The sequence below is a fragment of the Protopterus annectens genome, chromosome 14.part0 (genome assembly GCF_019279795.1).
Source record: "Protopterus annectens isolate FY-2018-M chromosome 14.part0, PAN1.0, whole genome shotgun sequence".
NCBI classification, from domain to species: Eukaryota; Metazoa; Chordata; order Ceratodontiformes; family Protopteridae; genus Protopterus; species Protopterus annectens.
Genome location: NC_056748.1, coordinates 820,126,038 through 820,198,126, shown reverse-complemented (window position 1 = coordinate 820,198,126; position 72,089 = coordinate 820,126,038).

The following is a 72,089-nucleotide window of genomic DNA, read 5'->3' as shown; positions in this document are numbered from 1 at the left end:
TGATTCCTGTGTGATTTGTTGTAGTTCTGGTAGAGTGGGGGCACAGCAGATGAGAGTAGAAACTAAATGTACATTTTGTATATTTATATATCAAGGTGATAGTTTTTATTGTCTTTATTTAAAGGAAATCATTAAGACCAGTGCAGAGAGTGAATGTAACACTACAAAAGTAATTTACAGGGCACAGTGCAATGAATGTGATGCATTCTATGTGGGCAAGATTGTAGATAAACTCAAGCATAGGATTTAATGTCGTCTGTCGGAAATCCGCTCTGGATGTAAAAATAATGCACTAGCCAAACACCTTTCTCTTCAAAAAAGACACACAGGTTTTAAGTTCCAGATCTTGGATCGCACCGACATGGGTAATCTTGAAGGAGACATCACGAATATTCTGGAGAAACATGAACTCATGTGGCAATTAAAGCTGAACTCTTTTAGGAAGCCTGGACTAAATTACTACTATTCAATTAAAGTGCACTGGAACTTAGAAAATTGCCACATTGTTTACATGCCTAATTTTACTTTATTTTATTCTACCAGTTGGTTTTAAATACCATTTTAAATCAGTTGTAATTTAAGTGTATATTTTGTTTCCATCATCATACATCTTTTTCTGGCTCTCTTTTTTCTACTTTATTCAAAATGATGTGTAATAACAATACTAACTAATTATACAATTTTATATATATATTTTATAGATAGCTTTTAGGGTTCTTGTACACAGACCTGAATATGTCTAGAAGGACGAAAGTGATCTTTAACAATAGGTTATGAAAATAGAATATGATTTTTACAATTTATTTTTTTACATGCAAAGTGTATATGTATATATTTATATATATGTTTTGATTGCCAAATGGACTAAGGTTGATATATTTCCAGCCATGTAGTATATTAAAATCACAGACTTAATAATCTACTTAATAATCTGGTTAAATAAGAGGTATCACATCATTATAAATTTTACTTAAAGTACATAAAGGTTGTATTATTATGACAGCTACTAAGTAGGGCAGGACCAGATCGAATGTCACACTGATGGGGGAAGGGATGTGAATTTAACGTGTACCAATAACATTTTGTTTTACAGCACAATAAAGCACTCCCTTGCCTGATAAAAAGTAAATATATATTTAGAAAGCTTGTGATGAAACTATTACTCTATTTTTGTTTTACTTGGATCGCTTGTCAGTGTACTTAAAGGATTTTCAACTGGAAACAGACTGCCTGCCTTGCTTGGATTACTTTCGAATACTTAGTAATTCTGTACAATTATATATTATTTATTTATTTATTTTTTACTTAAAATGAGTTTAAGTTCGCTACTTCTACTACTCTTGTCTGATCTGATTAATATACAGTGATTAACTAGAGATATATGGACTGAAAATCTTCCACACAGAGATGTTTCTTACACTGTTTTGTTTTTGAACCCACTACACTTCTTTAGTGGGTTGTTCTGAGACTTCGAGGATACCATGGAGATTACTTGTTTTTTTTGTTTATCTTTGTAGGAAAAAAATATTCTGACAGCTGCATACAGCAGCTTGAATCTCAGCATTCCCCGATTGCTGGGATAAATTTGATCCTCTTCTTTCTGTCTGGTGTACAGTGAATGATCATTTTCCGCAAACACTCTACTGTTTTCAATTTTTAATATTTTGCCCTTCTGCCACAGTTTGGTCAGGATCAACTCTTTCTGCTGGTATGAATGCATCTACTAATAAAGGTCTTGGCTGCATTCTTATGACCAGGTGATGCATATACATGATGTATCCTGCTGTGGAATTTCAGTCCAGTTACTTACTTGCCCTTTCATAAAGTTAATACAGTCTGTTCCTTCTAGGATTTCTGGTACAGCAGAAAAGTTCAGGTTTCCTCTACTTGTTCTGTCCTCCAACGCTGGTATTTTTTTTTGAAACAGCTCTTCTTGAGTGGTCTCATATTCAGTCAGCCTTATCTTCATTTTGACCTCTGATTTTTGTAATTTTATCTATTTATCTGAATAGGTGAGTAAAGCTTCTTCCATTTTCCCAGGGTTTTTCTTATTTATGTTGATATACTCCTTAAATGTTAAATTTATTTTATTCAACTGAGTACATTTGACTTATTTTTCCTTTAAACTACTGAAAGCCATCTCTTGTACCAAAGCGGGATCTTGAAGGAGCTTTTTGCTAAACAGCTGCAGGATTCTTCCAAGCCAGGGTTTTCTCTTCACCTTTTCTATCTGATTTTCCTTCAGGCTCTCTAAATTTTTTTTCTTTACAAATATCCAAGCAGTGTACTTACTAGCCAGTAAATAAATTTTACTAAAACAGGGAGAATTACTGGCCTTTACCTATCAGTTTCTTTTTTCACACTGGGCGAGCTGAAATTAAGCTGTTGATCAGTGTGCAGCCATTTTGGGAAAGCCATTTAACTCCCTCATATTATCACAGGAATCCAGATGGAATGTGAACATATTAGCCAGACAGTTCACTATTCTTAAAGTTAAGGTGGAAGAAGTATAAACATCCTTCCCAAACCCATCAAAGTCTTTTCTGCCTTTGTCAGAAGGAACATAGTTAGTAGTCTTAAGGTGTTTGGCAAAGATGCAGGGTTTTTGACAGAAATATGACTGCAACCTCTAATCTAGGATTTGAAAAAGAAAGAATTTGTGGGTCTCGGGAATGTTATATAATTTACCAGACATCTTTGGAGAAGGTGGCTGACTGTTAGGCAAATTGTTGGCTGCAAAGAAAGCATTCTCTAAAGCTGGCAACACAGGTGCGGCAGTCAAAGTTTGAGAAAAACCTGTAACCTGTCATCGCATCTCTCTGTTCCCAGTGAAATAACTCCATTCTGTCAATATCAGAAAAAGAGAACTCTTCAGATGGGGAATGTGAAGAAAAACTTTCCTCAAAATGAGATTCCTCATTCTGTGGAGTAGAAACTTCAACAGTGTAAGTCTAATGTATAATTCTGGTCATGCAGAGAGGATTAGAATCTTAGGACTTAACATTTTCTAAAACACAGCCAAGCCTCCTTGTCAACTACAGATGACAAAGGAGAAGAAATATGTGTAACTTGTGTTTTCTTTTTCATGAGAGACCCTCCAAAGATGTGACTGCCCAAAGAATGGCACCTTCCAAGGAATCAAGACCCTCAGAGCAGCTTTGCGAAGAACCAGAATCTGCTAATTGGGGACCCTCCCAAAAAAAAAAAAAAAAAAAAAGTTGACCAGAAGTACAGACCTTTGCTTAGGATTCAGGCTCCTCAACTCAACTTCAAAACAGGATAAACACTCCCTTTCCTGGTGCAGAAAAGTGGTTCTCCCTTGCCTGAAGAAGACAGACAAACATCTGAAAAAGGACATGCCTGCCTCTCAGTCCTTAGTGATTTCTCAATCAGCAACAAGGGAGGAACCAAGAGAAAGTTATGAGCACTCCAAGAAACCTGAAATGGCCATAGCAGAGTCACAAATCAGCATCTGAGTTGAAAAGGAAGCTGCTTGAAGACTGCAACCTCCCATACAACTTTCTTTTTTTTGCATACTGGGGAGGGAAGAACAGAAGAGCCAGGAGCATGGTCCATGTTCCTACAGAGAAAATGTATTTATTTTATTTATTTATTTATTTTACTTTGTTAACTGGGGGTGTCTGACTGAGCCAAAAAGGCCCTTTTTCAGCAGAGGCCCAGGGAGAAAAGCACCACATAGAAAAATTACAGATACATTTAGTTATTTAGACATGATCAGTATACACACAAATTACAACAGACATGTTTTACAGTGGTATGTAGCACATCAACAGTCTCAGTGGAGAAAACAAACAAAAAAATATTAATTTAAAAATAAAGGTAATTAATAGATGTGTGGTGTACAGCTGAAATTTGGAACATAGGTAGAATACATACATAGTACACAGGTACAGTACATACATTGTAGATTGGTCAGTGTTTGGGAGTAAGATTGAAAACTATCATCAAGTACTCTAGGTTTAGTATGTGTACCTTATCTGCTTTCACTAGCCTGGGGAGCAATCATGGCACTGCCAACTTTGCTTGAGATGTTGTCTGATGAGGTCTTTAAATGAGGCTTTGGATGATGTGTTTTGAATGCTAGTGGGGACAGAGTTCCATTTTTTAGCCACTGAACTACTATATAGTGCATCTCCAAAGCTATTGTAGCTGCTGGTGACTTCTAGTAGTAGTCTGCTTGATGATCTAAGAGGCCTTTTGGCTGAGTGATACTGTACTAGGTTTTGAGGGCAGAACACTTATTGGGGAGGTAATAGATCGAATGACAGAGGCAAAGCTGATTGTAGGTTAGGAGGATGGGAAGTTCAAGCCAGTGGAGCTGTCTCAAAGCAGTACAGTGATGAGTTCTATATGAGCAATTTGCAGCAAAGCAGGCAATTCTGTTATAGCAGGCTTCCATTTTGCTTAGTTCAGTTTTGTTGAGATTAGTCAGAATAGGAGATGCATAAAGTAGGGTGGATAGAAGATGGGAGCGAGCAATGGCTGATTTTGTGTTGTTGGTACGAAATGGTTTGATACGGTAGAGTGATCCCAGTTTGGCATGTACTTTTTTAATAGTTAAGTTGAGATGACTATCAAATTTTAGGTGGGAGTCTATGTTTATTCCCAATAGCTTAGCCTGTGCCACTGGAGCGATTGGAGTAATATTTGTGGAGTAGATAGTGAATAGACTGTTATCAGTGTTTTTGTTAGAACTGGTTATAATCATAAGCTGAGTTTTCTTTGGATTGAGGATAAGTTGGGCTTTGGTAAGGTAGATTTCAACGTCAGAGATTGCTAGTTGAGTTGTCTGCAGGAGGATGTGAATGTTTTGTGCAGCACAGATTAAGGTAGTGTCATCTGCATACTGAATGATAGATGCATGCTGTGTGGAGGTATGAAGGTCATTTGTGAAGATTGTGAATAGTAGTGGTCCTAAGATAGAACCCTGTGGGACTCCTAGAGTTATGGGCAGCTGAGGAGAGAGAGAATTTTCCCATTTCACAGCTTGGTACCTGTCAGTTAAGTAGCTCTGGAACCAGGTAAGAGTGGAATTTGATAGGTGATATTGGTTTAGTCTGTTTAGCAGGATTTGGTGTGAGACTGTGTCAAATGCTTTGGACATATCCAAAAAAAGAGTTGACACCTGCAGGCCTTCATTTTTGAGATGGTTTACTGTGTCTGTGAAGCAGAGGAGGGCTGTAGTGGTACTATGGACAGGTCTGAAACCATGCTGAGTAGGTGACAGGATGTTGCTGTCTAGGAGATATTTTAGCATCTGGGTATGGATGCATTTTTCTAGGATTTTGGCCGGTGGGAGAGTAAAGCAATGGGTCTGTAGTTATTAAGTTCAGTGGAGGTCCCGCCTTTATGTATGGGTGTAACACAGGATATTTTCCAGAGTTTGGGCACATAGCTTTCAACAATTGATCTGTTTATGAGAGTGGAGATTGGGATAGCAATAGCATCTGCTGTGAGGTTCAAGAAATAGCTGGGCAGTAGGTTGGCTGCTGTTGATGAGGTTTTTAGTTTGGAGAGCATGCTTTTGACTGAAGTGGTGGAAACTGTTTTGAGGGTAAAGCTTGTATTAGTGTTATTTGTGTTGGGGGGGGGGGGTAGTGAGAAAGGAACTGTCCTGTGATACTAAGGATAGAATTGAGTTCACAAAGTGGGAATTGTGTTTAGATGGGAACTTTAGTGTCAGGGGTGGTTGGTTTGGGGGTAGCCTTTTGGGTGGATTTTAGTAGATGGTTTACATTTTTCCAAAATTTTTGGGGGTTGTGTTGGTATTTAGTTTGTAATGTTGTGTAGTAGGATTTTTTTGTCCAGCTTAATGCATTTTTTTGCATGGTTGCACAGTTCTTAGTACTTAGTTAGGCTTTGTGTTTCTTTGTTTTTTTTTATAGTAAAGCCAGGCAGTGTCTCTGGACTTGAGGATTTGTTTGGTTTCTTTACAGGGGTTTGTACAGGTTCTAACCTTGATTTTGCGCAATGGAGCGATAGTGTCTAGGTGTTGTAGAAATGTTTTGTTGAAATATGCTACAGCCTGGTCAAGTGGGAGGGTTTTTAGGGGGGTCCAGTCACAGTTACAGAGTAAAGTGTTGAGGACCTCAAGAGAGAATTTTTTTGTGTTTCTAGTGGATATATAGTTAGTGGTTTTGCATATGCTTGTTCTACTACGTATAAAGTATATTATGTTGTAGTCACTTAAGGTGTCTGGGAGACTGCCTGCATGGGGGTACAATGTGGGGTGGTTAGTTAGGATCTAGTCAAGGATGGATTCCCTTTTAGATTTTTTATCACATCTTGTTGAAATTTGGACTAGCTGCTGGTAGCCATGGAGATTTATTAGATTACTTGGTGGTTCTGATATACAGGTGAACCAATCTAGGTTGAAGTCCCCCAGAATAAGGGTTTCTTGTGAGTATTTATTTTATTTATCTATTTTATATTTGTTAACCGGGATAGTCCGACTGGACGTGAGTCCATTTACAGCAGAGGCCCGGGGAGAAAAACTCCAAATTTTTATACAGAAGTGATAGATGTATACTGTAGGTAATGTTCTACATTATTTAAGATTAATAATAAACATAATAAGCATACTTATGTACACCTTATTTTGCAACACAGCTCAACAAACACATTAAGAATGCACTTGTTTTTAAATCAGCTTCCAGTTATGATAAACATTATTTAAGATTAATAATAAACATAATAAGCATATTTATGCACACCTTATTTTGCAATACAGCTCAACAAACACTAACATTAAGAATGCACTTGTTTTTAAGTCAGCTTCCAGTTATGCTAAACAGGTTTCTGTGAGTATAATAGAAAGACAAGCAGTTAGTGGTCAAAGATGATTATAGTAGAAGGAAGACAAGAGTTAAGAGTTAGTCCGAAAGGGGATTACATTTTATAGTGGGAGTTCCTGAGATTGTAGAAGATCAATAGGAGACTGCATTAATCCTTCCTGCAGTGGGAGTTACTGAGCTTGTAGAAGAACAATAGGAGACTGCACTAAACTTTGCTGCAGTGGGAGTTACTGAGTTTGTAGCAGAAAATTATGAGACTGCATTTAACATTGCTGCAGTGGGAGTTACTGAGTTTCATAGTAGAGCATGGGGGGACTGCATCTACAATTCAGTTATGTAGTTACTGGACAGTGTTATTATGTGATGCATGGGCATAACCAAGATTTTAATAGGTGTGACTTGAGAGAATTTTTGAACTGTTCAGTTGAGGGAGCTGTGGTTACAGAAGTGGGGAAGATGTTCCAGTTTTTGGCAATGTTGTGAGAGAAAAGAGCTTTTCCTGCGAAGTTATTGGCTTTAGAGATACAGAGGAGAGATTTATGGAGGGGGCGATTTGTTGTATAGTGGGTTAGGAGTTTGTTTAGGGATGGGGTTTTATCAGCATGTCTTACTATGTTGTAGGCTATTATCAATTGTTGATAGTTAATTAGTTGGGGGAGTTCTAACCATTTCAGTTCTTTTAGTGCTTGACGATGATGGGTTTTGTAGTTACAGTTGTTAGCAAATTTTGCAATTTTATTATAGCAGGATTCTAGTTGTACAAGATCCTGTTTTCTAGGGTTGGTAAAGATAGGTGCAGCATACATGAGTGTAGAAAGTAGGTGAGTTTGGGCGAGTGTGATGCGTGCTTGATCAGATAGGAATTTCCTATGTCTGTATAGGGTACCCATCCTTTTATGGACTTTTTTGATTGTTAGTGATATATGGGTGTCAAATAGTAGTTTATTATCAATAGTTACTCCTAGCAGTTTGGTGTTGTCAGTAGGGGATGTTAGTACCATTATTGGATGTGATGGTAAAAGAGGATTGGGTGGTTTTAGTTTTATTAGGAGCAAATATGAGTATGTAGAAGAACATGTAGTTTTATTAGGAGCAAATATGAGTATGCAGAAGAACACCAGGATAAGACGTCTTCAAGGCTAGCAGGTGTATTACCAGCTGGGATATATATCACAATTGTGGTGATGACCTTTTTAGGGTGAAGTTGAAGTTGTGAGATAAGTATGTCCCAATTTTTGGGGGAGGGGTAGGAGTTTGATAATTGGCATACAATTAAGTTGGACTTGTACAGTAAGGAAGTTCCACCCCCTTTACGAAGTGGTCTGTCTTGTTTAATGATATTGTAGCCGGTAGGGAGAACTTCTGAGTTAGCTACTGTTTTTATTTAGCCAAGTTTCTGTTAAAGCAACTATGTCTGGGGAGTAGTGTGCTATTGTGGCCTGGAGTTCAGGTATTTTATTTTTGATACTTCTAATGTTAATATTTAGCATTAAAATATGGTTGGTTTTGCTGCTGTTGTTGATTTGCCCAGGGATGAAGATAGTGGGGGTGTTATGTTCTGACATTTGTGTTGGAGCAGTTTGTGTTGGACAGGATGGATTTGGGCCTGGGTTGGAGTGGATATCCCTACTTATGGTAAGCCTGGTGTTAAAATGGTGATACAGATGTTGGAGTCTGGTGAGGAGTGTGAGAAAGTATTGTGTTTTTTTGGAGTAGGAATGAGAGCATATGTGTTTAGTTCTGAATTGGTCCGTTATGTAGTTCTTGAACAATTGTGGGCAGATATTATTATAATGTGTGGTGTCTGTATATGAGAGTGCATAATGTAGTGTTGTGCTACTAAGTTTAGGGATATTGCTATAGTGATAACTTGTGGTGTTATAAAGAATTATGAGAAGACAGACTAGACCTAGTTGTGTGATAGTCATGGTTATAAAGTTTAAGTTGGTTTGAGGTGGGGGATCTGAAAAGAAATTATAGGGTTGCACTATATGTGGAAGGCTGAGTAGTGTGGGTGATGTAAAAAATGCCTAGTGGGAATGAGAGTGATTGGGAGCATTTTGTGTGGAGCAAGATGGCATAATATAATGTGATATGACTTGAGGAGCTGTGATTGGTGGAGGTGATGTGAGGGTGACCTGTGGGTGTGGCTGTGATTACTATAAATGTAGAGGTAGAGGGGGCGGGAGGAAATAGGGGGCAGGGCAGGGGAGCGGAGAGAGCCTGAGTGTTAGCGAGGGCGAACGGAGCAGGGCAGAGCCCACCAAGACAAGAGTAAAACATATTACTTTACAAATATGAACACTTTAAGCAAATTCCTGAGGTCTAATGGCTTACCAGCAAGCAGAATGCAATTGCTGAAGAGCACCTATGTCCTGGTGGAAGACTAGAAATTTAAAGATGGATCCATGCTCAGCAGGATTCTAATATAGACTTAGTATTGGGGGAGGGAGATAGCACAAGGGGTGTAAACCAGGTGGAATGCAAAGAAACCAGAGAGGCAATCAGTGGAAATCAGTGAAGGCCTCAGAGGGGGTAGGTAATAATTCAAACTACATGTAAAGTGAAGGAGAGAAGAGACAGCAAAGTTTATTAAGGTTGGGAGTGTGTTTTCACATTGACTTGCTGATTAGTAACCAGTTTGTGCACATATTAGAGTAGGGAGATACATTAGCAATGAAGGGGAATGTACAGAGATGCAAATAAACAGGTGGGCCTCCAAGTGATACAAACTAAGGCAGAAAGCACTGAGAGGGCTGCTTGATGGTTAATTTAGTCACAGGGATCTGAATTAAATGTATACTGTCTATTGGACAGTTAGGATTACTGGACTATCTGGGGGGAGGACACACGGCTACAATAGTCAGTTTTAGTAGCACACTGAGAACTACTACGAAATACTGCTAATGTAATAGCTTCACTCTCATAAAACATACAAGTAGAATGCCTGGGTGGACTGACCCTGCTCTTGAGGTTCAAAATGTATATCCTTGTTTAGTTTTGCAGTACTGATTCCTTCTTATACTGTATGGGTGGAGTGGTAGCCGCAGACTGCAGATTTGCTTGAGTGTGCTCAGCAAGCAGAATGCAATTGCTGAAGAGCACTTGTGTCCTGGTGGGAGACTAGAAATTTAAAGGTAAAGTATCTGAAAAGCAACTAGCAGAGCACAGACAAGTTCATCCCACCTCCTGACTATAATTTTAAAATTTTAAGCAATTTTATAGTACCAATCACAAAAAAACATTAGCCCTTGCACTCATTTTTGAAAGAATAAAATACACTTTTTCTCAAAACAATTACTAAAATGTAAGGTTGTCTTGAATGGGGTATTTATTTGCCTGCAATGAACAATTGCTAGCCAAACATCAATAACTCAGCCTGCAGGGAAGAGCACACCTTGACAGCAAGAAAGTTAAAGGGGTTGGGTGCCAAAACCACTGACTTTATACCTCACTTCTCAAACTGTTCAATGGTTACAGCATGTGGAAGGTACCCAAAAACTTTCCACTCTAGTCAACTGTCTTATCCTTGGCAGGCTACACCCCATACAACTTAGGTCAGAAGCATAACTATGATGGCGAGAAAGAGACAGCTTCCCTAGGTAGAAGGTGTTAGGCGTTACAACTGGAAGACGCAGATTGAGTGGTAGTGCAGTACCTGCATTCATTTGTGTATCAGTATTTCTGAGTGCTGGTACATAAATGCACGTCAGCTCTTTTGGGTTTTGAATGTGGCAAGATGTAGCAAGTGGTTTGCAGTGCACTTTTTTGCAACTTAGAAAAGGAGTACGGATGGGGAAGAAGAAAGGAATGAGACTGTAACTGGATTTGAGCACCAGATATGGTGAGGACCTTTTATTTCTCTTCAAAACTCAGAACTCATTCTAGGTTACTGGTGCAAGAAGAAGAAGGGTCAAAGAAGAAAATGAAGAAGTGAGCAATTAATGAAATGAAGAAGGATGAGTAATCATCAGAAAAAAAAAGAAACTGAAAACACCCATCTGACTAAAAGTTAAAAGGGGAATTTTTCTTACAATTAATTTCTCACCTATCAATGGCTGCTAGGAAGTATATAGCTAGGAATGTGCTTATTCCTAAACTGTAACAGAGCTCCCATTACTCGAGCTTCTATCTGGCATGAACACCAACATGCTACAAACAGCAGAAACCAAAATATTCAAATTTGTGCTTTTGGCACAGGACCAAATTCACCACTGCTAATTCTTAAAGGCATTCAGCTAGCTGCCAGTACAAAATACAGCAACCCTCCTTTTTTAGCTCTACAATATTCAGAATACTTATCTTTCCTTTGTGAATGCCCGCCTCTCTTCTCAAAGTTAAAAATCAAAAAGCATAACTAGTGAAACTAAGGATGACTGCTTCAACTTAATGAGGTCTAGATTCAAAGCGGCTCTAGGGGAAAAGGCATGCTCCAGACTTGGCCCCTCTACACAGAAGCATATTCCCCCAATATAAAAGAAAACTTCACATTGACCAGTTTTAAAGCCTGAACATGAAAGAAAGTACAGTTGTATAAGAACTTACCCTAATAGTAGCTGTCCACCTGGCTCACTGTTTCAGTTTTAATTACCTATGGGAAGTATCCTGCCATGGATACTGTACATCTGGGCAGCATACCAAAACTTGGTTGCCTTCTCATGCTGTATGTCAAACATATATCCAAAGAACGAGAATTGAATGTAGTTCATAAAGGCTGTAGGACAATGGGAAAAAAAAAACAAGGCTTTCTTGCCCCAGACCAGCAAAGAAGTGAGGAAAAACAAAATATATAACAACTAGAAGACGGTAAAGAAATGCGATGACCAACTCGGACAGGGGAAGGGCGGGGGAGCTTCCAATCATACATATACTATTATGGTGAGTTCTTACAAAACCTTACTATGTACTTTCTTGATTACTGTTGCATTATTATTATTAATTACATATAAGAAGATTGACAAAGCTTTCCAGAGATTGTCAGAAGAAGAGTGAGTAGCTAATGTAGAGTTCAGAATTCCTTGAAGGCTAGACCTACTGAAACTAGCTCTAGACCTGGAGAAAGCATCAGTTTTGTAATGCTTAGTAAATGCATGAAAAGAAGGCTTAACTGTCTGCCTCCAAAATGGATCCTGATTACAAACCTTTGAAAAAAGCTCTGGATAAGGAACAGTTCTGGTAGAATGGATTTTTATCTGATCTGAAAGATCTTTCCCATGGAAAGAATAACAAAAAGAAATAGTCAAGGAAATCCATCTAAAGTTTGTTCAGAGACAGGGTCTCCCAAAGGAAATTAAATATATCACACTTCCTAATAGATTTAGCCTTGTCAAATTAAAATCTGAGGTGTGTATGAACATCTAAAGAATGCAACATCATTTTTTCCCAATTTTGAGGAAAAGGAAAAAGCGTAGGCAAGTTAATATACTTGTTTAAAAATTATTAATTGATGGCTTTGTACATAAAAGAAGAGATTGTTCTGAGGGATACCTTATTTTTGTGAAAAATGAGAAAGGGAGAAGCCATAAGGGCTTGTAGCTCTGAGACTGTCTAAGTGCTACCAATAAAACTGTCTTCCAGATACAAAATTTTAAAGATGACACAGAGGCTGTCTTAAGTGGTGGTCCAACGGAAGATGACTAGATCTTCCTGGTAACTGTTGTGGACGGACACCTTTCAAGAACTGTTTGACCTCAAAATGTGCAAACAGAGTTGGTCCTAAAGGTAGGCATGTGGGATTTGCTGACAAATGTGCTTTTATAGAAGAATGCACCAATGAATATGAATGAATGAATGAATGAATGAATGAATGAATGAATGAATGAAATGAGCAACTTGCACAAATAAGAAAGAGTGATAGGAATACCCATTTGATAATGGACCTGTTTTTTCATTTGGCACTAAAATAGACATTTTTCTCAATTTACAAATATATGATTTTCTCGTTGCAAATTTTTAGTCCCACCTGAAACATCTGTAGCCTACCCACAAAAGAAAAAAAACAAAATCAAAATCTATCATCCCAAGTGTCAGCATTAGGGTTTGTACATTTGAATGAATTAAACAGCACTTGTGTAGTGCTAGAAAGTCCATCCTGTGAGGTAAATTATGAAGATTACCATGGCCAGATGGAAGAGATGGGAAAAAGTTCAGTTGTGCAAACTGCACTGACTATAACAGAAGTTTGATTAAATCACTACTGCAGAAACCTTAGCCATATGGATTACATCTTGCCAAGGATATAAAAGGCCATTCAGTGAAATCAGCAGTCACAAAAACAAGAAAAGCTACTGTCCTAAAAAACATATTAAAATCAGAGGGGTAGTATGAGGGTGCAGCTACTGCAGCAGTGATTTAATCGTACATCTACTGTTATGGTAAGTACAACTTACAGAACTATGTTAACCAAAAATCACTGCAACAGTAGCCTTACCTATAAGGATAGATAAAAACAACTTACACAGCTTGGGAGGAGAAAGAATTAGGATCTAGGATCCCCTGGAGAACAACCCTAGCACAACTTGTTCTGGGCTAGGAAAAATAAATCTCGTTCGGAATGTGTTTGAAAAAGTATGCACAGACAACCAAATAGCTATCTCTACTTCCACCCCTTTCCAACATGCCATCAAAAAGACAAGGCTCTGGTAGAATATGCCTTCATCCTGCCATGAATTGTTTTACCATGGTGGGAATAACATAAATAAATAAACTGCAAAGCTCAACCATCTGGAAACTGTTTTAAATAAACTACACAACTACTAATGGTAAGAATGATGGATTTATTCTTAAAATAACCCTATCATTATGGAATAGCAAATGGGGTTCACTCACTATAAGAGTCTGAGACTCAGATACTGCCTTGCAGGTTTCAGAGAAATAATCAAAACAGTCCTCCAAATCATGAATCAAAAACAGCCAATATAAGCTGGTTCAAAATAAGATAGATTTAACTTTTCCAGCACAAAGTTAAGATTCATACAAGATGCCACATATATTCCAGGTGGTCTTAAATGCAAAACCCCTTTCAGGAACGAAAGTCTGAGAAGAAAGAGGAGGATTCACGGGCAGACATATTAAAATCACTGACAAATACCCTTGCTAAAGGAGTAAGTCAACGCCAGAAGCTAGTAACTCACACAAATATAGAAGCACCAGTTGTACTAAATCCCTGACTGGGTCCTGAACATTAGAGAGGCACCAGCTAGAAAATCGCTTCCTCATGCTAAAATACGATTTTCTAGCAGCAGTTTTTATTGCCTCCTTTAGCACCTACTGTACATCCTCAGAAACAAGGTACCTAAACAATATTAAAACTGAATCACTCAATCAGTTAGTTGTAGTTGTTTCAGAATGGGGTGTATCAAACCCACACTGTCTTGTGTAAGTTGATCAAATCTATGAGGAAGCTGTGTGGTAACTGCCTGGGCCAAAAGGGAGTCACAACAATGGATTTTGGAGAGTCCTTCTGAATCTTCAGCGTGATTCTAGATATTAATGGAAAGTGTTGAAATTTATAAAAGAACATTTCCATCCACGTAAATAAAAAAGCATATGTTCTCCAGATGTGCTTGCCAGGAATCCTGGGACAGAATATGTTGAGTTGTCTGTTTTGAAAGGAGGTAAAAAGATCTACTTGAGGTGTTCCCACAACTGGATCAATTACTGGAAGACCCCCCCCCATTTAATTTCCATTCCTGTGGGTCTGTCCTGGCCCTGCTCAGCTTGTCTGACACTACATTTTGCTCTGACAGAATTTAGGAAGCTTACAGGGTTAAACAATGTTTCAAAGCAACCTCCCAAACTACCATAGCAAGCCTGCGCTAAGAGTAAAATTCAGTGCCCCCCTCACTATGGTGAAGTCTATAATCACCTGCAAAGGCCCTGGGAACCACAGATGGTGAACAGATTATACAGCTGGATCACAGCTAATATCTATTTCCCATTAATGTGCTGTGGTCTGCCTCGTTTCTTCCAAAGATTCTACACTTTCACCCTCATTGATACAGCTCCTCATGCAAAATCCAGTGAGTCCACTGTCATGAATTGGGCAGGGGATGTGAGAGAGAAAGAAGACCTGGATTCATAGAAACCTGATCTCTCCCTCAAAGAAGTTCTCCCTCTTCACAAAGCACAGTACTGGAATCTGGAAATCCAGTAGAAGGAAATGATGGGTCCAAACTGTCATTGAAAAACAACACTGACTTCTGCATTATGTTCAACTTTGCAAAAGGAATAATGAGAATCATAAAAGCCACAAACCCTAAAATTCTGAGCTACTCTCTGGGTGAAATCTGGTACTGACAGGAGAAGTAAGGAAAGGTTCCAGATGCAACTCCACTTTTTCTCGAGTTAAGAATGCCTTTGCATAGATGAGTCCAATAGGTATTCTAGCAACACAATCCGATGAGAGGGAATGAGAAGGGATTTCAGAAAATTTATCTGGAACCAAAGGTCCAAAATGAGATTTCTTACCTATGTGAGGGACTCCTGACATTTGGAAAAAGACTCTGCAAAGATAAGTAAGTTGTCTAAATAAGTAAAAATGTATATACTGTGCAGTCTGCAATGTGCAATTACTGGGTCTAGACATTTTGTAAAAAACGTTGGAGCAGTGAATATCCCAAAGGATAATGCAGAAAACTGAAAGTAACTCAGACATGGAAAATGTTACAAGACATCTGAAACTCTGTGGCAATGGGAATGTGATGATAAGCATCTTTCAAGTCCAAAGTTATCAGAAAACTCCCTTGAGGCAGACGAGGTTACAATTCCTGCACAGTAAGCATTTTGAACTTTGACACTTTCACAAACAGGTTGAGAAAGTACAGGTCTTGCACTGGTCTCCAAGAAAGCTGATTCTTTGATAACCAGGACAAAAATCTTTTCCCTACCACAGATCTGGGGGAACTGATTCTAGGACCCCCCCCCCCAAGAGAAAGCAACTGACTGATGACTTTAGAAAACAGGGAAGTCTCTGATTTAGAGCATAAGAGGGGATAACAAGAAAAAGGAGGAAGGCTTTCCCACCGCCATTTGTAATCCTCCTCAACATCTTATGCCAGAAAGGATAACTGAGAACTAGGGTCTGGAAAAGATACAAAGAAGTGGCAGGGAAGGAGGGAGAAATGTTACAATAGTCATTTTGAAGAAGTGGTCTATCCCTTTTTCTGGAACACACCCACTTTTTTATTTGAGCATTCCTGCCACTTTTTTGAAAATTTTGCTAGCCAGCAAACTGTGGATGTGGCTTGTTTTATTTTCTGAACAACGAACCAGAGTTTTTTGGAGATTTTGAGAAGGAAGGCTAAAATATCTTAGTGACCCACTAATTAATTCCCATCCAATTATCTGAGTACCTGGGTAGTAAAAGGACCAAAGAAAGCCTCTTTATCCAAAACAGAGTTAAATATTTCAGATTTAACATTTTCAGAAAACTTCTGATTATCTACCCAAGCAAAACATCTTATCCCAGTAGCAGTAGCCGCTGCCCTGGACACACAGTCAGCACAATAATAGGCACTCTTAAAAGAATACTTAGTTACTTGTGAAAGGGAAAAAATAAAAATTGAGGGAGGACCTACCTTTTGAGATAAAACTCTTGACAGAAATGTTTCTCAGGTTATCAAAACAAACCAACATGCATTTCAACAAATTAGCCTGAAACTTGTGGAGAAATAAATTATCTTCCCATACCTGTCAGAAGCTTTTCTTCATTGTCCAAAGGAGAAGGATTTGCACACACGAAAAATTTCTTAGCAGTTGGACTAGGAACAGAAAAAAACTGCTGGATCTGATCTGCGAGGAAAAACATATATTTTATAAAACTGATGAACCTTATAAAGTATGTATACTTTTTTTGTAGGGGCTGAAGGATGACTAACAGGCTTACAGGGTTAAACATCCTCCAAGGCAGGCAACAAAGGCAAAATAGGAGATGACAGTAGAACATCCACTTGTGACATATTAAAATATTTCTTCAAAGATGCAGCAGCAACTTGCTCCCATAGAAACACATTATTCATTCTGGACACAATCTCAGAAAAAGATCATTCATTTAAGGGTTATTCTGAGGAAAAACTTTCTTTTGAATCATAATCTGAGATTTAGAAATAAATCTAGCAGATGCCCCATCTCTCACATTCATCTGACAAGGAAAGCTATAGAAACAGAAGAAAATGACTTGTTTTCCGCAAAATTCCAGTTATTCTCTAGAGGTTTTAAAGCCTGCAATAAAATTTTAGCCAAAGCAATACATTTTCCCTTATTAACAGAAAAACATTGTAAAGAATATAAACATTTACTCTTTGCTTCTTTATTCTAGGAAAATTAATAGAAGAGGACCAACTCAAGGATGGTACCTTATCCCGGGAGGTCACTTTACTCTGCTATGCGGGAAATCTCTGTTGAATCTCCCCTGTCCAAAGAAACTAGTTCTTCCAAGCCCACTAAGGACACTTAAAGAGATACAGGGGAATTGCTCCCTCCCCCCATGGCAGCCATTGGGACTCCACCAAAGGGATATTACAAAAAAAAGCAAGGGATCAGAGGAACAACAAACTGCCACAATGGAGTTACCCACCAGTAACTGAGGCACTGACTGAGCCAGCAGTATTAGTGAGGCAGGAGCAAGGAAGTATGCTGTTTCCTGTTCCAACGGATAAGGAAACATGAACCCAAGTGAAGAGTGCTGGAAAGAGCTGATAAGTTATCACTAAAGTGTACACAAGCACAAAACACACTAAAAATCTCCTACAATAGCCCAGTTCCTCAAAACACAACAAGGTAGTAACACATCAGCATGATCTGCCACAAAATAGTGACCCTGCTAAAAACAGCTGCCATATGACACACTTCTGATAAAACAGTAAACACACTTAAAGTGCCAGTATTCTTAAACAGACCCAGTACATTTTGTTTTTGTCAAAAAATCAAATATGTGAAAGGGATTTCCCAAAGGGAACTTAACTCCCCAGTAATGGAAGACAAGAGCAAATCATAGATCCTCTGAAGCTCGGGAGGAGCACTTTCATGGGCGACAAGACTGAAGTATTTTGTCACCCAGGTAGTAGTTTTTTCCACACAGGAGCTTGAGATATAGACATGTGCGTGTGTGTGTGTGTGTGTGTGTGTGTGTGTGTGTGTGTGTGTGTGTGTGTGTGTGTCTGTGAGATGAAAGCTTTTGGAAGACTGGCAGGCCATTATAACCTTGCAGGTAGTTAAGGCTACTAGTGCATTGGATTATGATGAACATCCAATGTTGTTTGGGCCAAAAGGAAGGTCACCAGCAAGATTTTCAGTTTGTCCTTTTTGATTTTGAGCAGGACCTTTGCGATTACAGGAATGGGAGGGAAGGCATACAAGGAATTTCCCCTTCCACAAGAAAAGCATGGAGTCTGTCTTCAAGCCTCTGGAGCAGAACACTCTGAGCTGTCTGTTTAGAGTGGAGACAAAAATCTATTTGGACAGTATCCAACTGATGGATAATCTGCAGGTAATTTTTAACATCCATTTTTGAGGGTCTGTGCTAGATTTGTTCAAATAATCAGCCACAGTGCTCCTCTCTGAGGGAATGCAGACTGTCTGAAAGGAGAGGTTGTGCAGAATGGCCATGACTCAGTAAGTCATGGTAAGCCTGCAGAGGTCATAGCATTTTGTTTCTCCCTACTTCTTGATATAACACATTACATCGGTGTTGTGTGTAAGAACTCTGAGAGGTCCTGGAATTCACAGGTGATGTGGAGTCTCAAGGACTACAGTCAGAGCTTTCATTTTGTTGATATTTATGAGATTCTGTTTTTCTGTCCCGCTTTGACAAATACTATTAACTTTCATGTTCAAAGAACAACCCCCCCCCCCTCCATGCCAGGTTTAAAGCATCTGTGAAAAGTTTCGGGCAAGGAGTGGAAAACAGAAAGGGCACTCTTTGACTAAGTGATATCTGACTAATCCACAAAGAAAAGTCCTTCTTTTTGAAGGTTGAGAGAGTAATAGGGAAGTTCATGGGGTACCACTGCTCTGTCCAAATATACTTGAGATACCACTGAATTTTCCTCATGTGAAGTCTCATAAAAGGTATAACTGTTATAGCTGAATCCATGTAAAGTCTCTCACTCTAAGATCATTTCATAGAGAAGGAGAGACTGAAAGTAAGCAATTAGGAATTGCATCTTGTCTCGAGGAAGGAATGCTGCCATGGAGATGATACTGAAATACCAGATCCGGAAATAGAAAAAGGATGGAGTTTTTCAAGTTTACTATGCAATCCAGGTGAAAAAACAAGATCCATGGTGAAGTTAAGGTCTAAAAGAAGTTTGTCTCTTGAAGAAGCATGATGAAGCAAGTAGTCTAGACAGGGATAAATATACATCCCTGAAACCTGCATGAAGCAATGCTGGGTGCTTGGCATATGGAGAGTGGGGCAGTGTAAAATGAAACTGTACAGCACAGAGTCTCAAACATTTCCTGTGGTCTGGGCTAAATTGGAAAATGTATGTATGCATCTTTTATGTGCAGGGCAACCAAGAAGGTATGAGGAAGGATCACTGGAGGAAGAGTTTGTAAAGACAGCATTTTGAATTGTGGGATCATTAAGAAAGTGTTGACAAACTCAGAATGGGTCATCAGTTGCTTTCCTTCCTGAGAAAGGACAGTCGTGCTGCTGCAGTAGCCTAAGCTATATGGGTTATATCCTGCATAGGACACAACAGTCAAACTGTTAGTCAGCTTGAGCTGAGATGACTAAAAGACACGTTTGGGTGCCAAGCCCTTCAGAGCTTTCATGCCAACTGACAGAGGGAGGCTAAGAAATGAGATGACATTGCTAACTACAACAAAAAACAAATGATAACAGATTGACAAAAAAAAATGCACCAAAAACAAGGCGGATGGAGAGAGAGAGAGAGAGAGAGAGAGGGGCAGCTGCTACTACAGCAGTAATCATCTGAACATCTACTTTTATGATAAGTTTACTTACATAACTGCACTATGTTTATCTTGCTGATCCACTGACACAGTAGCTTAAGCTATACGAGTAGAGGTAGAAGAGGAAAAGTCCAGGAAAACCTGGAGAACATACCTCTCAACGATACCAAATTACTCGGTTTTTACCGAGTTTTGGGTCCAAATGAAGGGGTGCCACGATTCCCGAGTGGCACCCCTTCATTTCCGATTGTTTTCATTTATTTTTTTTTAATTTTTTAAAATACCGCACTGTCGGAGCTGACATCATCACATGCGCGATTACATCAGCTCCGTCAGGGGTACCAGCCAGTTGTCATTTCCGGCTGGTCTGGCTGCAAATGCTAATCTCACTCGCTTGCTTTGGGTTACAGCAGTTCTTTTTTTTTTAACAGAAGCACTCCGAGTCCATTCATAGCAGGCGTTTTAACAGAGTGTGTGTGTGTGTGTGTGTGTGTGTGTGAGTGTGTGTGTGTGTGTGTGTGTGTGTGTATAAATGCCCCCCCATGTGATATACCTGGTGTCTAGAGGTATTTCTGGCTCAAACCCTGTACCCCAAAGTCCCTAGCCACCACCATTTCTCAGCTTTGTCCAGATTTGTTGTGCTAAGAGTTGAGAAGAGCTATGGTGGGAAGTGAGAACAGAATTTGTATTCCCCCATTATTGGCTTTGTTGTTTGTCCAGATTTTTTGTGGTAAGAGTTAAGAGCTATGGTGAGTGAGAAGTGAGAACTGAATTTGTATTCCCCCATATTGGCTTTGTCCAGGTTTTTTGTGCTAAGAGGCTGAGAGCTATGGTGAGAAGTGAGAAGTGAATTCACTAAATGATAGCCATTAAATTTCAGTCTTCCTATTTTTTAGAAAACTGCTGATTTGGCATAGTGGTTTGTTGCTCTGACTGTAGTGCATAGGGTCCTGGCTTCAAGACTTGCCAGTGAAATGCATGGTGGTAACATAACATTTTATTCTAGCAACTTTCCAAAATTATACAAGCAATGGTTAAAATGTGTCCCTGGTAAGTCATTTGCCACCATCACTTGTGAGCTTTGTCCAGGTTTTTTGTTCTAAGAGTTGAGAGCTATGGTGAGAAGTGAGAACTGAATTTGTATTCTCCCGTTAATGGCTTTGTTTGTCCAGTTTTTTTTCTGCTAAGAGGTTGAGAGCTATGGTGAGAAGTGAGAACCGAATACACTAAATGATAGCCATTAAGTTTCAGTCTTCCAACTTTTTAGGAAACTGCTGATTTGGCATAGTGGTATGTTGCTCTGACTGTAATGGATAGGGTCCTGGGTTCATGACTTGACAGTGACATGCAAGGTGGTAACAACATTTTATTCTAGCAACTTTCCAAAATTATACAAGCAATGTTCAAAATATGTCCCTGGTTTTTTGGCCTTTTGCCCCCCCCCCCAAAAAAAAAACTGAACTTGAAAATAAGTGCAAGAAGCTGTGCAAGATGCCTATGGCTTACACTACTGTCATTCTATTTATAGCGTGGGTGTAGAAGTACACTTTTATAATGGAAATGTTCGTTTTGTCATTATTGGTTCATGCATTTTGTTTCATTTACTACAGTACAGCCTAATGGAAAAATATTCAAACGATACATTTAAAAGGGGCTCTAACAAGTGTGTTGTACTATACAATGAATATAACTTAATAAAGTCAGGAAGATGTATCAAAGAAAATAACACATATATGTTTCTTGTTTTGTGTGCAAGGGGCCAATGATTTGAAAACAGCCCAAAGGTAATCTTTATTCACCACTGGCCAGATGCATTTTCTTTGGATGTGGTGTGGGTTTCAATGCTATTTCAATGAATGTGAGTTTCAAGGGCAGAGAAGTTTTAATGCCAAGTCTATTTTCATTGAGACAGTATTGCTTTGTTTAGCAGATGTCAAAATAAAATTCAAATAATCATTGTAGAAGTAAAGCCGTATGCACATATTAGTGTTTATGATAAATGGGGCAGAATTGCCAGGTAATGGGACAATGGAATGGCTGCAGGGGGTCAGTGGTGCCATATTTTGGTTGTCTGTTCTTCAGTTTGCATTTGAAAGTTGATATCCCACAATTCCACTGGAGTGGGTAGGGTTATGTAATTATGTATGCAAATTAGATGTTAATCAGCGTACAGATTTGTATCTATTTTTCATGGGCCTTGTCCAGATTTTTGATGTTTCCAGGTTAAGAGGTATGCTGGAGAATGGTTCTAGCAGAGCTTGTTCTAGAGCTGGAAAAGGAATTTAATTTGTAGTGGTTTGTAAATCTTTGCACAGAGGTATAGTTTGCTGCTTCTCAAATACTTCTAGAGTCCGATCCTTTCCAAAACGCCATAGACGAAACAAAGGCACTGGTAGAGAGTGCCTTGACCCTAGCTGGAATAGTTTTGCTGTGTTCGAAATAATAAAAGGAAATAGCCTGAAACAACCCCTTGGAAATAGTATGCTTTGGCAGAGGCTGTCCCTTGTTACCTTCACAAGAAATGACAAATTGATCCTAAGTTCTGAAAGATTCTGTTCTGTCAAGATAGTAACTGAATTGTCTGTGGAAATCTAATGCAATAAGTATCCTTTTTCGACTCATTTTTGGGTTCAGGGAAAACACAGGCAGATTGATAGTTTAGCTTGAAGTAAACTTAGGTACCACTTTAGGCATAAAAGATCTAGGTGAGGCACCAGGAAAGGAAACCATATTTCGAAAGGCCAGAATGGGGTAATGAGGATAACATTGCTCTTCCATCATAATGCTTTCTGAATAAACTTGGGAATGAGAGGAGTTGGAGGAAAGGCATATAGTAGACCGGAGGGCCAACTGTAAACTAAAGAGTATTGCAGTGACTCCATCCTTTGGGGGGGATTAGGACAAAGAACCTGCTACATTTGGTATTGAGGGGAGAAGCAAAGAGGTAGCACAGTTGACCCCATCGGCAAAATATAATTTCCATCAATGATTGATTGAGAAACCACTCATGAGGGAGCAAGATGGATGTGTTGGTTTTCCCATAATATGCACTGCCAAGAGAAAAGTGGTCAAAAGAAATCACCGACTGCCAAACTCTCATTACCTCCTGCTATAGTAGGTAGGATCAGATTCCCCTCTGTTTCTTGATATAACAGACCACACATATGTTGTCTGTCTGAGTAGCAATCATCCCTAGAGGGAGAGCATCTTAAAATGCCTGCAATGCTAATAGGCCTGCTTTCATTTCTAGGACACTGATGTAAAGACTGGCTTTTGTCTGGGACCATGTGCCTTCTCAAATAATCCCCCCACCCTAGTTTGGAGGCATCCATAGTCACTGTGGCCTTGGACATGGACAGAGAAATGACTTCTTGTGCACATATCCACCATATTGTGTGTTGCCTGCAGACATTCATGATACAAATGAGTGCTTTCAATGGATGGTGTCTGACTGAACTGCTACAGTCCACTGTAACACTCTCCTGTGAAAGTGAGCCAAAGGCACTAGTACTATTGACACTGCCATCAACCCATGTAGTTGTAAAATTATTTTGGCTGGGGGTGAATGAAGAGAAAAACTGTGCAATGTTTGTTTTTGTAAAGTGTCCATGTTTGTCTGTGGTAGAGTTGCTATTTGTGATCTGCTAACTAGATGGGCACCAATGAACTCTAGGGAGTGAAATGGACAGAGCTGTGATTTCTTGAAGTTTATAGTAATACCTAGTTTGAGACAAATATGGAGCAAGCAGTCCCTGGCTTGAATCAGTAGATGCTTGGTAAAAGCAGATAGGAGCCAGTAATCTAGGTAAGGAAACACTCAGAATCCGTGCATTCTCAGGTGAGCTGTAACTACTGGCATGCATCTGGTGAACACCCTGGGGGCTGTGATGAGAGCAAAGGGTAGTGCTCTGAACTGGTAGTCACTGGCTCCCAGCCAGAAGCATAGATATATCCTGCAGTGTCTGTGTATCTTGATATGATAGTATGCATCCTGGAGATCTATGGAGCACATCCAATCATCCTTCCTCAGCAGTGCAGGATAGAATGAACCATGACCATCCAAAACTCTGAATGCTTTACAAAGTGATTCAAATTGCTAAGATCCAAAATTGGGTTGAGGTCCCATCTTCTTTGGCAAAAAAAAAAAAAAAAGAATTTTGAGTAAGTTTTGGATCCTTGTTGGTCTGGGGGGACTGGCCTGATGATTCTTTTCCTGAGCAGCTTTTCTATTGTGATGGCTGCTGCTTTCCTCTAACTAGGTGAAACATCAGGAATTCTTCTGTTGCATTTTGAGGGAAGAAGGGAAAATGATATATAATAACCTCTCAAAATTATACTCTGCACCCAAGTGTCTTTTGGTAATGGCTATCCAGGCTTCTGGGTGCAGAGATAAGCGCACCCCCTGATGGCCTCCAGATTGCAGCAGTCAGGTAACCCTTCATGGATGATGAAAATGCTTCTTGGAGAATGGTCTTCTGAAGCCCTGATGCTGCAGGCCACCTCTGCCAAGGGAATGGCGTCTTCCATTAGAATTGCCCCTTCTCCCACAAGAGAAATCTATCTCCACAGGAGTTCTAGACAGAACCTTGTGATTTTGTCAACCACAATTTTCTGCCACCTCTCTGGTTTCAGGAGAAGGTCCTTTGAGGGTTAGGAAAATGAATACTGATAGCAGACAAAGTCTTAGGATCATAGGGAGTTGCTAGGATATTGTCCATGAGGCCCTTATAAGCCCAACCAAGAGTTTATCCCATGTTTAGACAAGTCACCACCCAAAGCCCCTGTCCAGCAGGGACACGGATGGAATCCCATGGGTGTATTTTCTGTTTCCCATCCAGTTATCCAGGTTGCGCTTGAAAAGGGACAATGAGGTACTCTGCTTGATGTGGAGAGGAAGCCTATTACACAGATGGGGGAGTCTCTGGGACACAAATCTATCCCACCAACAAGTCCTATTGATGTCACAGACCAGGTTGAGGTCACGCCTGCGGACTACTCGAGTGGAGCTTGATGTGCGGATATGCAGTAGTCCCATCAAGGCAGGGTCTGAGATTGCTTTGTATGCCAGACAGAGGTCACCTCTGAGGAGTCTGTATGAAACTGAGTAGAGGGACAGAGCTTTTAGCCTATCTGGGTAGGGTAGATGTTTGAGGCTCTGGATTCTTCTGTTGAGGAACCTCTGTGGTTTCCCCAGCTGCTGAGGTACATGCCAAAGGGGACACTTTACTCAATAATTGGCCTTATTAGGAAAAAATACAGGGATGTTATAACCTCCTTCTCCCTGAATGAGATAACCTTACTTATGCGGTGTGGCATATAGAAAGCTTTCTGTACAACGGAAGCAACACGGTGGTCAAAAGCCAGGTTGCTATCAACCTGGGTGCCCAAATCCCTCATGATTGATTGCATGCTTAGGATGTTGTTATTAATGTGTTAATATGTGGGGACATCACTCTCCCAAAATGGAATGATGATGCATTGTTTGTCCTTCAGCTTGAGGCCGTGTTTCTGGCACCAGTTATTTGTTTGGGTGAGACCCTCTTGCAGGATGTCCACATCACTTGGGGAACTGATGATCACGCCCAGCTTACAGTCATCTATAAACTTCGTCAGCCATAGCCCATTGGTTTTGGCCTGCACCTCAGAGATGTTTATCCCAAATAACAGAAGTCCCTGGGGTATGCCGCTCATTTTGGGTCTACTGTTTGAGGTGGCTTCCCCTATTCTGATTAGGTGGGTTCTATCAGTGAGCCAGTTTGCTACCCGTCTGATAACATATGGATTGATACCTAGTTGAGAGAGTTTGTCTACTATATCCGAGTGGGGAATTGTGTCGAAGGCCTTGGCCAGATCAAGGTAGGAGGTGTGCACTGTTTTCCCTTCGTCTATGGCTTTGGTGACTGTCTCAAGAAGTCATCCAGATTTAATAGACATGACCTTCCCTTGGCAAAACCAAACTGTGCGGGGTCAAGTGTTTGGAGGTTGCCAATGTCCCTGTTAATGAGGTCCATGATAATCCATTCCATAGCCTTGCAGATCAGGCTAGTTAGACTGATGGGTCTATAATTTCCCGGATTGGTGGATGCTTTACCTTTGTGCAAAGGGATGCCAGTGACTGTCCTCCATTTGGCTGGGACAAAGCCAGTACTCAGGCTTTGGTTGAATAGGTGTTGAATGGTGCTGCAAGTTCATGCCAGAATTCATGTAGGATGCAGCCTGGGATATTATTGGGTCCCATGGAGGCTGTATTTTTTGCCTTTGAGAGGGCAGTGATGATCTGTTCCCTAGAGATAAGGGGACGGGGGGAAGGTACTGGGGATGTCCTGATTTATTAATGGAAGGGACAGAGGGGTGAGGTTTTCACTGAATCCGTCAGCCAGTAGGTTAGCTATATCTACAGCATTTGTGTATGTGGTATCCTTGACCACCAGTTCTGAACAGATCTGGGTGCTTCCTTTGAGATTGCGGACATATGTGAAAAAGGTCTTATGATTGCCTCTAGTAGATGTGGCTAATTTGGACTCAAATTTGGCTTTAGAGGATTTCACTAGTGCTCTTATTCTCTTGTTCAGGCTACGGAGAGATTGCTTCCAATTGAGTGCCTGCTCCTTCTTGGTCCTGGACAGCAATTTTTTCCTTCTGTTATATAGTTCATTTACTGCAGATTTACTCTTCCTTGTGGAGGATGATTTTGTCCTGTCAGGTATTCCTGATTCCATGCACCTATATAAGTGCTCGTATAGTACTTTGGTGTAGATTTGGACACTGGTGTCAGTTCCAACACAGGGGAAGGGGGCTGTGAAGCTGTTTATACCATCCCTCATAAGGCTGTAATCAGCTTTGGAGAAGTTGTTTTGTTTGACCCTAGCTAGAGAGGGGTCAGGGGAGATGCTGACTTAGAAAGTGACTGTTTTACGGTCGGATCTTACCAAGGAGGATGATACTACAGGGGTGCTGCAGTGGTTACTCATGTTGATTAATACCATGTCCAAGATATTATCACCTGTATCGACTAGTTGCTCCAAGGCATTTGCATTGATAAAAATCAAGCAATTTATGGGCATTTGCATTCTGGCATGAGTAGTTTTTCCAATCTATGGTTGGGTAGTTAGTCACCCAGGATCAGGGTAAAGGGTTGAATCTGATAGATTCAAAGAGGTCCACATAGGAGGAGTGGGCCTTTTTTGGGAGCCTGTAGCTAGCTATGATTTGAATAAGGGTCTTGTCAATGGTTAACTTCACCTGGAGTGCCTCCTGTGCATCATACTGTTAGACCAGCCTGGAGGTCTGTGTGTCTTTAATATACATTGAAACTCCACCTCCTTTGGCTTTGCTGCCCACAGTTTGGGGTCTGAATGTATGATAGGATGAGTAACCAGGTAAGGCTGGGGTGCTCTCTTCAGCTTTGAACCAGGTTTCTGTGACTGCACAAATGTCAGCATCTTCCATGGTTAAGAATGTTTGCAATGAGTGCAGTTTCATGTTTAGACTCCTACTGTTTAGCAGCATGACCTTTAATTTGTGTTTTGTTGAAATCTTTATGTTGGTTTTATCAACCTCAGGACTTTTCCTAAAAAAGGCACTATGGGAGAGGCAAGGGCCTTTGCCAGAAGCCTGAAGCCCAAGTGAGACAGATGTAAACCGTCTCTAGCAAAGCACTGTCTTCCCATCTTGTTCACTCCTACAGAGAGTCTCCTTTACCTCTGGGCAGAACAAGGTGGATCCATCGAAGGGGGCAGTGATGAATGAAGACTTGAAGGTTTCTGCAAAATTCACAAAGGCTCATCCATGTTGCCTCCTGACTGTTATAGCTGAACCTGCTGAACTAAATGCTCCCTCTGAAGCATAAGAAATCAATGTCATGGAAGGACTGGATAGAGACTGAAGGGTGGACAGTTTCAAAGAAACTATTTGTCCTCCTCAGACATGGACCCAGAGAGGATATTAGAAAACTGTTTGATCAATTCCCTCTGAAATCTTGTCATATGTCAAGCAAACAGGGATCACATTCCAGTAAAATGAAGTCAAATGGTAGAACTGTCCACACCAAAAAAAAAAAAAACATGCCTTCAAAAAAACACCACAGAGTTTAACGGTAGTTGTAAAAGTAACAAAGTTTTCAGGAAAGAAATTTCCCCTTCATCAGTGTTCATACATTCAACAACTCAGTATGCTTAAATACCAAATCAAAGAAGCATCATAAGGCACAACCCGCCAATCAAAGATGCATAATTAGTACTTAGCAATTATGCAAATAATGAAATGCAATAACATTTTAAAGATAAAAAACATTCATTTTAAATTCATCTGCCTCTCTTTCAAAATAGGCTTAATATTAATAGCATTGTCAATGCCTGGTATACAATCAGCTTTCAGTTTTAATATCCAAGACTGTTCCAAAATCTCCAACTCATTATTAGCATCCCCTCCCCCCTAAAATTCTTAGATAGTATCTGAACAACTCTAAACTTAAATGAATGTGCAGAGCCATATTCCATTACATGTTTAGCAAGGGAGTTGGTGCTAACCTGTCACCTTATATCAGACTGGTGCTCTGTTATACAGCCTTTCAGTCTTCTAGTAGACTTACCTACATAAAAACTGAAGCAAGACTGGCAAGTAGCTAAATATATAATATTTGCAGTATTGCAAGTTGCATAAACTGTAAACATATTTTTATTTGTCAATGGGTTTATAAAATCATTCTGTTAAAATAAACTTGCAACAACAGCAATTATGGCATGGCTATGTGCCATTTTTACTAAAAGAATTTACCTTGCCAGTACTGTTTATTTCCTTATAACAAAGGCGGTGTAAATTCCTAGAATTTCTAAAGGTAAAACTCGCTCTTTCACCAATAATCTCTCTTGCCTCAGGTAACGCAGAGAGTATCTGCCAGTTATTATGTGTGACCTATTAGTATTCCTAGTATAGTTCATAACATAATGGATGCGATGTTTACTTTCCTTATCATCATCATTACATTGTGGCGGCCTTATTTCATTAAACGTAAAATATGGTTTAGCTTTACCTCTCATATAAAACCTGTTGTCTTAATTCCTCTAGCATTGCGTTTTCATACCCTCTTGCTTTAAAATCATTCAGCATATCTTCCATTTGTTGATTACAAATACTGGGGTCTGTATTCAATCTACTGACCCGCAGCAGCTGACTCTTAACAGTACCCTTAAATGTGCAGTTGGGATGCATACTTTTCCAATGCAGATATTTATTAGCCTGCACTTCTTTCTTATAGATACTAGTGTTAATAATTGTACCTTCCTTAATAATATTGTCTAAAAAGTACATCCTCTCACTAGAAAAATTTAACTTACATTTTAAAAATGGTGTAGTCATATCCAAATACCTTACAAATTGTGCAAGCTCTACATCATTACACCCCCACAACAGAAAAATGGCATCCACAAACCGTTTATAAAACAGATTTTGTCAGAGTACCATGCCTCTACATTAACTATGAATTCATATTCCCACTTATTCGAGGAGTTTGCAACACAAGTCCCCATCACTACCCCTGAAATCTGATGATATAGCTGTTTTTCAAAAATAAAACCATCAAACCTTCAAAAGTAAAACCTTTTTATAAAAAGTTTGTGGATGACATTTTTCTGTTATGAGCGGGTAATGACGTAGAGCTTGCACAATTTGTAAGGTATTTGGATATGACTACATAATTTTTAAAATTTGTTAAACTTTTCTAGTGAGAGGATACACTTTTTAGATACTGATATTATTAAGGAAGGTACAATTATTAACACTAGTATCTATAAGACAGAAATGCTGGCTAATAGATATCTACATAGGAAGAATATGCATCTCAAACATACATTTAAAGGTAATGTTAAGAGTCAGCTGCTGCGGGTCAGCAGACTGAATCCCAATATTTGTAATGAAGAAGTGCAAGATATGCTGAATGATTTTAAAGCAAGAGGGTATGAAGAAGCAATGCTAGAGGAATTGAGACAACAGGTTTTAGATGAGAGGCAAAGAACAGCTAAACAGTATTTTACGCTTAATGAAGTAAGTCAGCAGCAATGTAATGATGATAAGGAAAGTAAACATCAAATATGTTATGAACTATACTGGTAATACTAATAGTGTGATGAATGCCGCACAATAACTGGCAGATACTCTCTGCACTACCCGAGGCAAGAGAGATTATTGGTGAAAGGCCAGAGTTTTGCTTTTAGAAATCGTAGGAATTTACAGCGCCTTTGTTATAAGGAAATAAACTGTACTGGCAATTTAAATTCTTTTAGTAAGAATGGCACATAGCCATTTCATAATTGCTCATGTTGCACGTTTATTTTAACAAAGAATTATTTTATACACCCATTAACAAATAAAAAAGAAAATGTAAAACACAATGAACGTTCATGTATAAGCCAGGAAAATAAATTTAATAAAATAATATTCTATCAATAACACCAAAGAAAGCACTCTAGCGTCACAGCTTAACATAAGCCTTCAAGAAGTACTATCTTAGAAAAAAGCAAGGTGATTTAGCACAGTTATATATAAATAGGTTTTTTATACAATTTGATGGACTTGGTTACGGAAGGAAATTTTCACTTCTTGATATCTCTTTAGAAGGTGTAGTGGGTGAGGAGATTAGGACTAGTTTTCTTAGGCAATTTGGGGTTGTTAACCAATATATGATGGGCAATAGTTGTCACCCCAAACATACCTTGGATTCCCTGCCTTATGAGAAATTCTTAAGGATTTTCAGAATTTGTAATATGGATTATAATTTTGAAGAAGAATTACAATGCACCACAAAAATGTTTGAAGAAAGGACATATGATAGACACATAATTGAAAATAGTGTAAAGAGAATTAAAAAAGTAAGATATGGTAGTAGAAAATTATGGGTTAGCCCCTTATGGAGAGAATAGAGATATTGTAAAGGGAACTGAGACAGATAATCTTTTTTATAGTTATGGCCTATAATGTCTTGAGAAAAAAGTTAGAGAAGTAATTAAATATTACTGAAAGTTTTTGTCCTGATTTCATGAGCTTAATGGATTGGTTAAACAAAGGTTAGTGTTTTGATTTTGTAAAGGAAAGCATTTAAAAGATATGTTAGTACACACAAAGTTTAAAAAACGTGAAGAAAATTTATTATTACAAATTCATCCGAAAGGGATAACACCATGTGGGAAATGTATTGGATGTGAATTCATAGCATCTACCTTCCCTAGAAACTACTCAAAATACACTTCCTGAATAATGTATTATGTTACTGTACCACCACTGGCTAGTAATTCATTATTTTTTGTATTATCAACCAGAGTAATGTTGTAAATATAGGCTTTTATTGTCCATATGTTTAGATGTAAAGTCTCATCATTGACAAGAAGACTATTGTACATCCATATTCTCTAATGTTAAGAAATGTGTCTTATGTATGTTGTCAAATGTGCCTTTTTGTTATACTTGCCATCTTATATGTTAAAATTGCTATGGAGCTTTTCTCCCCGGGCCTCCACTGAAAATGGACCTATATCCAGCTGGACTGGTTAACAAATGTAAAATAAATAAATAAATAGTATCTACCTTCCCTAGTATAAATCAAACTAATTTTCAAATGATGGGGAATTATCAGTGTACTACTGAAAGGATGTTTTTTGCAATAAAGTGCAATTGTGATAAGTATTATATAGGTCAAACTAAGCGGATGTTCAAAAATAGGTTAACAGAACATTTAAGAGACATAAGGCAGGCTAAAATGGAAAGCCCTTTGGCACAACATTTTAAACAATTTCATAATGGTAGTCCTGATGGCTTAAAAGCTACTATTTTGGAACAAATAATGGGAGACAGAAATAGTGAATCAGTTAGAAAGATGCTATTATATAAGGAAACATTGTTTATTTTAAAATATGGTACTTTGTTTCCACAGGGTCTGAACATGGACTGCTGTTGGAAAAAAGAAGTTATGTCTTGCCATAACGTTCCATCTGTGTTGTAGATCTTTTGTTCATTCATTACAGACAGGACCTCGGTTCCATCCTCGGAACAGATATGGCCGCTTTCCAGCTCGCGCAAGCCAAAAACTCTCAGCTAAGAACCTACCCATAATGCCCCTCTCCTAGATACTCCAGATCGAGTTTGCCCATCCTAGATAGAATAACCAAAAAGAAGTACAGCTGGTAGAATCACAAAAACAACACAAGGCCAGATGTAGTATGCAGCAGACCACTGCTAAAACCAATAAGTAGGTAAGGAAATGGCCAGGACACTCTACCTTTTTGTTTCTGGGATTGGCGGCTTCTTCATCCTAGACAGAAGTTGTAGTAATACGAAAAAAGGTAGGAGGCTCTGTCTGAGCAAATTCCCTAACCAGGAGTTCTTATTTCCACTGGGAATCCAGGCAAGGGGAAGGAGGCCGAGAAGTAATGAATGAACAAAAGCTCTACAACAACACAGATGGAACGTTATGGTAAGACATAACTTCTTTATCTGATGTTGTAAATCTTTTGTTCATACATTACAGATAGGACAGAGTTCCCAGTTACTTGAGTCCTGAGTGGACCTAAGGAAGGATATTCCTGAGCACCACAAAACCAAAAGATGCTCGTCCCCTGGAGGCCAAATCCAATTTGTAATGAGATATGAAGGTATGATGTCTTGCCCAAGTGGTTGCTGCGCATATGTCATCCATAGAGATCTGGAATGAAAATCGACAGAAGTAGCCATAGATCTGGTAGAATGAGCCTTTATTCTGGAAGGTAAGGATAGCTTACTCTGTTGGTAGATAAAAGTAATGACGTTTCTAAACCAGGAGGATGAAGTCACTTTGGAAACAGGTTTACCCAATTTGGGTCCTGCAAAGGCCACAAACAATGAATCTGTTTTCCTGAAAGATTTAGTCCTGTCCAAATAACAACGAAGCTGCTGATGCACATCAAGGGTGCGCAAAAGGTACTCCCCTCTGTTAGAATGCCTTGGGAAGAAAACCGGCAGGTCAATAGATTGGTTAATGGAAAAGCCAGAAATGACCTTGGGCAAGAAGGAAGGGTCAATACGAAGGGACACCCTATCCGTGGTGAAGATCAGGTAAGGACTCTTGACACTCAAGGCCTGCAGTTCAGGAACTCTTATCGCTGAGGTGAGTGCTACTATAAGTATGGCTTTCCATGACAAAAATTTCAAATCACATAAATCAAAGGGCTCGAAGAGAGAGCCTGTGAGAGACTGAAGCACCAGAGTCAAGCCCCAGGGTTCTAAGGCAGGCTTGACCGGAGGTTTAACATGTAATACTCCCTTCACAAAGGTCTTGCATAGGTGGTGTGATATAATAGAAGAATTATCAAGACCATGATGAAAATTGGCGATAGCTGCTAAATGTACAGTGATTGTTGAAGCTGAGGCTCCTGCATATAGAAGAGTAGTCAGGTATTGTAGAATATTCTGAATAGGCATAGAGAAAGCATCTAAGTTCTGGTCTTTGGCTATAATAGAGCACCTAGTCCATTTACTAGAATAAACCTTTCTAGTGGAAGGTTTGTGTGAGGCCAGAAGAATTTCACGAACAGGAGATGGGATATCAGGCACCCTGGCAATCACTGGAAGTGGAGGAATCAAGCTGTGAGTTTGAGACTGTGCAGGTTCGGATGAATCAATCCTTGAGGATGGGATAATAGGTCCTGGGAATGGTCCAGGATCCACGGGCTGTGAATCAGATGAGGCCATAGAAACGGGAACCAGACTTAACGTGGCCAGTAGGGAACAATGAGGATCACTTTGCTTTTCAACCTCTGAGCTTTCTGGAGAAATTATGTAATGAGGGGAAACTGGGGAAAGGCATATAGAAGACAATCGTGTGTTAGAGCATCCTGCGGTGGTTCCCCCTGAGGGGGGATCAAGGCAAAATAACTCCTGCATTTGTAGTTCAGGGGGGAAGCGAACAGGCCGCAGCAAGACTTGCCCCAAAGTTGGAAGATCCGATCTGCTATTATAGGGTTGAGGGACCACTTGTGATGTATCAGAGTGTTCCTGCTCAGATTGTCCACAATAAGGTTGGAACTCCCGGGAATGTGCGTTGCTATAAGAAAGCGACTGGAAGCTATTGCCCAGTACCAAATCCTCATGGCTTCCCGACACAGGGGGTAAGATCTGGTTCCGCCTTGTTTGTTGATATACCAGACGACTGACATGTTGTCTGACCCGAGGGTAGGGATGCATGGAACACTTGCAACACTAAGAGAACTGCCCTCAGTTCCAGGACATTTATATGCAAGTTGGCCTCGATGGGGGTCGAGATTCCTTGGACAGTCTTTCCCTGAAAATGCCCCCCCCCCCACCACCCTAACAGTGAAGTGTCCATGGTCACCGTGGCCGTGGGGTAGGGAAGACAGAACGGTCGATGCCAAAGATTCTTCTGAGGCTCCATCCACCATAGCATTTCTTCCTTGCAACGGTTTGTAAGCGTATCATGTGGTTGAGTGGGTGGGCTAACAACGATCATTGTGCGGAAAGGAGCCACTTCAGGATTCTCAAGTGCATTCATGCCAATGGTACTAAAGTAATGGTAGCTGCCATGGAGCCCAAGAGTTGCAGTACAAGACATGCTGGTACAAAAGTGTGAGGAAGAAGGTCTTGAATTTGGTGTCTTATTTTCAAAAGCCTGTAAGGGGGAAGAGAAGTTTGACAGGATGTTGTGTCGAAGACTGCTCCAATAAATTCCAGTGTCTTCATTGGGGGACATCTGAGATTTGTCTTTGTTGATTGCAATCCCCAATCGGAGAGCGAGATCTTGACTTTAAGAGAGGCTGCAGACTAGGAGATTCCTGGTCGGGGCAGTAAGGAGCCAGTCGTCTAGATAAGGAAACAACTGGAATCCTTGTAGTCAAAGATGGGCTACCACAACTGCCATAAATTTGGTGAACACTCAGGGAGCTGTCGAGAGACTGAATGGCAGTGCCCTGAACTGGTAGTGATTGGCTCCCAGCCAGAAGCGGAGAAACCTCCATGAGTGGTGATCCATCTTTATGTGGTAGTACACATCTTGTAGGTCTATAGAGCACATCCAATTGTACCTCCCTAGGAAGGGAAGAATGGACTGTACTGTGACCATCCGGAATTTTTGAGGTTTGATAAATTTGTTCAGTAGGCTGAGATCCAGGATTGGTCTCCAGTCCCCTGTCTTTTTTGGCACTAAAAAGAACCTTGAGTAAAACCCGGATCCTATCTGTTCTGGTGGGACTGGTTGGATGACTCTTTTTCTTAGCAGTTTTTCTATTTCTAAGGCTGCTAATTCCCTCTGATTGGGTGGTACATCGGGGATTCGATTGACGGGTCTGGGAGTTAAGTCGAATGGTATTTGGCAGCCTCTGGATATTATTCTCTGCACCCAAACATCGGTAGTAATAAGATGCCAGGCTGGTAACAGAACATTTAAGAGACATAAGGCAGGCTAAAATGGAAAGCCCTTTGGCACAACATTTTAAACAGTTTCATAATGGTAGTCCTGATGGCTTAAAAGCTACTATTTTGGAACAAATAATGGGAGAAAGAAATACTGAATCAGTTAGAAAGATGCTATTATATAAGGAAACATTGTTTATTTTAAAATACGGTACTTTGTTTCCACAGGGTCTAAACATGGACTGCTGTCGGAAATGTGTAATTTAAGTCAGTGTATTGCATCTTTAAAAGTTTTTTATATAAATTAATGTTTATTGATTAATTAATGATTTAATTGGTAACTGTGAGTATTTAAGACCTTGATTTTTGTAAGTTAGTACTCCTTGAAGGCTTATCTTAAGCTGAGGTGCTAGAGTGCTTTCTTTGGTGTTATTGACAGAATATTGTTTTATTAAATTTATTTTCCTGGCTTATACCTGAATGTTCATTGTGTTTTACATTTATCTCAAGTGTTGTCAGTTTTGCAAATAAAAAAAGAAGTTATGTTCTTACTATAACATTCCATCTGTGTTGTTGATCTTCATTCATTCATTACTGATGGGTATCGGTTCCGTCTTCAGACCCGAGTCAGCCACTATAAAACCCTCGAGCTTAGCTTACCCATAGTGCCCCTCTCTCTATCACCTCAGATTGAGTTAGCCCATACGAAAGGAAGATAAAAAATGAAGGCTTTATCTGAGCAAATTCCCTATTACAAGGTAGGACCAAATCCGAACCTCCATGGAGTCTTTCTGAGGGGGATGGCGGGTAGTAGGTAATGAATGAAGATCAACAACATAGATGGAATGTTATGGTAAAAACATAACTTCTTTATCTGATGTTGTTAGTCTTCATTCATTCCTTACTGATGAGACAGAGTCCCTAGCTACTTTATTTCCTAAGAGGCCCTAGGGAAGGATATTCCTGAGCACCACTGAACCAAAGGAAGCTCTCCCCCTGGAGACCAAATCCAAATTTGTAATGCATGATAAATGTATGAGGAGTGGCCCATGTCGCTGCTGCACAAATGTCATTCATAGAAGCTCTTGTATGGAAGGCAACAGATGTTGCAACTGATCTGGTTGAATGCGGCTTGACCTTAGATGGTAGAAGAGCTGGGCACATTGCAGGTGCTGGAAGAGCACTTTTGGCTGACATCAAAGAGTGAAACAATACTAATTTCATGAACTTTAATCGTAATTTGACTTAGGAATGGGGTCCATTCCCATCATGGTATTAGAAACCCAAAAGATTTGGAGAAATTAAAAAGGGAGAAACCACTGTGTTAGTAAAGGCCACTGTAGAAGCTTCATGTGTAGCCTTGCCAGGAGAACTATTGTAATCAATGCTGCCATAGATCCTAGTAGCTGAAGGACTGCCCGAGCTGAAACTTACTCCTGAGAGAGTATCACCCGGAGCTGAGACCTTAGTCTTTCTAACCTGTGAAGTGGGAGGGAGACTAGGCAACACTGAGTATTGAAAGTAGCCCTATGAATTCCAGACTTTGTGAAGGAGTCAACTTGCATTTCTCTTTGTTTATTTAGATCCCTAAGAATTTTGCTAGCTTTAGGGTGTAATATAAGGCTGTATCCAGTAGACAGTTGGTAGGGGTGGTAAGAAGCCAATCATCTAAATACGGAAACACCCAGAATCCTTGCAGTCTCAAGTGAGCTGTTACCACTGCCATGCATTTGGTGAACACTCTGGGGGCCGTTGAGACACCAAAGGGCAGCAGTCAGATTTGGTAGTGATTGGCTCCCAGCCGGAAGAGGAGGAATATTCTGGAGCATTTGTCCATTTTTGTGTGGTAATACCCATCCTGAAGATCTATCGAGCACATCCAATTGTTTTTCTCTAGAAATGGTAGAACAGACTGAACCGTGACCATCCAGAATTTTGCTTGTTTGACAAATTTGTTTAGTATGCTGAGATCCAAGATTGGCCTCCAGTTCCCTGTCTTCTTTGGCACTAAAAAGAACCTTGAGTAAAACCCAGATCCTATGTGGTATGGTGGGACTGCTTGGATGACTCTTTTTAGGAACAGCTTTTGTATTTCTTGAGCTGCTGCTTCCCTTTGACTGGGTGGAACGTCGGCAATATGCCTTAGCAGCCTTGGGTAAAGATTGAAAGGTATGTAATAACCTCTGGTAATTATCATCTGCACCCAAAATCTGTGGTTATCATTTACCAGGCAAGGTGGTGCAGAGAAAATCGTCCCCCGACTGCTTCCAGAGGTAAGCAATCTAGCTGCTCTTCAGGAGCGCTGATAGGGCTGTCCAGACAAAGAATCTCTGGATCCCTGATTACGCAGACCCTCTCTGCCTCTGTAGGGGCATCTTCCAGATGAGTTTCCCCTCTACCCCGAGGGGTAAACTCACCACGCGTGTCATGGAAAGGACCTTGGGATTTCTTGTACCACATCTGTCCACTCCTCTGATTCCTAGAGAAGGATCTTTGGGGAGGGTGGAAAAATGCACGCCCACAGCAGACAGAGTCTTACCGTCTTTTTCACACCAGGCTAAAGTGTCTTTTACCTTTGGGCCAAAAACAGAAGAGGCCTCCATGGGAGCACTGAGAAAGGAAGACTTAAAAGGGTCCAAAAAATTGCATAAGCGCATCCAGGCTTGACGTCTCATGACAACACCTGCACCCGCTGCTCTAGCCGCCCCTTCGGTAGTATGAGAAATCAACCGCATGGACAAGTTAGATATAGATTCCAAGGAGGCAAGCTGTGAGGCAACTTTGCTGCGTACCTCATCAGAAACTTCTCCTCCTAAGGTTCCCGCAAGTTCCGGGATTAGGTCTCTTTGGAGCCTGGTAAAATGTGTCAAATAATTCAAGGAGCGAATGGCAAAGGTCGATGAAGAATACACCCGTTTCCCTAACCTAATCTTTCTTAGTGGTGCTGCCACCACCATACTGTCTACTGGTATACCTTTGGACCAGTGTATGTTGTCCTCTGGTGGAGAAAGAATTTTGTCTGGTCTCCAGGGAATAGGTTAGACATTGTCAGGATTCCTCCAAGCTCGCTGCAGAATGAACTGAACTAGGTCATCTGCAGGCGGGGTCACCCAAGAAGCAGAGGGTCGAGCACAGAAAGCCTGCAAGAATACAGACTCTTCAGAGGAAGGGCTGGTAGGCTTCCAGTCTCCCTGCTGCTTTATAATTTCCAGTATGTCTCCAAAGGAGACATCCTCAAGGGGCGACTCTGTGGACCCTTCCCCTTCATTGTAGTCTGTATCTTCGGTAAGGGATTCCTCAGGGGACTCCACTTGCTTCCTCTTGCACAATCTCTTACGTGTTACTTCCTCAGCAGGAACCTTTCAGGAGGACTCTGAAGAGTGGGTACATTGTGGAAGGGCATCTTGAGGTTTCCGTGCTCAGTGTCTCAGAGTACTGTATTGGGTCAGCTGTGGTTCAGAGGACAGATAAATATGGGTCTCCAGCGCCTAAAGAACCAGCTGTGAGCCTGCAGAGGCAAGTGCCCTCTTCATCACCTGGAAAGCGAGCCCGCTTGAAGAGGGGTAGGAGCCCAGAACCGAGAAAGGCTACCTCGGGACCGGGGTCACACCCCGCTCCAAAGAACCCACTCCCAGGGAAGGAGCCACAAGAGGACTTGGTGCCACCAAGACAACCAGAACCGTAGTAGACAGCACCGTAGAAAAAATAAGTGCCCTACTAGGGGTCAAGGTGCCGACATCCCAGTCACGATCCCAAGGATTGCTTGGCTCCGAGTGAGTCAATGGCCATAGGGTAAGCTAGCTCCAGAGCCATGGTAAGGTCTACCAATGGAACCAAAGATGCTGGTACCAGGATAGGCATCAGTGTCGAGGGCTCCGATACCTCCAAGGAGGTTGAAGGAGGAATATATGTCGGTTCCAAATACTACAAAGATGACCACCACAGCTATAAAAGTAAAAAATTTTAATACACACTTAGCACCTCGGCATGAAATGCCTTCCAAGAGTAAAAAACATCATAATACATACACTTAAATGCATCCACTAAATACCTTAATTGACAATCAACTCAATAAAACAATTAATTATTTAAATTACATATTTCCAATTACACACTCTGTTAAGCCCAAAATTTTTTACATTATCATAATTCTTAGACTGATGATCTGAAAGGCTGTGTGTTAGAGAAGGTAGATGTACTACTTGGGGAACATAAAAATGTTAAGAATAAACTGCTACAGAAGGAAACATTGCTTATTTTAAAGTATGGCACATTGGAGCCCTTTGAGCTTAACAGAGATGCTAATAATGAGTTAGAGATTTTGGAATATTCGTGCATATTAAAACTGCAAGCTGAATGTATACCAGGCATTAACACTGCTATTACTATTAAACCTATTTTGAAAAAGAGACAGGTGAATTTAAAATGTTTTTTTATCTTTAAAATGTTGTCGCATTTCATTATTTGCATAACTGATAAGTACTAAATATGTGTCTTTGGCTGGGCGTTTGTGCCTAATGATGATTCTTGATTTGGTATTTAAGTGTACTGAGTTGTAGAATGTATGAACACTGATGAAGGGAATTTTTCCCTGAAAGCTTTGCTACTTTTACAACTACAATTAAACTCTGTGGCATTTTTTGAAGTCCAATGCACGTTTTTTTTTTATCTTGTCATATGTGCCAGATAATTCAGTGACCTGAGGAAGAAAGTTCCTGAAGCGTAGATACACTTTCCATATTTGTCCAATGCCCTAGATTCCCTATTAGGGGGATGGACAGAAGAACTCTGTTCCATGAGTTTTTTCTTAGAATGCATGGTGGTTGCAGAAGCCACTCTTTCTTTGGAACCAAAAACATTCTTGAATAAAAAAAAAAACGTTTCCCAAATGTGAAGGAGGAACTGCTTTTATTACCTCTTGAATCAGCATGTGCCATAGAACAGGAGTGCTTTGGTCTGGTGGATGTGGAATAATTAGCAAAACCAAACACCAATGGGTCAAAAATCCAAAACAACAGCCACAGATGAAAAAAAGGTGAATAAATATTTTACTTTTTTCATCTGTGGCTGTTGATTTGGATGTAGAATAATTCCCTGGAAAGAGGAATTTCTTCAAATTGCTATCCGTAACCTTGCTGAATCAGCTTCAGAACCCATTTGTCTGAAATAATCTGTTGCCAAAGAGAGAAATGGAGATTCACAGTTTCTGGGAGGGATAAACAGCTGGTAGAGTTTGGGGATGGCAAGATTCCCTATATAGTCATTCTGCCTTATTTAACTTTCCTTTGTTCTGGGGGTTCCTGCTTTCTTTTTGGAACCATCCTGCCATTGTTCTATAAACGTCTGCTTACTGGCATTTTGCTTAGACTGTTTATTTTGTTCACTGCCAAAAGCAGATGAGGGAACAGAAAATCACCTATAAAAGTTGGAGAAGGAGGGCTGGAAAATCTGAGAGTTCCTAGCTTATCACTCTCATCACATTTTTGATAACCTCTGCAGCGGAAGGTCTAAAATCCAAATATCTATCCAAAAGAAAATTTAAAAATCTAATTTTTCCATCTTCTGGGAGGAAAAATTTTATCTGTCTCATCATATTCCTCTCCAGCTTCAACTTCTTGAATCTCTTCAAGAAAAGAGAAATCCTTTTTTCTTTTACCAGAAACCATCTGATAAGATGGGCCAATAGCCTGTACACGAACCTGAGCCAGACTTAAACTACTCCTGTCTACTGAAACTGGTGAAGATGATAAATATTTAGTTTTCTGTTTCTTTTATACAGAAAAGTTGGGTGCAAATAAGATTATTAATGGAGATAGCAGCTTCCCCAGGAATGGGCACAACATTCTGCCTAAGCAAGGGCACTTTCCCTGTCCTTTCTCCCAAGACTGACAAGAATGGCTCTCCCTTTCCCACTGAGTGGACCCCACCAGCTTCAGAGGATGTGGCTAACATCAGGTCCATACTGGCCCTACTGACAACACCAAAACTCCAGGGAAAAAAGATGAGTGCTCTGAGGAACCAGCTTTGGACACACTAGAGTCACCCACCTACATCTGATGCAAACTGATAGCCTGCTGGGGTGACAAAGGCTGTTTAGCTAACTTTTTCTTTTTGAGGCTGGAAGAAGAAACAACTATGGGACCGGAAGTCTGTTCCATAATCAAGCAGAAAATTATGCTTCTTTCCCAAGGAAACTAAGCAGCACAAGCCAGTAAAATTTAAAAAGTAGTTAAGAGTAACTTTTCTCAGTTAAAACATAGGAAAAGGACTGTAACACACTTTATCAAGCCCAAAAAGCAATTTAAACACAATTTCTCCAGAGTAAACAAAAAGTTTAAAAGTTGTGGTGGTTCATAAAAACAGATATTCTTACTTTAAAATATACTTTCCTAATGAGAAAAATTATTTTAAACAATAAAAAATACTATGCGGAAGGTTTTTACCCAAAGGAAATTTATCTGCCCTGCAATGAACAGCAAAAGCTGACCATTAAGCCTAGACATCCCGTAGAGAAGCACTCTCTTCACTGGCAGGAAAGCTCTGAAAAGCTTGGCACCCAAACCTGTCTTTTAGTCATAGTTTCATAGTTTCATAGTATAGTACTAGGCTATCTGCCCTGGGGCATTTGTAAGCCTAGCCATAGTGATGTGGCTTTTGCCACCCCATGAAATGGTACAAAAAATATACAGAATACATTTAGAATGCTGTGCCTCTGTCTAGTAGTGACACAGTGAAGGTCCCCTTATATAATAGAATTAGTTTACTGTGCCCCTGTCTAGCAGTGACACAGATGTGACCCCTGGGGTAAACTTACGATCTCCCATCCACTCATCAAGATTTCTCTTGAAGAGAGTCAGTGAGGGGCTCTGCCTAATACAAACTGGGATCTTGTTCCAAAGCATGCGAAGCCTCTGGGTTATGAATCTATCCCTCCAGCATGTCCTATTCATAGTTGTGCCGAGGTTTAAGTCTTTAGCTCTCGTGGTCCTGATGGATTTGGATTTTTTGAGGTGGAGCATGTCCATCAGATCCTGATTGGACATGGCCTTGTACATCAGGCAGAGATCACCTCTGAGCAGGCGGTATGCTACTGAATAGAGCTGAAGTTTCTTTAGTCTGGCAGAATAAGACACATGTTGGAGACCCTTGATCCTCTTGGTGAGGTACTTTTGTGGTCTCTCCAGCTGTTGCAAATGCCGGGTGAGGTACACACCAAATGGGGCATTGTACTCAATCATGGGTCTGATGAGGGAGGAATATAGGGGTACAATGACATCCCTGGATCTGGATGTGAATCCCTTCATGATGAGGTGTGCAAGGTAGAATGTTTTTCTAACCACTTTGGCAACGTGGGTGTCAAATGAGAGGTTGCTCTCGACTTGGGTACCTAGGTCAGTACTCAGTTGGTTGCTGTCTATGTGATAATTTGTGGGTACTTTGTTTTTCCCAAAGGAGATGACTATACATTTTTTGGCATTTAGTTTAAGGCCGTGATTCCGGCACCAGTTGTCCGTTTCTGTGAGGCCTTTTTGTAGGATGTATGTGTCTGCTGGTGTATCGACTATGGCGCCTAGTTTGCAGTCATCTGCGAACTTTGTCAGCCACAGCCCTCCCATGTTTGCTTTAACATCTGAGAAATAAATGCCGAACAAGAGGGGTCCCAGGACAGATCCCTGTGGGACACCACTTGTGACTGGCTTTAAGTCTGACATTGCTCCAGCGATTTTAACTTTATGGGTTCTGTCTTTTAGCCAGTTTGCAACCCATCTAGTGACATAAGGGTTTACTTTTAAGCTGTTGAGCTTATCTATGATGCCTGAGTGGGGTATTGTGTCGAAGGCCTTAGCCAAGTCCAGGTATGCTGTATGGACTGCTTTGCCCTCATCAATGGCTCTAGTGACTGTTTCGAAAAAGTCAGCCAGGTTTAAAAGGCAGGATCTGCCCTTTACAAAGCCGAACTGGGTGGGGTCAAGTGTCTGTAGGTCCCCTATGTCTCTGTTTATGAGTTCCATAACGATTTTTTTACATAGCTTTGCAGACCAGGCTGGTTAAGCTTATGGGGCGGTAGTTTCCAGGGTCTGTAGAGGCACCCCCCTTGTGGAGTGGAACCACTGTTGCTGTACGTCAGTGTTCAGGTACATATCCCGAAGTAAGGCTAAGGTTAAATAGCATTTTTATGTGTGGGTTTAGCTCCTCTTGGAGTTCACGTAACACGTAACCCGGGATACCGTCAGGTCCCATTGATGCTGTGTTTTTTGCTTTGTTTAGGGCGGTTCTCACTTGGACATCTGAGATGACAGGGAGATTACATTCAGCTGGGATAAGTATTTCTTCTTTTGGGGGTGAGGGAGAGGAGAAATTTGCACTGAACCTGTCAGCCAGAATGTTGGCAATATCTGTGGGTTCAGTGTATTTTTTGTTGTTGTGAACCAACTCTGAGCATATCTGAGGGTTTCCGCCCATGTTTCTAACATAGCTGAAGAAGGCTTTGTGGTTATCTTTAGTGTCCTTAGCGATTTTTCTCTCAAAGTTGGCCTTGGATGTTTTTATGAGAGAACGTAGTTTTCTGCTAATGTTGATCAGAGATGTCTTCCCTTCATGGGATTTTGCTCTGACGTGCAGTAGCTTCCTTCTTTTGTTATACAATTTGTTTATGGCTGAGGTCCACCAGACAGGACGCTTACCTTTGGTGGAGAGGGACTTGGATTTATTTGGGATTGCATGATCCATGCATTCTTGGAAATGTCCATAGAAAGCATTTGTGAAGGATTCGGCATTGTGGGATGTGGTATCCACTGGCACTGTGGGCTTAAAGGATACCATCTCAGTCTTAAGAAGAGTGAAGTCTGCTTTTGAGAAGTTTTTCACTGTGGTCTTTTGTGCTGGGGGTGGAGGTGGGATATGTATATCCAGGGTGATTAGTTTGAGGTCAGATCTCACTAGTGAGGGGTATACTTCCGGTGTGGAGCATTTTGTCCCCATGTTTGTGATGATCAGGTCTAGTATATTATCTCCCCTAGTGGGAGAGGTGACTAGTTGTTCCAGTGCATTTGAATTTATGAATTCCAGGAACCTTTGGGCTAGGGTATTAGGGCTAGAATAATGTACCCAATCTATGTTTGGGTAGTTGAAGTCTCCCAGTATGATGGTATTTTGTGATACATTCATATCCTCCAATGTCTTCGGAAGGCTGAGTGGGGTTCTTGAGATTGGGAGGGTGGTCTGTAACATGCTACCAGTTGTATAGCAGTTTTGCCTATGGTTAGTTGCACCTGTATGGTCTCTGATGCTTCATGTGTTGCTACTAACCTGGAGGTGTGGGTGTCCTTGATGAATATGGACACTCCCCCTCCCTTTGTGGTTCGGCCCGGGTTTTGGGGCCGAAAAGCATGATACGAGGTATAGCCTGGTAGTGCTGGGGTACTCTCAGGAGCCTTGAACCAGGTTTCAGTTACTGCACAGACGTCGATGTTCTCCATGCTGAGGAGTGCATCAAGTGCCTGCATCTTGAGATTTAGACTTCTGGCGTTGAGCAGCATTACCCTTAGTTTTTTTCCATTATTGTTTTCTAAGGAGGTGGGTTTGTCTTTTGAGCCTTGCCTAAAAAAGGCACTATGGGGGTGGCAAGAGCCTTAGCCAATATCCGGAAGCCCAGTGGTGACAGGTGTAAGCTATCCCTTGCGAAGCAGCGTGGCTTGTCCAACATGTCATCCCAGGCAGACAGACATTGGATCCCCTTAGAATGACACCAATACTTGAGCCAATTATTAAAGCTGATCATCTTGTCTTTGTATTGTGGTATCATTCTTGGTGAGGGCAAGATGCTGCTCAGGGTCAGGGTCATACCAGCCTGGGCTACATAATCGGAGAGCTCCTCTATGTCTCTTTTCATGTAGTCCAGGGAGGTACGTCTCAGGTCATTCACACCAGCATGGACAATGACGGAGTCATATTTGTACTTGCTTTGGAGTGACTTGAGTGCGTGTGTTATGTGGCGGATCCTAGCTCCCGAAAGACAGCTCACAGTCACCCTCTCCTTGTTCAGCCTGGTCAGCGGGACATCAGTGTGTCTGACTATAGAGTCACCTATTACTAGTGTATCAGGCAAGGTGTTTGGCCTTAAGGGCTGTGATTGGTTGACACACTGATTTATTGAAGTATGTGTTGCATGTGTTTTGTTTTGAGGTGGTGGATTTCTGGATGTCTGCTTTGGGAGCCTCTGTTGTTTTGGTAAGTTTTTTATTAGAGTCTCCGAGTATGTCTGTGTTTTTATGTGTTTGGTTTGCAGTTGTGGTAGGTCTATGTGGGACTGGGATTGTTGTGTGTGTGGTTACCATCTCCTCCTGTCTGGTCATGCCAGCCCTGAGTTGAGAGAGTTCAGCTTCCAGTTTGGCTATATAGTTGCATCTCTCACATGTATTTGTGTTTGTTGGGAGGAGGAGAGGGTTGTCTGTGTACATGAGACAATTGTAGCATTGTCTCAAGATACCCAGATTGACCAGCTGAACTGGAGAGGACGCCAGTAATCTACCACTCGACTTGCTAGAACAGTATAAGGGAGTGCTGTACCTTTAAGGGAAGTGGATATTCACAGGGGTGGTAAGTAGATGTAGTGCTTTACTTAGTACGAGAGTGCTTACTTAGTAGAGAAGTATTGAGAACAAGTGCTAGGCTTATAATACAGTGAGTAGTCTGATTATACTAAGAGTAGAGCTTCCTTAGGGGAAAATTTGAAGAGCAGACCTGGCAGAGCCAGAAGAAGCTCAGCTCAGCTCAAGATGACTAACTATTTGGACATGTGGAAGGTGTCCTGAAGCCTTGGAATCTGGCTGGCTGTTATATCCTGTAAACAATATAACCCATATATAGTAGGCTTCTGCAGCAGTGATCAATATAATGAACATCTAAAAAGAGTCTTGATAAAACCTTTTTTTTCTGTTGGTAGAGGGGAACTAGTTGCTTAGTTCTCTGATGGAACAACACTTGCAGAATAGGTAAAATCAGGTGGTGTTGATCTGAGGGTATTTGTGGAATACCTGAGTTGGTTGGAGGAAGGAGCCAATATAGTCTGTAATGCTTCCAATCTGTCTGAACTAATTAGTTTCCAAGCAGAAAGGAAAAGATTCCCTAGCAGATAGAGGAGATAAGCTGAGGTAGGAAAAGAGGGGAGTAGCAGGTTGAAGTTGACAGTCACAAATTGGTTGACTTGTCTGGAAAGGATCCCGTAGGTCCTTTAAAGTCTTGTTATGATTTGTCTTGAATAAAGAAGTTATGTCTTACCATAAGGTTCCATCGGTGTTGTTGATCTTCACTAATCCTTGACTGTGTGTTTAGTTTTATATCTCAGAACCGACTCTACTGTTATTCCAGCTCATGCCCTCCAAAAATCCTTGAGCTTAGCTCCACCCATAATGCTCCTCACAGAGTTACCTCAGATCGAGTTTTCATAAAATACTGACAGACAGGAAATAACAGACCAGAGACCATATCTGTATTCTTAAAAAAAGGAAAGTCAATCTTTTGGGAGAGATCTGCTCCACCAAGAAATTGAATGGCCGGGGGAATGACGGTGGGGATGTCAAGGATTAGAGAGTTCGACAACACAGATAGAACATTATGGCAAGACATAACTTCTTTATCTGATGTTGTCAATCTTGCATCAAGCCTTGACTGTGGAACAGAGTCTCCAGCTCCCTAAATCTTGGGAGGTCTCATGGAAGATTATTCCTGAGCACCATCGAGCCAAATGATGCTCGTCCCCTAGAGACCAGATCCAGCTTGTAATGAGTAACAAAGGTATTGGGTGATGCCCAGGTAGCTGCTGCACACATATCGTCTATAGAAGCTCTGGAATGAAAGACTGCAGAAGCAGCTACTACCCTCGTTGAATGTGGTTTAACAGGTCCTGGTAGCTGCACTTTCCTTTTGTTATAAATGAAAGCTATACAGTCCTTAAGCCATTTAGCTAGAGTAACCTTAGAAACTGGTTTGCCCATAGTAGCAGAAGCAAAAGAAACAAAAAACTGATCAGATTTTCTGATTTCCTTAGTTCTGTGAAGGTAAAAACGCAATTGTCTATGCACATCTAGTAAATGCAGACAATATTCACCCTTGTTTGAGAAGTTGGGGAAGAAAACTCGAAGTTGTATAGTCTGGTTGATATTGGTTTTGGATACTATCTTTGATAGAAAAGAAGGATTTGTGCATAAGGAGACGCTGTCTTTGTGGAAAATTAGGTAAGGAGGTTTGCGAGATAAAGCTTGTAGCTCAGATATTCTCCTAGTAGACATAACAGCAATCAAAAATAAGGTTTTTCAGGGTAAATACTTCAAACTGCAATTTGCAGATGGTTCAAATGGGAAACTATTAGAGAGTGTAGTACCAGATTCAAGTTCCAAGGTGCAGAAGGGTCTTTGTATGGGGTCTGAACATTAAAGTTCCTTTCAGAAGACCTTTACAAAGTTTGTGGGACATTAGCATTGTCTCATTTATACCATTATGAAAGTCTGAAATTGCAGCTACATGCACTTGTATAGTCGAGAAAGATGCTCCTGCTTCGAAAAGAGCAATGCCACAAACTCCAGAATCCTATTGACTGGTGCAGAATATGGATCAAGGTTACTCTCTGTAGCCCATTTTGAAAGTTTTTGTCACTTGCTGAAGTACAATCATCTAGTCGAAGGTTTGTGGGAGGCTAGAACAATTCGTTGAACTGGGGCAGTGAGAACAGAGTGCCTGTAGTCATTGGAACTGGAGAAGCCACACAGTGAGCTTGAGGTTTTGAAGATTTGGATGAACTAGTCCGTCTGAATGAGACAACAGGCCTGGAGTTGGGTGCAGTGTCCAAGGCTTCCAAATTAGATGAGGCCAAAGAAAGGGAACCATATTTGCCGAGGCCAGAATGGGGCAATGAGAATTCCTGTTGGCCTTCTTTAGAAACTAGGATATGAGAGGAATTGGGAGAAAGGCATACAATAGACCAGGGGGCCATTTGTGAAGAACAGCATCTCTCGGTGACTCCCCCGGGGGGGGGGGGGGGTCAGGGCAAAGTAGCTGCTGCACTTCTTGTTCAGGGGGGAAGCAAAGAGATCGCAGCAGGGCTGGCCCTATTAGCTTTTCCTCCACTAAAGGATTGAGACACCACTAGTGAGGCATTTTAATGCTCCTGCTCAATTTGTTCACAATCATGTTGGCGCTCCCCAGCACGTGCTTTACAATGAGAAAGCAGTCAGATGAAATCACCCAAGATCTGGTTCCCCTTGCTTGTTGATGTACCAGACTACTGACATGTTGTTTGTTTGAATCACAATCTTTCTCAAGGGAAGGGGTTTTTAAAATTCTCACAACACTAGCAGCACTGCCCTCATCTCTAGAACACTGATGTGCAAATTGGCCTCCAGCTGGTACCAAGTGCCTTGGACCGTCTTTCCCAGATAATGACCCCCCCCCCAATCTGGGACACGTCCATGGTCACTATGGCTTGTGGGTGAGGAAGGACAAAGGGCCTGCCTAACAAAAGTTCATTGGAGTGAAGCCACCAATTCAGGTCTTTCTTGCATATATTGGTGATCATTACCGGATGTTACATAGGTTGATTCAGTGAGAACCATTCGGAAGCCAAGAGCCAATGAAGAATCCACATGGGATATCTCGCAATAGGGACAAAAATGATGGAGGCTGACACTGATCCTAGAGTTTGCAGCAGTAGTCTTGCAGTCACCATTTTGCTACAAATAATCTGACTGACTTGCGATTTTATTCTCTGTAGTCTTTCTGGAGGAAGAGACGTGATGCCAGTGTTTGTGTTCAGCATCGTTCCTATGAACTCTAACTGCTGTGTAGGTTCTAGATGGGATTTTGCAGTTTATAGTGATTCCTAGCAGGGAACAAGTTAAAGGAACCTAATTTCTTGCTGTAACAGTAGATGCCTGGTGTGAGTGTTAATGAGCCAATCGTCCAGGTATGGAAACACATGGAATCCTTGCAGTCTGAAGTGAGCTGCTACCACTGCCATACATTTGGTGAAAACCCTGGGAGCTGTAGTGAGACTAGGGCAGGGCTCTGAAACGATAATGACTGGTTCTCAGTTGGAAGCCCAGGAATCTTCTGGATCTCGTGTCCATTTTTATGTGATAATACACATCCTGAAGATCTACTGAGCACATCCAATTGTCTTTTCCTAAGAACAGAAGTATACACTGAACTGTAGCCATCTGGAATTTGTTTTGTTAAACTGACTTGTTCAAGACAGTGAGATCCAGAATCAGTCTCCAGTTCCCTCTTTTCTTTGGCACTAAAAAGCATCTTGAGTAAACTCTGGATCCTACTTCGTCTAGTGGGACGGCTTGGATGACTCTTTTGTCGAGCAGCTTTGAATTTCTATGACTGCTGAATCCCTGTGACTGGGTGGAATGTCTGGGATTCTTTCTGATTGTCTGAGTCTTTGTGAAAATGGAATATTGTAACCTCTGATTATAATCCTCAGCACCCAATTGTCCATTGTTATCTTTAGCAAGGCAGGAAGATGCAGGGATAATTGTCCACTGACTGCCTCCAGAGGACAGCTATCGGCCCGCAGGTAGGCGCAGGGATGATCATCCCCCAACTGCCTCTAGAAGATAGCAATCAGGCCTCCATTAAGAAGCTCTGATAGGAGTTACCATGGAAAGAATCCCAAGAACCCTGATTTTGCGGGCCACCTCTGCCTCAAGCATGGCATCTTCCATCGTAACTCCCAGTCTGCCCAGGGGAAAGTTACTGCCACATGAGTCATGGAAAGGCCCTTAGGACTTTTTGAAGCATAGCTTCCCACTTCTCAGGTTCCAAGAGTAAGACCGCTGAGGAGTGGAAAAGCATACGCCCACAGCAGAAAGGGACTTTCCATCCTTCTCACATCTGGCAAGAGTGTCTTTAACTTTGGGGTCAAACGGAGATGTTCCATCAAAAGGGGCATTGATGAAAGAAAACTTGAATGGCTCCGCAAGTTCACATAAATGCATCCAGGCATGTCTCCTCATGGATACACCAGAACCTGCTGCCCTTGTCATCCCTTCGGCTGCGTGCGGAATAAGCCTCATGGACAAGTTGGATATCAAATCAAGGGTTGCTAGCTGAAAAGCTACTTTATCATGGACTCCCTCAGCTACTGCTCCTGTCAGAGTATCTGACAGCTCCTTTATCAGATCTTGATGAAGTCTCATGAAATGTGCTGTACAGTTCAAGGACCTGAGCGCAAAGGTCGATGAAGCATATATGTGCTTTCCAAATCTATCCATCGTCCTAGACTCTTTATTAGGAGGATGGATAGTAGGACTTTCATCAGCAAGTTACTTTTTGGTTGTTGCTGCTACCACCATGGCATCTACTGGTATCCCTTTAGCCCAATGCTGTTGATCCTGAGGAGCTGACAAAAAGTCTGGTCTTTTAGGAATTGGCTCAATGGAATCAGGTATCTTCCAAGCCTACTGTTCAATCAATTTAATATTTAATCAGGTCATCAGCAGGCAGAGAGATCCAAGAGGTAGAGGTTCAGGCACAGAAAGCCTCTAGGTATACAGATTCCTCTGAGAAAGGCTGAAGGGAAGTCCAGCCACCCCCTCTGTTTGAGGATCGGTAGAATGTCTCCAAAGGAGACATCGTCGGGGGGGGTGACTTTGGAGAACCTTCGTCTTCATCGAAATTGGTATCTTCTGTGCAAGACTCTCCAGGGGACTCTAAGTGCTTCCTCATGCACTTTTTCAGGGGTACCTTCTTGGTGGGATGGGTCGGAGAGGTGTCTGAAGAGGACATGACCATCATGGTTGGATCCTGAGGCTCCTGTTCCTGCTGTCCCAGGGCAGAGGCTGGAGAAAGCTCAGGGGGAGGGGTAGGACAGGGCTGTTAAGCCAACGAAAGTGGTATCGACTGTAAGCCCGCAGTCGACAAGGCCTTCTCCATGGCCTGGAAGGCAGGCCCTCTAGAGAGGAATGGGAGCCGGAACTGAAATAGACTCATTTGGAACCGTGGTTCTATCCTGCACTGAACAGGCTGCCTGCAATGCCAAAGCCGGTGTTGAGCTAACGTGTGCTGAAGCCCCAAGGAGCATGGATGGCTCTGACAAAACCGGGGTGGAACCACACTCCCCAGAATCAGCATCACACCAGTTCCAAAAGAACAGTTATCGGTGCCGAAGAAGCAGCTCTGACTGGCACCAAGACAGTCGAAGACAGAACTGTCGGCACCGGGAACTCTGATGGTTCAGTTGGACTCAGAGGAGGAACAATAATTGGTATAGAGATAGGTAAAATTCCGCAGCCAGACAGGCTAGGAACCACAGAAGTGGTTAATCCCCTTGCCGCTAGGAGCTAGTCCAACAGCCTCAAAATATTGGGGTCTATATTAGATAACCGAAAGTTTTATTCAGCGAATGCTCACATGAGCGAAAATGCTGGAAATCGAAAGGGTGTTTGTGGGGTCGTGGTACCGTGAGGAGTAGGATATTTGCCCTTTCCTCACTGTAGTGTGATCTCGGAGTTGGAATATATAGTTAGTGGGGGGGGTGGGAGGCACAGCCCCCCCCACAATAAGAAGTTCGATTTCCAGCGTTTTCGCTCATGTGAGCATTCGCTGAATAAAACTTTCGGTTATCTAATATAGACCCAAATATTGGACTCCATGAGGCTCTTGGTGGAACGGACTGAAGAGACTGACAGGAACCGTGGTTTCTCCAAGAAGGGGCTTGGAGGTCGGTCTGCAAAAGGGTCTACTGCTGGTGAATACTTTGTATGTGGTCTGTCCTTAAATGAAAATTCCTTTAGTTCCAAAATTGCAGGAATGGAGGAAATAGAAGTTTTCCAAGGTTTTTTTGTCCACAACAGTAGTGGGTGCTGAAACTGTCGGTGCAGATATAGGCACCGACGGCACCAATGGTGGAGTAAGTTTCCCAGTCGGTTCCATAGAAACTTTGGGAACTGGGGACGTCTTAACCATTTTGATTGGCAGTGCCGATGATACTGTCAGCATCAAGCTGCTCCTCTTCTTAGATCATTCATGCTTGGATGAACAGGAAGAAGAAGAAGAAGAAGAAGAAGAAGGGGAGCTAACATATGTTTTTGATTTGGTAGTCTAAACAAAGCAAATCAGGGAACTAGTTAAGTCTCTGAAAGCAAACTTTGAGGTAAAAATAGCCTCCAGAGCTAAGGATTACCATAAGGCATTTTTCAGTTATGCCCACAATCTTAAGGGCAACACCCATTTAATGCACAGAATTAGCTGTACAATGGCATCACCTATACTCAGCTGTAAGATATAGCAGGTCTGCTGGCTGACAAATTCAGCTCAAATTTCAACTCCCCATCACCCCCAGTTCTCCCCCAAGAAATACCCTCCACCACTGCACCACCAATTATCACCAAAGAACAAGTTGCCACTGCACTCTCTAAAGCTAAAAACACGGCTTTGATGGGGCCTGACAATATACCAGGTTGCCTCTTAAACAGCTTAAATCAGGAATTATCAGGCCCACTAGAATCTCTATTTAACCACAGCCTCCAGACTGGCTTTTTCCCGACAGAGTGCAAGAAAGAAACAGTCATCCCTATGCATAAAGGGGGACCATCTACTGACCTGGGAAATAACAGATCCATAAGTTTGACTAGTCTTATAAGTAAGGACATGGAAAGAATAATCATGGACCTGATAAATAATGACACAGGAAACCTCCAAAAACTGGACCCATCCCAATTCGGCTTTGTCAAGGGCAGGTAATGCTTGCTGAATTTAGTGGATTTTTTTGAGAAAGTCACTAAGGCCACAGATGAGGGTAAAAATGTATATACCACCTACCTCAATCTGGCCAAGGCATTTGGCACAATTCCACACTCAGGTATTATAAATAAACTCACAAAACTGGGCATAAATCCCCATGTCACCAGATGGACAGCCAATTGGCTCATGGACATGTGATTAAAGTGGGTGAATTCAGATCATGCAAGAGGCCAGTTACAAGTGATGTGCCTCAAGGCTCAGTGCTGTGACCACCCCTGTTCGGAGTATAGGCTAACATGGAAGGCCTCTGGATGGCAAAGTTTACCGATGACTGCAAGTTGGGGGCAATCACTGAATCGTCCCAAAGATGCAGATATCCTTCAAGAGGGTCTAGATCAGACAAATAATTGGTGCCAGAACCATGGCAGAACATTAAATGCAAAAAATGCATTATCATACCCTTTGGAAAGTCAAATATCCCTGCAAATTACAACATCAATCGCACACTCATAAGAAAAAACTCAGGGGTGAGAGCTCTAGATACACGTTATAAATACTAGCCTGAACTTTGATTGCCATGTGTCCACAGTGGTGAGGAAGTCCTTCTATGTGGCACAACTTATAAGTTAAGGTATGATATCCAGATCCAAGAAAATTATAGTCCAGCTGTACTGAGTCCTCATTAGACCAATAATCGAATACAGTGCACCACTTGGCATGTACTCGACTAGCCACTTACGGCAGCTGAAGTGACCTCAGAGGCTCCTCACAAAGAAAATACAGAGTGTAAACAACATGTCGTATGCAGACAGACTAAAAGCCCTATCCCCTTACTCTGTCTCCTACTGACTATTAGGGGGTGACCAATACCTGTCCTACAAGGCACTCACAAATCCAGCCCTGATGGACATGTTACACAACTGCAAGTCAAACAGAATGAGGGTCACCTGATCTACGGATCTAAACTTAGCAACTCAAACAAAGCATGCTGGACAGATAGATATCTGTCTCAGAGACTGCCCCTTCTTTGGAACAGGCTTCTTATTCACATTAAACAGAGCCCTTCCCTGGTCCTCTTCAAAAGCAATTTGGATCAATGGATGGGGAATCACAAATTCACACCTGGAGTAGTCCATATGCTCCTCATGGACAGCAGCAATCTGTAAGATACTCTTGGCATGGGCACAAATCCATGCCATCTTCTTGCCCCTTGGGGCTATATGTTGGGTAAAATCAAGTTATACTGGCTAGACTTGTAAGGGCTCTTAAGCCGTTAGCCTACTAATCTCTTATGAATGTACTGCAGAAGGTATAAGGCCTCTAATGCACAACAGATCGTAACACTTTTTTTTTAAACACATCCAACACCTACCCACCTTCCCACTGAAAATGCTGAATCATGTTATGCACTGTGCCCTTGAAGGAAAGTTCTTCCAAAGAAGAATCAGGAGACATGGTGCCATCTTCTTCAAATTCAAAACCAACAGAGAAATAGATGTGGGAAGAGAAAAAATTAGAAACTACTTCAGATTCAGATTTATCCTCCTGTGAAGTAGTCTCTCTCTCTCTCACTCTTTTGAGGAGACAAAGAAGAAAAGAACTGACAGGACTTAAGGGACAGTATTGTCTTAAATAGCCGTTGTGAAGAAACATACCACTCTTTCTGTGGGTCCCTGGTAAAAGAAGGAGCAGAAGAAGAGTCATGCTTAGGTCTCCTTCTTTTCTCTAGAAGCATCAGCATGAAGAAAAGAGATCCATCCCCTGATATACGTCAATATGGATACCTGAAACTTCTTCTCTAACTAAAAATTGAGAAATGCCCTCTGGTCCTTCAGAAATAAATGAGTTATAGTTCCCCCTTCACGGCCAAGGTGGCCATTTGATTGGTTGAACTAGACACAAGAAACTGCCTTTATCAGCCCTCAACAATGTTGTGAGAGCAGCCTGTGGGCTCATCAACAACCATAGCAGAGATGTCCGGGTCCAACCAAACAGCAGAATCTCCAGCCTGTGACTTTTTAAGTTTCTTCCTTAGCTGCTGAAGGGCATCCAAATAAGAGGATTCAGAGGCCATCCTACTCCATGCAAGCTCCTTTAGTCTTTGGTTTTCTATTTAAATTTTAATTGCAGACATACAGCGGCTCCCTACTGAAATGTAGGCACTTGCAACACACAGTGCAGGCATATCAGGAAAAAAAAGCCAAAAATACAGGAAAAGAGAGAATATCGAACATTGCTATTCTCCTTTAAGCATGTCTTTTGCAGAGGGACAAGCCCTCCTGCACCCGTAATATGAGGAGCAAGCCCCCCCCACCTCTACTTACAAGTATCAAATCTGAGATCACCATACCTTGAAGAAAAGGGAACATTCTGAGAAATGGCCAACTCAGACTTAGTATAAGCAAGTCTGTTTTTTGGGCCAATCGTATTTTGGGACTTGCTGAAGCAGGTCTCAACCTTTCCAATGGTTGCCCAAATAGCTTCTCAGGGTTTTAAGGACAAAAGCTTGACAGATAGAGCACTCTTTATAACTGTGATTGGATACTAAGCAAAACAACCATTTTATTTTATTTATTTTATTTTACATTTGTTAACTAGGTTTGTCCAGCTGAGCTTTTGGCTCGTTTTCAGCGGAGACCCGGGGAGAAAAGCTCCTCAGAGAGATTTAAAAAAAAAGAATAATATTTACAAATATTTACAAAAAAACAATTAGCAATATATAATTTACATTCTAGAACATTACATTTGGATGTTGTTAACAAGTAGCTGGTATTAGCTTAGTTAATGCTAGACTAGGTCATTACAGAATTTGTATAAGAAAAGGGAGAAGATATTGCAAAGGGACAGAGTGGATATAGCCAGAGAGACTGTGGGTTAAGAGCAGGGAATGAGATAGACTGGGGAGTAGAGGGAAAAACAGAAGTTATAGCCTAAGAAATAGCACAGAATGGAGACAGTTGAAGATCAATGAATAGGATGTTTGAACTGGAGTAGGGAAAGCTAGGGTAAAATAGTTTCGGGGGGGTGGCTACAGTGACAGGACCATTTCTTCATCAGGTGTTTTTTTTTTTTTTGTGGCTAGCTTGAAGTGTTTTGTATGGTTAAGGGACCTAATTTCCAGGGGTAGTTGGTTCCAAGTCAAAGTAGGGTTATAATTATAGAGTAAATGGCCTGTTTTGGTATTAGGTTTGTAGATCTGTAGCAAGTCTAGGTCAGAGCTGCTTAGTGTCCTGTTTGGAATATATTTAGTTATTATGAAAGATAGGCTGGGGTAGAAAGAGGGTAGATAAAGGATTGGGTGAATAATCTGTAATTGATGTAGTAGAAGCAGATGGGGGAATTCTAGCCAGGTCAGTTGCTTGAGAGATAAGCAATGGTGAGCCTTGTATGTGTGATTGGCTGTGAATCTAGCCACCTTATTATAGGTAGTTGTGAGTTTTGTAATGAGTGAGGTATTAAGGTTAGTGAATAAGTGATGGCTATATAAGAGGGTGGGAAGAAGAAATGCATGGGAGAGTGTTATTCTGGCTGTGCTGGTTAGATATCTTTGATTCTGGTAGAGGAGACCAAGTTTCTGGTGTGTTTTTTTACAGTATTGGTAATGTGTAGATCAAATTTAAGCTGATCATCAATTTTAACTCCCAGTAGTTTAGTACTGGGTTCGGGTATGATGATGGTGTTATTCATAGATAAGACGGTAAATGTGGTTTTGAGATTGGACAGGTTCTTGGGGAGGATGAGAAGTTGCTTTGTTTTCTTTGGATTGAGAATTAGTTTATTGTCACTAAGCCATGCCTCAATGGTGTTGAAAGATGTCTGTGTGGCAGAGTGAAGGTCTGATGTATTATCTGCAATAGTGATGACAGTAGAGTCATCTGCATATTGTACAAATGTAGAGTGCGAGGCATAGGTGTGTAATACATTTATGAAGATATTAAAGAGGAGTGGCCCAAGTATGGATCCTTGAGGGACTCCCATAGACGCACTGAGTGGAGGAGAGAGAACAGATTGCCATTTGACAGCTTGTTGTCAATTGAAGAGGTAGCTAGAAAACCAGGAGATACTGGAGAGAGAGAAATTCAGGCAGGAGAGTTTATCCAGTAGGAGAGGATGGGAGACAGTGAAAAGCTTTGGAGAGGTCTAGGAACAGACAGGAGACAAGTTTATTGTTGTCATGGGCAAGGGCTACAGTATTGATGAAAGATATTAGTGCAGTAGAGGTGCTGTGTTTGGGATGGAAGTCATGTTGAGTATTTGTGAGAAGGTTTTCTTGTAAAATGTAATGCATTACTTGCTTGTGGATGCATTTCTCTAGTATTTTTGAGAGAGGAGAGAGTATGGCGATTGGTCTGAAGTTAGCTATATCAGAGGAATTGCCACCTTTATGTATGGGTAGTGTGAAGAATTTTTTCCATAATGCTGGGACATTTGATTCAGTGATAGGGCGGTTGATGAGTATAGAGTTTTGTGGAACATTTTGAGACAGTTTAAAATGTTTTTGTGATATAAAATTAATGAAAATAAAACAGCCTATAGCTGTAAATTATGTACCCACACATGAATTGATCAGCAATACTTCATCTTATTATGTCACCATAAATGTGGGTATTTAGGAGTATGGATTAAAAGCGCTTGTGTTATGGCAGCTAAGAATGTGTGAAAAGAGGCTAAACAAAAGATAATGCAAAAACCTGAGAGTGAGGAAGCTCTTGTTTATGGCTATGGATAGTAAGATATAAACGGTGAAAATGCCTTTAGTCTCTTAAGTTTTATATATGGGATCAGGCACATTTTTATCAACCAGAGGAGAAGTTGAGGATAGTAATTAATAAAGAGTTGAAGGGTTTTATCTGGGACGGAAAGAGGACAAGAGTCAAGTGGGATAAGGTGATCCTTCCAATAGAACAATGTGATTTAGAGATTACCTGATTTGAAGGGATATTTTAGAGCTACACAGTTAAGGCACATATACATAACACAAACAGTAGATTATAATTCAAAATGAAAAGGGATGATGATGATGATGATGATGAAGCCCAGGGGGGTTTCAAGAAATAAAGAGAACAATTGCAACCATATAGAATAACATAAAGTGGCAGTAAGTAGTCTAAGAACTAAAATATATACAAATCCTCCACTTCTTCACCAAGGAAACATGTAGAATACAAAAGGAGAACACCAACTGCTGCAATACTTATTTTTTATTCTGGTACCTCGGCCTTCGCCTTCTCCTGGAATACATTTTTTACTGAGTGCTCCACCCATTTTTATACAAATCTTTAATTAAACAATTATTGCACCATATTATTGTTAATTAGTTACCATAGTTTCATTGCTACTTAAAGCAAACTTGACATTTCTATGTGGCATAATAATAAATAACTTTCATTTTAGTGCTATAAACATACATATAAATACTAACAATGAAATTATAAACTTGTTTTTCACACAATGTTAGCCTTGCAAGCCATTTGCATAAACACATTTAAACACATTTAAATAAATTTATTAGACAACATTGAGAAGTATGTGAGGACATATACATAAACTGCCTTTACTATGAGCATTGTTTATAATCCATATACTATGAAAATGTTACTTATATCACAAACATATTAAACCTCCATGTTCATCCCATTTGGAAAAATAGTTTTCAAATTAAGAATGAACTTTGACTCCATCAGAAGTAGTTTTTCACGAAAAATGGCCTCATTTCCAAACACATTGGGTCTACCCAAAACACTATAAACAAATCCTTCTGGAACCCCCCCATGTTTATCCAAAAAATGCTTTCCTACTGGGCTCTCTAATCTCTTATGCCTTATATCACCCAGGTGTTCCAAAATCCTTAATTTCACCCTTCTAGTGGTTTGTCCTACATACCAATTCTGCCTCTCACATCCACATCCTATAATATACACAACCCCCGTTGAGTTGCAATTATAGAGGGTCTGGAATTTACTGGAGGAAACTAGCAAAGGAATGCAGGATAGAAACCAGCTTCTCTACCAGAGACTGGTATAAGGGTATAGGGAAAGGGACAGTGCAATCCTAAGTGAAAGACCTGCTTTGGTGGAGTTTTCAGTTGAATTTTAAAGAAAAGCTGCTGTTAAAACGGGGATAACTAGTACTGCATACAAAATACTGCATGCTAATTACAAGAATCAGAGGAGGTTAGAACAGATTGGGAAGAGAGACTGCAAAAGCAACTTATAAGAGAACAATGGGAAGACATACGTATGGCACCCACATATGCAACAAAAGCTAGAAGGTTTAGAATTTCTGTCTGGAAGTGTTTGCATATCTTTATACCCCAAGCAGATTTCAAAGAATTTTTCCTCAGATAGGTAGCAAATGTTGGAGGTGTGATGTGGAAGAAACAGGAAACTGGGAACCTGTGTCTTGGGAGTGTAATGAGTTGGCAGATGTTAAAATTCCTTACAGAGCAGTCTGTCAGAAATATTGCTGGAGCAAATGGCTGTAACTAAGGAAATGATTCTTTTGAGCTGGGACACAAAATCTGAATTCGTTAGACACAATTCTGTTTGCTGCCAAAAAAGCAGTTACTAAAAAATGGAAGGCAAAGTCTAAACTAACTATATTTGAAGCATTCAATATTGCAAAAGAGATACAAACTGGAAATGGGATCTTTAGAAAATGAAATGATTAAATTACACACAAATAAGTAGAATTTGTGGGAATAATACATGTAGAATAATGTTCAGGAGGAGGACGAATACGATTTAAGGGAAGGCAAAAATTAAGCAGTGTATGTAATGCTAGACTAAATGAGTTGCTGTTGTAAAAAAACGTATTTAATGTATATTGTATGTAAATTAAAACATTTTAATATGGTTAATTTTCCTTTCTATTAATGTATATATGTGCTTATGTCTTACATGATCATTTTAATAAAGGTGCTTAAAACTATTCAGTGGTCTCCTGCCTGTGTGGTATAAAGGAATAAAGTCCTGAATATAACCAGGATGATCAGAGTTTGATTAGCAGCACAGTTACTGTAAGAGTTGTACAAGGAGGAGTAACTGTGAGTGGCAAATGCTGACTCACTTACTCTTTGGGAAGGGACATATGTGCTGGAGTTTGTTTCACTGTATGTACACAGAGGCTTAGAAGCGAGCCATAATGGACATGTGGACTTAACTTACAAAGCTGGTGACTCCACTTCATTGGCATATGGATGGTAACACTCACATGCAGAGTTAAGGCACAGTAAGTCACAACAGCGATGCATACAACCACATCAGTCAACAAAGGATAGAATTAGAGACCTCTGATGGCTCCAAGAGTGACGGCCACAATGATCAGTCCTACTCTGTGGGGAAATCAATGGGTCGAATGATCATGGAGGCCTGATGACTGGAAAGCACCAGGAAAAACAAAAAAAAAAGTGGAGTGGCACACTACAGGCAAACGTGTCCAAATGAAGTGTAACTAAGTTTGCTGCCCTTCCCAGAAGTCATGTGATCCTGGAAGTTTTTTACATAAGGCAAAAAATGTCAGGGTCGAGGGCACAATACCCCCCAAAAAAACTCAAAAATGCATCACTTTATAGAGGTAAACTCAGTGAAGTGTCATTTACTTTGCCTTTGATAAAAGGAAACAAACCAGTTCAAAATTACAATGTGTATAATATCTATCAAAATAATATTAATCTAGGATAAACTACGTTATTTTACATGGTACTGAGTAGACCATGGAGTACAACTGGGACCTATTTCAATGTCAAAAAGGAATGAGATTCATCCAATATCTGCTGACTACCTGAAGATTCCAGAAGTTGTCAAGTTAAAAAATAGTATGACCAGAGGTATAATCAATGTACTGCCAACTACATAATTCAACCACAGCATTTCAGAAATGGCTGCAATAGTTAACAGTCTGCAGTAAGCCAGCATGGATTTAAACAGATTTTCACAGCAACAAGAATTTCAGCATGCTACAGTTAGTCTCAAGTATAATTGCTTTGATTTGTTAGCTAGATGGTCACAAACTGGTTCTCAGTCTTCCAAACGCCCTTAGCAAACTCAACTTAAGTTTTCACTAGCTTTGTCATAAGTTCCACAGTAAGTACTTTCCTCAAACACTTAGATTTAGATAGAACGGATAATACTGAAGTTTGAATGTCAACTGATCTAAACATTTTACAAAGACAGGAAGTCTAGATATCCTGGAAAAAGATCCTTCCCTTAAGTCTTTAGTAAATCACACCATTAAATGAAGTCAAAAAGGATACAAAGATATAAAAATCAACTTCTTTACAAAGCAACAATCTAGACTTCTTCCCAGTCCTAGGTTAATTCATGAAAGAAGTCATTACAGTTGAAGAAAGCTGGTCACTGTAAGAATTTCCATAACAATGTTATTTTCTTACCTGAAGATTTTCAGAAAAATAATTTTAAAACCATCTCTCAAACTCCACTTCTCCTTTCCAGTCTTCTTCCTTATTTTCTGTTTCCCATCCTTCCGTCTTTTTTATATTAAAAAAAAGTCTCAGTTAAGTAAGTTGGAAAACTTCATGATGGTCTTCCTGACTGTGAAGATGCAAAGAAAACTGACACTTTTTCTTTGTTTCTAATATTCTGCAAATACTTAAATTGTTCATTCTCTTTGCTACCCATTTAATCTATGTGTCACAGCACCTTTCCCTCTCTCTGGAAGAAAGCTATCATAGTCCTTCTTACAGAAACTAATACCCCTCTTATTCCCTGAAGCTATAGTCCTATCTCCCTCCTGCCTACCCTGGCCAAAATGCCTGAGAAGGTAAACTTCAGAGTATCTAAATAAAATATCACATCCTATTCAAATATCACCATGACTTTACTCTGTGTTAATGTATCCAGACTGACATCTTTCTTAGTAACACTATTCTCACCACCGTAGACAAAAGTCTGCCTACTGGAGCTGTATTGTAAGACCTGCTACCAAAAGCTGTTGTGCTACATAAATCACAACTGCTAATCGAATCATTAACCTCCACTGGCTTTGCCCCTAGAGTTGCTTCATGGTTTAGAAGTCAACTTACTCATTTATCTAGATAGGGTATTTTACCTCATCTACATCATTAAAATCTGGTGTCTCTCATTTACTTTAAACTTTGGTGTCCCACAAGGATCAGTTATGAGACCATTCCTACTCGGTCTTTCCATACACACACTCCCTTATGACCTCATCTTGTACAGAAATGACCTTGTTAACTTCAAATGTTATGCTTCTAATCTTACATCATATCTGACTTCCAATGATATCTTAACTTTCTCTTTTTGCCTCGTAATAAAACCTCATTCTTAAATGTGAAAAGGGGACTCTTCTTTGGTACTTCCACCACATTAAAATCACCATCTGCCAAAAAAAAAAAAAACTTATCACCTGATTAGACAATCACAAAAAGCTAATTCTTACTTTTAAATAATTAAGTTCCCTTCAATATCCTACACTTTCTAGGTCTTCCCACCTTGAACACGTAAAACTCAGTCTTTCTTCCTATGGATGCTGTACACTGTCTAGTTACCTTGCACGAAAGTAAGCTCAACCACAGGCAAAGGCATTTTATAAGCTCAGTTACACTGTCTTCTTCTTCTTCTTCTAGGTAATGCCTTCAGCAAAAATCAGCATAACCTCGGGATTCTCACCAGAACACTGTGCATTTACTCCATTCTCACCCAAATCTACATGTAACAGCACACCATTCTGTCTACATTTGCTTCACAATAAAGAAGCATGCTGGCCTTCTTCTAACACTTTCAATTAAAATTATTAACAGTGATCTCTCTCCTCAGTTTGCCTCAAGTTTGTACTCCAAAATAACAGCCTCAAGTCTCAGTCTGGTGTATCAATCTCTAACATTACCCAACCACATTTTCTCAGTACCAGAGTCTGAAACTTGGGATGCCCTACCAAACGGTACTACAAATTGTAAAACCGTTAAAGACTGCAGAGTCACATCAAATGTATTTTCTTCATTCTCCAATGCTTCTATTACCCCAACTAAGTTTGAAAATTATTTTACTTTGCCTAATGAAAAAATGTACTGCATGCCTATCTTAACAATTTGAAAGGAAACGTTTTTAGTGTGCAAATTTGTTACATCTTTATAAATTCTTATAAATGAGAAACCTTACAATTAGAATTTCAACTACTCCTTTAGGCTACACCTGAAGGGGTTTTCTTAAGGGAGCACACATACAACATCATAAATCTGTCTGTCATAACTAAAGACATTTATAAATACTCAGAGATTTACCCATATATGTAAGATGACATTTAAAGACCGGGATGCAACACAGACCAAAGTACTACAGGTATATGTATTACACATTGCTTTTATGGACAGAATTTTTTAATTTTAAAAATACTTACTTACTTACTGTCAAGTTTTTTACCTAAACTACTTAAACCGTTTTTTACTCTTCTTTACTATGTATTAGACATGCTATGTGTTCTTTCTGTGTATTTTGCAGAATTTTCAGTTGCTGAAAATGTTAAATAAAAAAATACTTGTCTACAAACATACAAATCTAAAACTTGTTCCCCTTCTTAGTTGGCAAATTCTCTTAAAGAAACACCCCTTGCAACCGGAGATTCCTATAAACATCACTCCCTAAACTTCAAATCTCTCAAAATAAACAATGTTCTACAGATCATTTTTTCTCAGTGTTAGTCGCTATGATGCCAGCTTCTAAAACATGGGAATCCCTAAACAAATAAAAGACCATTGCCTCCTACACTAAAATATTTCTAGAACTAAAAAATACATACTTAACGTTGCTCAAGGCAAATGTTTCCTACATTCTAATGTCACCTAGAGGCAAACCACAATAACAAATCCCTGGAACAACTGCCTCCACATTCTGTACTATTATCAATATAACAGAATGAGCAGCACACATCTTTTTCTACTTTTCCATTCCTCTCCAACTTTAGTACATCCCAGTTCCACCTTTACTAGCCACCGAACCCTCTTGGCTCCTTTGCTATTCCTTCTCCATGCTATTCCCTCCTGTCTGTGACTACCACAGTTGTACATAATGTAAACAGTATAACTAATTTTTCTCATGTATGCCTTCACCTGATGGTATTTGTAATGTCTGTTGTTTAACATTTTGCAACCAACCTACAATTTGTTTATAAAGATGCTAGTATAATTATTACTTGATCTGTTACAAGTATGGGCTGAACCTGGAAAAAATCTGGTTAATCTAGATCAATGAACTACACTAAACAAACAAAACAAAGAAAAGAAAAATAAATGTTGTTGTTTGTCTTTCGGCTTTTCCCGGTTAGGGGTCGCCACAGAGGAACTCCAGTCCGCTAATGATTGGCAGTAGATTTTCACGAACGCCGAGGTGCCAGCTTGACGTTCAACCTTTAATAAAGGCACGCCCATTTACGCATGTCTTTCAAACGCCCACCCAACCATGGGGAGGGCATGCAGGCTCCACACAGAAGGTACTCCTTGCACTCCAGCTGAGAACTGAACCGGAGAACTTCTTGCTGTGAGACAACAATGCTACCGCTGCACCACCGCAGATGTTAAAGAAAAGAAAAATAAATAATTCACTGAAAGATGCTGATGTGCCTTCTGCTGCATGACTTATGGGTCATACATCAAAGAAAAATTCCTATACCTTCTTTGTTGATTACTGAAAATCAAACCCAGGTCCAACAGAATGAAACAAAATAAGTCAAGACAAACAATACATTACAAATTAAACATACTAGACCTACTTCTGATCAGAAGGATGGAATTAAAATGAGAATTCAGAAGACCACCAGTCAAAAAATGCTCAAATGATTTGAAATAATGTGAGCAGTCAGCTTTGTTTTTGTGCTCATACTAAAATTGGCAAAGTGCTGAGAACAAAAGAAATCTCTTCAAAACAAATATATATGCATAGGTGACGGCATGTATATGAGTCATCACAGACTCTGCTGTCACACATCTTCAGTGCAAGAATGTTTTGTTGTGGTGAGTTTCATCACCGAGTATTGTAGTGTGCAAGTTCGCAGTTTTGTAATGTTGAGTTTACTTGTTGTGTACTGTATTGTGTGATCTGGCAGTTTGCTTTTCACGAATTATTCTTCTTTTCTCCAATGTGGTGCAACCATAGAGTTGGTATATATAATTTTGGGGATATGGGGGGCTTTCCTTTGACACTGGGGGGATGCATGGAGGCTTGACCACTGCAAAAAAGCTTGACCACTGCAAAAAAATATATATTTTTAATGTTTTTACAGGTTTTTCAACTCACTGTTTTGTGTAAATAATAAGCCAAAAAAGTATTGTCAAACTTTTAAAGGTAAACTGTTGATCGACTATATGGCAGAAAGACATTTCCATGATGCTTCTAGAAATACTGAATTGTTTAAAAAAGTGTCAAGAGAAATATACAAAAATCTATCTCAAAATAAATTTGCTGAGGTGGTTGCAAAGAACCAAGTACTTAAAAGCAGAATCAACTAACGATGACAGCTCTAGTATATCATCAAGCCAGATGTTGTTCCATCCATAAGTGCCATGAATTTTGTGTGATACACCAGGTTCCACTGTGCGAAGCCTAATCTTCATGCACATCACACAATCACATACCTAAGCAATCACCTCTGCCTAGCCTGGAAAACAATCTCCAAATTGCTTTTAAGCACACTGAATTTGCAGAGCTGTCGACTAGTTCAATCCCCTTATATGCTGAACCATTATCCAGCCAAATCTCCTTGTTTCCCAAAGTCATAAATAAGAGACCCACCCCATTACATTATAAGGTAACCACCAGTAAAGTCTTAATTTCCTTGTATGCCTCTTTTTTACTGCAAAGATTGAAACTAACTATGTGTGTTAGCAAATGTAATCATCATACATCCCAACTCTTTATTCATCCCAGGTGGCGGAAGATCACAGAAACATCCCTGTGGCCAAGAAGCGTTTAAATACATACAGTCAGTCAAGAATGTGGAGTAAAGAAGTAGGATAATTATGAATTAGACCTATTATTTGTATCAGGCTGCTCTTGACTTGTATGTGGTTCCTTATTTGTACTCCGATCGCATCCTGTTTTGTTTAAGCTAAGAAGACTATGTGGAATGTACTGAGACTGGAAGTTTGTATTTGCTCAGATTTAAGCAAGAGATATGATGTGTTGCAGTTGGGTGATACTGCCTTTTTTGTACTACATCTAAACCTTACATCACTTAATCAGTTTACTCCATTCAGATTTCTTATTCTTATAATAAAAAGTTTCCCATATTATTTTACAATTTTACTCCCTCTTGGATAGATCCATTGAGGCATCTGTATAAATCTAAAGTAAATATAAAATCAAGTTTAAAACTAAACACATATGCTGGAACTTCCATATCAACAAACTATAATAAAACATTAAAAAAAAACCCTGTTCATCACTAAATGATGTCCACTTCATCATCATATAACGGATTTAGACATGGCAAGTCTCGCAAATATATATTGTTAGGAAATTTTTAATGTGAATTATAACTTAATAAAAAGCTTCATTTTTTAATTAAACATTCCTACAAAATTCTTCTTTATCCTCCAAAGGCATCACCAGAAAGCTAACATACAAAAACATCCACAGACCAAAATGAATGTGACCCTGCACGTGCTTAGTGGTAGGTCCATTAATAATCTAATGATGCACTTGCACTATAGCCCTCCTAGGAAGTCACCAAGAACTAAAGTGAAATTTAAACTTCCAAGAGCTTACAAAGGTAAAACTGAATTTTATGAAGGATTTATTCACCAAGAACTAAAGTGAAATTTAAACTTCCAAGAGCTTACAAAGGTAAAACTGAATACAACTCAAAAAAGGAATATGTACAATTTTATACTGGTTAAGAAAACAAAATGCAGATTGCATTTTTATAAGACATTAGATTTATTAATATTAATGAAAGAGAAAACGTTTTGTGGGAAGCCATGTTTTACAGCCATTTGGAATAAATTAAATTGTGTGTAAGGGGTGCCTTCCTCAAATGTTTTGAGAACTGCGGTCATAGTAGTAGAGGAAAAAATATTTGGAAATTTTATGAAAATTTGTATAAAGCACAGTAATATGGAAATTATGGAAGACTTACTTACGCCACGGTTAGAGGTAGATGAGGCTAAACAACTAACAATTAAGACTGAAAAAGAGGAGATAAAAGTCTGAACAGATGGTATTCCTGTGGAAGTTTGGGAGTTAGAAAAGAATAAAGTGCTACAGATCTGGAAGATTTTAACAGTATTTTAAAAGGAGGGGAAGCACCAATATCTTGGAGAAAAGCTGTGATGGGTGTAATACCTTACGACAGTAAAGACCCATCAGACCCAGCTTCATATAGACCCATTTCAATTTTAAACAATGGATTATAAAGTGTTTATGTCTATACTAGTTAAAAGAATGGTAAAAGCATTACCAAAATTGATAGATATGGATCAATGTGATTTTGTGGAAAGGAGGCAAACATTTGACAACATTAATTTAACAATGCTGATCCAGAGAGACGCAGAATGCAAGAAAATAACACTGTTTTTGATTGGTCTTGATGCAGAAAAAGCATTCAACAAAAAATTATGGGATTTTATGAGCAGGGCAATGGAAGAATTTGTGTTTCCCTGATACAATAATAAGGTTAATCAGGAGGTGACATAACAGATTAGAGGCAAAAATTAAAGTGGGAGGGTTCCTCTCTGATAAATTGTGTTTGAACAGAGTAAGCAGGCAGGGCTGTCCTCTTTCCCCTTTGTTATTTGCTATATATTTAGAACCATTGGCAAAGAAAGTAAGGGACTCAGAAATGCAAAGATGTAACTGGTATAGTAATCAAGAACATTTGGTTTTATATGCACATATTATTTTGCATCTGACTTCTCAGTTTTGTGGAACATTTTGAGACAGTTTAAAATGTTTTTGTGATATAAAATTAATGAAAATAAAACAGCCTATAGCTCTAAATTATGTACCCACACATGAATTGATCAGCAATACTTCATCTTATTATTTCATCATAAATGTGGGTATTTAGGAGTATGGATTTAAAGCGCTTGTGTTATGGCAGCTAAGAATGTGTGAAAAGAGGCTAAACAAAAGATAATACAAAAAACTGAGAGTGAGGAAGCTCTTGTTTATGGCTATGGATAGTAAGATATAAACGGTGAAAATGCCTTTAGTCTCTTAAGTTTTATATATGGGATCAGGCACATTTTTATCAACCAGAGGAGAAGTTGAGCATAGTAATTAATAAAGAGTTGAAGGGTTTTATCTGGGACGGAAAGAGGACAAGAGTCAAGTGGGATAAGGTGATCCTTCCAATAGAACAATGTGATTTAGAGATTACCTGATTTGAAGGGATATTTTAGAGCTACACAGTTAAGGCACATATACATAACACAAACAGTAGATTATAATTCAAAATGAAAAGGGATGATGATGATGATGATGAAGCCCAGGGGGGTTTCAAGAAATAAAGAGAACAATTGCAACCATATAGAATAACATAAAGTGGCAGTAAGTAGTCTAAGAACTAAGCCAACACGAGAATGGAGAAAGTAGGATTTGTCAAAAGGGATGACTGCAAGTAGGGATACAGAGAATAGCCCAGAGGGTCTGGAATTTACTGAAGGAAACTAGCAAAGGAATGCAGGATAGAAACCAGCTTCTCTATCAGAGACTGGTATAAGGGTATAGGGAAAGGGACAGTGCAATCCTAAGTGAAAGACCTGCTTTGGTGGAGTTTTCAGTTGAATTTTAAAGAAAAGCTGCTGTTAAAACGGGGATAACTAGTACTGCATACAAAATATTGCATGCTAATTACAAGAATCAGAGGAGGTTAGAACAGATTGGGAAGAGAGACTGCAAAAGCAACTTATAAGAGAACAATGGGAAGACATATGTATGGCACCCACATATGCAACAAAAGCTAGAAGGTTTAGAATTTCTGTCTGGAAGTGTTTGCATATCTTTATACCCCAAGCAGATTTCAAAGAATTTTTCCTCAGATAGGTAGCAAATGTTGGCGGTGTGATGTGGAAGAAACAGGAAACTGGGAACCTGTGTCTTGGGAGTGTAATGAGTTGGCAGATGTTAAAATTCCTTATAGAGCAGTCTGTCAGAAATATTGCTGGAGCAAATGGCTGTAACCAAGGAAATGATTCTTTTGAGCTGGGACACAAAATCTGAATTCGCTAGACACAATTCTGTTTGCTGCCAAAAAAGCAGTTACTAAAAAATGGAAAGCAAAGTCTAAACTAACTATATTTGAAGCATTCAATATTGCAAAAGAGATACAAACTGGAAATGGGATCTTTAGAAAATGAAATGATTAAATTACACACAAATAAGTAGAATTTGTGGGAATAATATATGTAGAATAATGTTCAGGAGGAGGACGAATACGATTTAAGGGAAGGCAAAAATTAAGCAGTGTATGTAATGCTAGACTAAATGAGTTGCTGTTGTAAAAAAACGTATTTAATGTATATTGTATGTAAATTAAAACATTTTAATATGGTTAATTTTCTTTTCTATTAATGTATATATGTGCTTATGTCTTACATGATCATTTTAATAAGGGTGCTTAAAACTATTCAGTGGTCTCCTGCCTGTGTGGTATAAAGGAATAAAGTCTTGAATATAACCAGGATGATCAGAGTTTGATTAGCAGCACAGTTACTGTAAGAGTTGTACAAGGAGGAGTAACTGTGAGTGGCAAATGCTGACTCACTTACTCTTTGGGAAGGGACATATGTGCTGGAGTTTGTTTCACTGTATGTACACAGAGGCTTAGAAGCGAGCCATAATGGACATGTGGACTTAACTTACAAAGCTGGTGACTCCACTTCATTGGCATATGGATGGTAACACTCACATGCAGAGTTAAGGCACAGTAAGTCACAACAGCGATGCATACAACCACATCAGTCAACAAAGGATAGAATTAGAGACCTCTGATGGCTCCAAGAGTGACGGCCACAATGATCAGTCCTACTCTGTGGGGAAATCAATGGGTCGAATGATCATGGAGGCCTGATGACTGGAAAGCACCAGGAAAAACAAAAAAAAAAGTGGAGTGGCACACTACAGGCAAACGTGTCCAAATGAAGTGTAACTAAGTTTGCTGCCCTTCCCAGAAGTCATGCGATCCTGGAAGTTTTTTACATAAGGCAAAAAATGTCAGGGTTGAGGGCACAATACCCTCCAAAAAATCTCAAAAATGCATCACTTTATAGAGGTAAACTCAGTGAAGTGTCAATTACTTTGCCTTTGATAAAAGGAAACAAACCAGTTCAAAATTACAATGTGTATAATATCTATCAAAATAATATTAATCTAGGATAAACTACGTTATTTTACATGGTACTGAGTAGACCATGGAGTACAACTGGGACCTATTTCAATGTCAAAAAGGAATGAGATACATCCAATATCTGCTGACTACCTGAAGATTCCAGAAGTTGTCAAGTTAAAAAATAGTATGACCAGAGGTATAATCAATGTACTGCCAACTACATAATTCAACCACAGCATTTCAGAAATGGCTGCAATAGTTAACAGTCTGCAGTAAGCCAGCATGGATTTAAACAGATTTTCACAGCAACAAGAATTTCAGCATGCTACAGTTAGTCTCAAGTATAATTGCTTTGATTTGTTAGCTAGATGGTCACAAACTGGTTCTCAGTCTTCCAAACGCCCTTAGCAAACTCAACTTAAGTTTTCACTAGCTTTGTCATAAGTTCCACAGTAAGTACTTTCCTCAAACACTTAGATTTAGATAGAACGGATAATACTGAAGTTTAAATGTCAACTGATCTAAACATTTTACAGTTAAGACAGGAAGTCTAGATATCCTGGAAAAAGATCCTTCCCTTAAGTCTTTAGTAAATCACACCATTAAATTAAGTCAAAAAGGATACAAAGATATAAAAATCAACTTCTTTACAAAGCAACAATCTAGACTTCTTCCCAGTCCTAGGTTAATTCATGAAAGAAGTCATTACAGTTGAAGAAAGCTGGTCACTGTAAGAACTTCCATAACAATGTTATTTTCTTACCTGAAGATTTTCAGAAAAATAATTTTAAAACCATCTCTCAAACTCCACTTCTCCTTTCCAGTCTTCTTCCTTATTTTCTGTTTCCCATCCTTCCGTCTTTTTTATATTAAAAAAAAGTCTCAGTTAAGTAAGTTGGAAAACTTCATGATGGTCTTCCTGACTGTGAAGATGCAAAGAAAACTGACACTTTTTCTTTGTTTCTAATATTCTGCAAATACTTAAATTGTTCATTCTCTTTGCTACCCATTTAATCTATGTGTCACAGCACCTTTCCCTCTCTCTGGAAGAAAGCTATCATAGTCTTTCTTACAGAAACTAATACCCCTCTTATTCCCTGAAGCTATAGTCCTATCTCCCTCCTGCCTACCCTGGCCAAAATGCCTGAGAAGGTAAACTTCAGAGTATCTAAATAAAATATCACATCCTATTCAAATATCACCATGATTTTACTCTGTGTTAATGTATCCAGACTGACATCTTTCTTAGTAACACTATTCTCACCACCGTAGACAAAAGTCTGCCTACTGGAGCTGTATTGTAAGACCTGCTACCAAAAGCTGTTGTGCTACATAAATCACAACTGCTAATCGAATCATTAACCTCCACTGGCTTTGCCCCTAGAGTTGCTTCATGGTTTAGAAGTCAACTTACTCATTTATCTAGCTAGGGTATTTTACCACATCTACATCATTAAAATCTGGTGTCTCTCATTTACTTTAAACTTTGGTGTCCCACAAGGATCAGTTATGAGACCATTCCTACTCGGTCTTTCCATACACACACTCCCTTATGACCTCATCTTGTACAGAAATGACCTTGTTAACTTCAAATGTTATGCTTCTAATCTTACATCATATCTGATTTCCAATGATATCTTAACTTTCTCTTTTTGCCTCGTAATAAAACCTCATTCTTAAATGTGAAAAGGGGACTCTTCTTTGGTACTTCCACCACATTAAAATCACCATCTGCCAAAAAAAAAAAAAAAACTTATCACCTGATTAGACAATCACAAAAAGCTAATTCTTACTTTTAAATAATTAAGTTCCCTTCAATATCCTACACTTTCTAGGTCTTCCCACCTTGAACACGTAAAACTCAGTCTTTCTTCCTATGGATGCTGTACACTGTCTAGTTACCTTGCACGAAAGTAAGCT